Source organism: Seriola lalandi, unplaced genomic scaffold, assembly GCF_002814215.2.
Source record: "Seriola lalandi dorsalis isolate HSWRI2012SDOR001 ecotype SW California unplaced genomic scaffold, Sedor1 jcf7180002054360, whole genome shotgun sequence".
Taxonomy (NCBI): domain Eukaryota; kingdom Metazoa; phylum Chordata; class Actinopteri; order Carangiformes; family Carangidae; genus Seriola; species Seriola lalandi.
In genome coordinates this window covers 259,247-330,403 of record NW_019524913.1, presented here as the reverse complement: position 1 = coordinate 330,403, position 71,157 = coordinate 259,247, and the positions used below count along the sequence as shown (strand labels likewise).

The window sequence follows — 71,157 nt, the reverse complement described above, 5'->3', positions numbered from 1 at the left end:
GGGGGGGGACGAAGAGGAGGACGAAAGTAGAAGGACAGGCAGAGAGGAACTGATGTCTCCATAGAAAGCTTTTAAATGTAAACAACAGAAAATAATACACTTCAGGAGCAAGCCCCCTGTTTCTGATGAACGGGTGGGGAATCTGCATGCAAACGATGCTTAAAGCAGTAAGGGCCCTGTGCTGCAACACTTATGCTCTCACTCATGGCCACAGGTCTTCACCAAAAGGCTCTCTGACATGAGAGTGCTCTGCTCCAGCTCTTACCTGTCTCTCCCTTGATGCTGGAGTGGAGATGGAAGCAGCACAAGCACAAAAGGGACCAGAGGGAGGTAAATTGGTGAGAAGAGGCAATGCCCATTTCAAAGGTCAAGAAGGAGAGATGGTGTTATGGAGAGAGGACGATGGAGAAGGGAAGAGGAATGGAGGAGGAGGAGAGAAGAGGGCTTTTGTGTTGCATCCTCACAGGGGACTTGGGACACTTTGCACATGAGCACATCTGTTATGGAGCGTCCTCCTCATTCCCAAAGCAATGTCAACCTGATTAGCTCAGGGTTGAAAGAGGCAAATAACAATCCAAATTATTCTTTATCCTTTTATGGCCATCAGCGAAGGCGGGACACTGAGATGAAGACTAGCTTTAGAGAGCTGTAAGCCTTTTAGGAGATGCTTGCTTCACTACTGCTCTCCCTCCTAAATTACTTTAATGATATTTGCAGTAAATAGGATTCTGCTGCCTGCAGCCTGCGTCCCTGTGCTGAAGAGGACCTGCCTCTCACTCTATGTCGCACCTCTCTACTCTATCTGTATATAAAGCCAAAGCTGTTATAAAACAATCGTAAACAAAAAATTAATGAATATTGATAACTGATTGAGTTTATTTTCAAGCAGAAATGCCAAAAATGCTGTGGTTCAGGCTTTCTAACTTGAAGCTTTTCAGCTTTTCTCTGTTTTATATCAGGTGAAGCAGGTAAATTTGACTGTTACTTGGACAAAAAAAAAAGGAAATTTGAACCTGTGGCTCAGAATAAACAACATCTGTATCTTCAAACTGTAACCATGCTTTTTGATTTTTGTCCGTCCTGCGTTGCATCTGGTCAACTGCAGGACATTTAGCAGTAGCCAGTGGGGTGTGAGGGCAGTCCAGCACACAGTGTGTATGTTTGTGTGTGTGCGTGGGGGGCTAGACACCCACATGTCATGCTTGACACATCAGCCTGGGCCCCCCAGGCTATCCAGCACTAATGCTGCCTATGTCCCACTTTCTACCCCTTGCCCCTCAAAGCTTCCTCTCCTCCCCCCTCCTCACCCGTTCCTTCTGTCATAGAGGTATAATAACAATGGATCACAGCAGCGCTGCAGCACAGGCTCAATCACTATAGGATAACATCAGGTGATACAGGCTGCACAAGAGTATATCTTACCTCCACTGAACCTGAGGTAAACGGACTTTATCTAGAAATGAGTTTATCTGGAAAAAGTCCTGCGTTAGTTACTGTATGCCCCTGTTGTGGAGATTTTTACAGAACTGAGTGGGTACAGGTGGAAACAAGCAAATAATCATGTAGCTAAAAGACACCCCACCCTACCCTACCCTCACCTCCCAGCACATTATTCTGGTGGAGCAGACAAATAGTGGAAGGAGGGACGTCAGGAAATAGTATTGCTTTGAAGCCCATAACTCTATTCTGGAGAAAAGAAGCATCACAGTGTTATTCCACATCCTCAGATATAAAGGGAAAAAACATAATAACTTCTCGATAGCCTGGATCTCCACTGCCCTATACTACCCCCCCCCCCCCCCCCCCCCCCCCACCCGCCCACACCCCTGCCTCATCCACCATACACCCACTTCTCCTGCCTCAATCTTTGGTTTCAAAGGAAGCGAATCAGCCAGAAGGACAGAAGGTTATGCATTAGTACTGGTCATTGCTCAAAGAGCGAGCGTTATAAATAATAAAGGCTTGTGAAGGACACAAGGGCTGTGGGATGCATCTCTGGTTCACGCCACACAAGTCAAAGACAAGACTGTAATTTCTATTCCGAAAATGTGACCCTTGCAGCTTCAATTACATCTCAACAACACCAACCGTGTCTGTGCCAGGAGATGTGACGCCTCTTTGTTAGCTCTACATGAAAGGCTTATTGATATTGGTTATGGAGCGCATAGTACACAACATGTACGTTTTTTTTTCTTTCTGAAAATGATTTCCCAACTTAAAGAAAGTGTATAACTAAAATAAATGCATATTGAAATTCAATTTATTTTCTCCACAGCTGTCCACCTACAGAACTTATAATGTGCTTTTCTTTGGAATAGTTTCTTGTCAAGGCAAAAAAAAATCTTTAACTTTAAATATAAAAACAATGGGGAGAATTATATTGTCAGTTATTTTGAAGTTTGCTCAAAGTCATTTCTGCATAACCAAGCATCCGTGAAACCTGGTGACCTTTGCTGCTGTTTGCATTGAAAACAAGAAGTCTTCCTTGTGTTCATCCTCCCTCCCTGTCCTTCATGCCACGCGGTGATTGTGTTGCTGTAGCCATGGCCTCCGCGGGCACATTAGCAAATGTATTACACCTGCTTTATAGGCATGCATTAAGCTTGTTTTCAAGTTTTCGCAGACAGCAGAAATCCCCATAATGAGATCCACCTCCTGCAGAGAGACCTGTTCCCCCTCAGTCTCCTTTATCCACTCTTATTTACTCAGCGTGGCCCATTCAGCACTGGGTTTGCACCACTTTATTACTTAACCTCACCACACAACATTACAAGGCTCTTTGCATCAGCAAGCAGCCTATCCCACTATGCATCCTGCTCACTAAGCTGATTACACAAAAATAATAAGAACTTGTGCCTCCAGCAGTGTGTGTGCTTGTGGCTTTGTGTGTCTACGTGTGTTTATGAGTTTGCAATGGAAAGGAGTGCAAAGGAGAATTCTGCACAAAAGACACTAGTTTTGTCCCATATCTATATTATATGGTAATAATAATATTAAGTATGCACTAAATAAGGTAGTATACAAGAAGTTAGCATGCTTTAGCATTTGGCACCAGGAAGACATGAAACAAGATGACTGTGAAATCAAGCCGAGTAAATCGAAGTTAAACTTTGACCTTGGAAGGCTAATGTCAATGTAAAATCCAAAACTTTTAACTTAACAAAGAGTAATAAAATGTCAGCCCAAGGATTTAATACATTTCCTGTGCGTTTTCCAGCTATTTTTTGAAGCTGTCTCACCACTGTCCACTAGTAATTTTAATTTTTTTCCAAGTAGCTCTGTCTTTTCTTATGTGCTCTGCATCTCCATCAACCGAATACTCAGAAATCAATTTAGTATGCAAACTGATATCTTTGAGTTTGAGTACAATTAATTTGGCCATTTGTAAAACAACCACTAGATATAAACCCATGCAGGATTATGAAATTAGGACACATCATGTTTAAATTCAAAATCCACCATGGTTAATGCAATGGTTGCACTGTAAAAATTGTTCAAATATACACTTAAGGAGATCTACTGCAACTTTTTTGATGACAAAAGTTTAAGTACTTTCCAAAAATAAGGCTGTAGTTGTTGGTGACATATTGAATTGTCCAGATGAGATTAATTTCACTAATCCAGTGTATGGATGTATGTGTCCTAATAAGCTCATAAAAAAATAAACGCAAGGTACAGCATTACGGCAGACGTGGCATTCAGGGTGGACTTTTTGCTGTGGATGACCGCCAATACCAGGAATCAATGAAAGATTCATTTTGCTCTTTTTTTTTTTTTTTTTTTTGGGGGGGGGGTCTCTAGGTGACCTTTGTGAAAATGTTCCACCATTTTGGCAGGATCCGTATAAGTGCAGACCATTTCATGTAGACAGTAAGTGTATGAAATGAGTGCTCCTGTCGTTCCAGCCTGGCTCTCTTTGACAGCATGATGATAGAAGCGTCACATCCTTGGAAGAGTAAATGCAAACTGACAAGAGATGAGCCTTTGGTTGCTGAATATAATACGGAATTGTGCTCTGAGTGTCTTATTATCTTGTCTGTTGATGTCTGAAAGGGGGAGATTTGCTTGAGAAGAGAAGACAGAAACTGTACGCTTCCAACACCATCTCGTCCGCTGAAAAAAAAATTGCTTGCCTTACTAACCACAGCTTTCCCACCTAATGTCCACCTCTACTTGGAATAAATACAAGGCGGCAGGATGTTTGTGGTGCCTTGTAGCCCCTGTTAGCTGAAGTGGAAGACTATTTGCACAGGCAAGCTTTTAGGAGGAGAACGACCCTTTCACCACTGCAGTAGGCATGTGGTGGGTGTAGAAGGTGGACAATTTACTGTAGACAAACATGACCGCTACTGTCATCGCCTCTCACCGACTTCTCCTTCTCACACTCGCACAAACTCGTACAAAGTATTAAAGCACTAAAACTAAAATCATACAACAATTCTGTAGGGATGGGAAGTTGTTGTAGGCTCTTTAAATATGAAAACACATACATGGCGCATGTTATCACTGCTAAAAGTTACGGTGATATTGACAGTAAAAGAGTGAGAGAGAAAATTTGCTGCAATGATGATTCAAAACTATTCAATATCATCAACCTAATATGTGCGTGGCAAATACATCACACCTGTTGTCCAAAAGATCCCCAGTGACAAGAGATATTGTACAGCTTTCTACTGTCTATTCAGGAAGTCTATAACCTTTAGCTCTAGGTTGACCTCAGCAGAAAACTATCCTCATCAAGAAGCAAAAAACTTTCAAGTGTTATGAATACACTGTGTATGCATGTCTGTGTGTAATATTCAAACTATTCAAACTGCATTTAAGAGTAGTTTTTTCTCAGAGAGCCAATAAGTCTGAACCTGATTTGTATTTCCTTGAAACTATAAGTGTGTGCTGTTTTTGTGCATGTGATAAGTGTATCTGTCAATCATGAAACTGGAGCATTCTATCAAAGAGTTTCTGCAAAATAAGCGACATAAAATAGTAAAAAGTTCTCATATTTTTACTCTGCTGAAACTGAGGAATCCAAAGTACACCTTCATCTCTTGCTCTTCACCTCAATGAACGTAAAGGGGACAAAATCTTAATATTGTGGCTTCTGCACTGTGGAGAACCACATAAAGAAAACCACTGAATAATGTAAGGCCTAGTTTAAAGGCTCGGTTCAGGGTTGTTCTCATATCAATGGCATTCATGTTGATAAAAGAATGGTGAGAGTTGCAAACTTAATACAATTTTCCTGCAACCATAAGAGTATACTTCAAGCACAAATACAGGCAAATGTTTTAAATGAATAAAGGAATAAATAAATATAATGTGAAACACGACAGGTGTGACAACCCGAAGATTATAATTACTGTCTAAACTGTTTGCTTTTTAAAGCTATTTAAAGGGTCAAATACAAATTCATTTCTTCTCATTTTGTGGAAATGCATATGTTCCATGTGTCAGCTTTTCATTTGTTAAACTAAATAGTTTTTTACTTTCAAGGCCACGTGTTATGCTCAATTGGTTTTGGAGAGGCTTCATACACCTGATTCAAAGAGACTGATACAGTCCATACCGCAGTTAGAGCGTAAAAGTCTCCAAAATGTTTACTCAAACTCCAACTAAATAGCAAACACAATAAAACTGTCACTACAGTCCTAATTATAGACTAACTAAAAAACATCACTATCGCCATACCTTTCCTTTTATTCTGCCAGAATTTCAGGAAATATACCGAAAGATGCTGAGTCTCTCTTCTTAGACCACCTTCCCTCGCTTACTCGTCCTTCCTATCTCTCCCAGCAGAAGACACGACTGTGCCACGTCTCCTCACCGTCCCCTGCCTTTCTCTCTCACAGGTCATGTGGGCAACCCAAACCAAACGTGCCGCTGTGGGCTGTGCCACCGGCCAGAGAGCAACCATCCCCCCCAAAAATTCACAAGTTACTCTGGCGCAGCTCTGACTAGTCGCATGTAGTATGACAACAGGCCATCAACAAACACTAAGCACAAAATGCACATTAAAAAAATCTTCAGTTTATGGTTCCAAAAATTAACAACATATTTAAAAAGCTATATGTTTCTTGCATATTTATCATTGACAAAGGCGCCATAGTTATGCAAGATTAAAATAGCTTAAATTATAAATAAATAGTAAAGCATTTACCAACATATAAGTGAACGTGCACGAGAGGAAAAGAGAAGCAAAAAGTAGCAAGTGAGAAGCAGGAGAGTAGCCAGACAGAGAATGATCAGACAGAAAAAAAGAGGGAAAGACTTGATGCTTATTAAACTAAATTGCAACGCTTTTGAGACAAATCCTGCAGTACCAGTCCTTGTTTAGACGCCTCTAGCCTCAGGTTATTGTTGAAATAAGGATTTAAAAGACAGCTGAACTCTCGCTGATCAGGTTTGAGAGTAATATTTGGCTACCCCTCCTACAAATTCTGATTTTATTTTGTTCACAAATGTTTGGCAAGCTTAGTCCATTGGCACTTTACTGTACTCCCTGCCACTTCTCAGGAGACACGCGCGCTCGTGCACACACACACACACGCACGCACGCACGCACGCACGCACGCACGCACTGAGAGGGTGACATAGAGATTCATAGACAGTGATATTCTATTAACATCATTATAAAAAAAACAACAAATATGCACTGGCTGTAGCAGCATAAATTCATAACCAGCAGTACAATTACATGCCAAAATCTCTCACTATCTTAAGCCTATACACAAATATACACACAGTTAAACTTTCAGAAATGGAAACAGACGTTCACAAATGAGGAGACACAGTAGTTTGCATAGATACTCAAAACCAACATCTGAAGCCATTAGAGAAGGTTTTTGTCACTTGTCACCTTGCATCCACATTAAAAATGAATAATATAATAGTAATAATAATAAGACTTGACAAAAAGGTAAAATTATATTAAAAAAAATATGATAAGTGAATCAGCTCTTTATAAGAAGTCCTTCTTTGGCACAATATTTGGACTGGTCTGCTCTAAGAAACCTTTCTACGGAAATTAAGCAAATAAAAACAAAGTCTGGGAGATGGTTTGCTAAGTGGGGACGGATAAATACTAAGGCTGTGAGTACATCATTTCCTTGAAATTAAATATATAAATTAGAGTTTAAATCTTTCAGCTATATAAAAAAACAAATCCCTTAAATCTGCAGTTACTGAACATTATAATTTGATATAAATACAAATATTCAGTTTGTAATTATTTCTATTATTAATGATTGTGAAATCTCTCTAATGAAAGCAAGGGGCTACAGGGGCTTTAGGGCTACATTACCTTTCTCATTACAGTAAATAAGTTGAAAAATTGCTAAATGGTAATTTATATCATTATGCTTATTGATTCATAACGAGGTGCTGTGATTGAATTAGTCCACGACTGAAACAACTCATAATAAAAAAAAGAAACACACTTATTTAGACACAACAAATATAGAGTGTGAACACTCAGTTAATGAGGTAACTGCAAATATAATGAGGCATGCTGATTTAGAAATTGGATCATTTTGAAGATCATTTGCAACTGAAGAAACCAAAAGATTAAAAACAACTGAATAAACTGAAAATAAATAACTATAAAAAGAGAAACCTCTGCTATAAACTGCAAACAATAATATTAAATATGATATGCTCATGATAAATACAATATTTGCTTAAACGTTGAGGTTTAATTTCACTTAGCATTAAGTTATAATTTATCCGATAGTTTGCTATTATCTCCATTAATGTTTAAATAGTTATATTAAGAAAAAAGTGCAGAAAATTACCAAACACCACCCGGGCTGTGAAGGTGGGTTTCAGGTAAAATATCCTGACAGGTAAAATTAGATTTTTGCAGGTCAGTTAAACTTTTAAAAGAGTTCAAATAAAGGAATCATGAATGATAAGAAGGCATCAACATGATCAGCTAATACTTATTTAGTGGTAGTATTTAAGACACTGTGTTAAATATGTATTTCATCTCCTTATGGAACATTCTGGTAATTCAGTTACCTCTTGTAAACTCAGCTGACACAGACTGCCCCCTACAAATACGACCTGCTTTTCTAAGAAAATCTCCGCAATGAAGGTGCATGAAACACACAAAAATTACATATAATACAATTTCTACTATCATGCCTAAACACTAAAAGAGCCAAACATTGACTTGCTCATTGCACTTAAACTTAGTTTGTTGTCTGACACTGCTGACACCTGTCCCACCACTGGAAGCCTTCAGGATTCACATAACCGCTGCCTAAACCAGACATCATCCAGCAGCTTTCTGAAGGAGAAGGGACAGACAGTGTAAGCCGACTTACCATACAGCTTGTTGGGAGTGCCCTCTCTGTCTGTGGCCTCGGAGGGCAGGAGCAGGGGCTCGTCGTTCAGCTCGCTGTCTGGGGTGGCCGCTTTGTCATCCGCCCGGAGTTCTGCCGCGCTCATGTTGCTGCGCAGGGAGAGCAGCGGCTTGCTCAGCTGCCCTGTAATCATCGGATCCTGGGGAGCTGGGAGCCCAGGTGGGAAACAGGGAGGAGGGAAAAAAAAGAGAAAACACCCCTTGGTTAGATCTGCTTCGGCGTCTCACCCTAACCGGCTCCTTCTCTATGTCTCTACTCACTCTCTCTCTCTCTCTCTACCCAGCTTCTCCTTTCTATCGCTCACTCATCACTCTCCCTCTCTCTACTGCTCCCTCCCTCTCCAGCTCTCTCTTTTATCTGAGGCTGGTGCTACCCCGCTGATACTGCCGGCTGCTGCCTGGTGAAGAACTGTTACGGATCGCGTGGCTTTACCATTATACCCTGTAGTCCTAAAACGGTGATACATCCATCTTCAAGGGCTCATTACTACATGACATGTGCCTCATCTTCAGCAAACACTAAGCTGACAGCAGTCTACAAAGAGGTCCTGGGTTGTGGGTCAATAAATAAATGAAATAAATCTAATTCTACATTTAAAGGAAGATATGAGCAAAAATACACACCAGTGATTATATCAATTTTCACATAGTTGGGGACACAAAATGAGATCAAAGATGACATATTGCAGCAGAGAGTGAGGCAACATGAACTTAAGGCCTGATTTAAACAAGAGATGAAGTCACTGATGTTCCCAAATATTTCTCCCAATTATTTTCATTTTTTTGTCTGCACTTAGAAACACGAATTTAAACAGCATCTACATGACATGATCACGATTATCTGTCTGAACATCTTGGAATAGGATAAATTCAGCAAAGTAAAATTAAGAAGTTCACACAAAAAAATTATGTTTAATAGAGAATTTTATAAATCGTTTAGATGCTGCCATCAGGACATTTTATCTCTATGGAGATCCCTTTTCCAAATACTAAACGGAAAGTTTCTTAAAAAGTGTTGAAAGAACTGCTCTTACCTAAACAAAGCTCCAGAAGAAAAGAGTAAAAAAAAAAAGAAAAAAGAGTTTTGAGAAAGTCCAAATGCTGAAGACAGTCAAAGAGCAGCTACAACATGCCACCACAGCGCAGAGACCAGCTAGTACATGCTTTCTACTGAACCAGAAGCAGCCTCCTCAACCTTCGTGTATCTGAATGGCCACCACAGGTTCACGCCTGAGGTTGCTTCCTAAGACAAGCACTGGAGATGTCACCTCCTCCCTCCCTCTCTCACTCTTCCTCACACACACATTCTCTCTCCCTCCCTTCCTTCTTCACTCCCTCTGTCTCTTCCCCCTTGTGTCTTCTGACTGGAGAGCTTCTCAGACAGTGTTCACCCCACCTCAGGCTCTGAGACACAGACACGCAGCAGCAGGACTACGGCCCTCTACCTTATTTATGAATCAAGTCCAACCTAAATATGTCTCAGCAAAGGACAGGTGACCGGCACATATAGACACAGAGAGGAAAAAGGAGGGTGAGTCTTATCTTGCCCCTGCACCCATCAATAGCCCCCCCCTTCTATCTGGGTGGTCGATAAGTTCCTGCCCAGAGGGGCCTTTTTAATGTGCTCATCATGGGAATCAGCCCACTTTGATATGACACATGATAATCTATGAAAATGTTAATCAATAGAAATAGTTTAAGCTGTCGTTAAAATCGTGAGCCGGCTGGTCAATACTCATATCCCTGGTAACAATGTCACTAGTCATCAGGGCTTCATTTGTGGAGCACTTAAATGTGGGACACTGCGCATCAATGCACCTCTCTGCCCGCCGAGGTAAACACATTTTCCCCTCTGTCTGAGCCTGGCCACACTCTGCATGCATTTGGGTCCACCCCCACCTCCTACCTCCTCTCCTTTGAGTTGCTTGATAGGTCCACTGGAGGGCAAAATTAATACCTAATTGAATCTTGCAGTCATCAAAATAATCAATAGTTTTTTATTATTTATTCTTCACAGTCTGTTGACTGTTTGAAAGCTCAGAGGGACAGCAGAAAGCACAGGCAGCCCTGAAATTTCTACCGTTTCACAATGTAATTTTCACTGGGGCATGAGAGTTTGCAAGACCTATAAAAAATGAGAGCAGTGGTTTTTGTTAGGAGGTGGGGAAAAAAATAAAGGAAAAATGGGAATCTTTGCCCCAGCAGCTATGATGAAAAATAGAATAAACAAGCTACTGACACTTCAGAGAAGGGCAGGGTCCTTTCTGTCCATCCTTCCATCTTTTTCCCTTTCCCCTTTTCTCCTTATTTCATCATATCAGGAGTGTGGCGGTACCTCTCTAATGCTGGCATTTCTCTTCCTGACAGACTCCAAACAAGTGCTGGGAATGAGATCAGAGCTCTAATCTTCCTCTGGCCTCTGAGGCTCGAGGATAAGGGGGCAACACATCTCTCACCATCTTACGCAGCTGTTAATTACTTCATTTCAAAACAGCTAGCTTTGCCTATTTGCAACCATGCCACCAAACTGGGTGTGTTTATTAATTTAAACTCATGGAGTAATGTAATTACACTTAATGGGATAACTGTAATCTTATTGTAAAAATCCGTAATAAAACGGGATATTTCAAAAATTAACATAAGAAATTAGATTACTGTTTCTAAGCAGTGGCTGTGAAACGGATTAGCTTCATTTTTTAAAGTAGACCTCAGACCCCTGATTAAAGCAATAATGTGAGTTTGTGAATATGTGTGTGTGTGTGTGTGTGTGTGTGTGTGTAAGAGGGTTGGCAGGAGCGGACATGAGGGAGAAGGTTTGTCTCGTTTCTTCTAAGTTCGCTCAGTCTGGCCACAGCTCTCAGGAACAGGTTGCAGAAACAAGAAAAAGCACTTGATCCCCCCCCCCCGGCCTCCCGTTCACCAAACAACCCCAGTGGCCAGAGAATCTGTGGTTAGCAAAGAGTCCCGAGTGTCATCAGATATCCATGCTAATAGCTGGTGGTCTTACCCGTGCCGTCCCAGTGTGAGGGTGAGGGATTTCAGCATGTGACCGACACACTCCACTCCAACACTTAAGACTCCTATGGTTAATGAACAGAGAAAAATATAATCAGTATTCATCATAATTGCGATAACACTGTTTTATCTCATTTGCAATGATCCATGGTATTTATAGCAGAATTTAACATGGATTGTGCAAAAGGTTGGTACAACAGAGAATTCAGTATAGCTGTGACAAATTCTCATGGCATTGCAGTTAGTAGTAGTGATGTGTGTGATAAGTTGACTTAACTATTTAATGTTGCTACTCTTGCTAGTTGCCACCAGAAATATCAGTTAAACTAATTATTAATATTTTATCAATGTACAATGATGGTTAACTGTTGTGTCTGAGATGTTATGCAGCCACCCACCACTAGACGGAGCTGCAAACCCGGAAGATGGCAGGCCCCCCTCTCCGGAAATTGTAAACCAATAAGGTTGGAGACAAGATAACATCTCGTAAACCCAGCGTAGTTTGGCAGTATTTTGATCTAGAAAATAAATGGTTGTATGGTTGCATGTAGGCTGTGTCAGAATAAACTGGCATATAATCACTCGACCGGAGAAATGCGTAACCACATTCAGCACAGGGAAGAAGGCTGCTGCCGCTAGCACAGTTAACATTAGCCATACTCAGCAAAACAATATGATATTGTTTACCCACAGATACTGTGATGCTGTGAAAGATAACGCAGTTCATCACAGGAAGATATGCTCTGCTCAACTTTGTTTTCTTACTTTTACACTTGTCAACTAATCTAAATTTAAATTCCCATTTAACTGACAGGAAAATTAGAAACATCCCTGGTTAGTATACAAAAGAATTACTCTGTACTTCCCTGTTTTGTACTAACAGGAAATTATATTTTACATGCACCAACCTGTTAAACTGTGACTTTGAAATGCCAAAAAAAACCTCAAAGATAAAGCAACATGTTTTTTTGTTTTCGCATTGCTCTGCAAGAGAATATTGCTCAACAGTCCATTTAAAAATCAAGCTGTTTTGAAGTCTTTTTAACTAACCTTAAATTCCTCACTTCCCCAGGAAACACACTACATATTTAAAACCTGCTTAGAATAAGAATGTAGATTGGAATTTGGATATAGTTTCTCTATAATGCACTGGTAATTTGTCCTGGGCGTTTTGCTGCCTTGTACAAACTGCATGCTGGGACAGGGCTCATCACAGATGTAACCCTAAAACATTATATCACTGGCAAAACATGTTTCCTTTTGGTTACATAATTTTATGAGAAAACAAATGTATTCCAAGTACGACACAGATCATCTCTTGTCTTCACTCACGCTATGACTGCTTTATTTTAAATCCATTATCAAGTGACCTAGAGCCTAAAACACAAATAAATTCATGCTGTCATTAGCTCCTAGGTTTTTCTGCTGGTACCTAATGAGTTAATGAGTAATACAAGGACATTTGTACTGACAAATAGTAAAGGCTGGTATCTGCCATTAGAAAATTGTTTCCATTGCTACCATAAACACAAATAGAAGATTTGACCACCTAAAAAAAGACTCACTAAAAAAAAACTAAATAAACTAAAACTAAAAAACTGAATACTGAACTATAAATTTTAGTGTTAATGTTAAAGGCCAACAATAACCAATAATGTTTAAGCACTCATTTTGCATATTTGTATCTGAATTACTCTATTGTATTGGGTAAATATCCCAAGACCTTTATGTCTAATGTGGTATGGTAGATGATGATTTGTCTCCCCCTTAGGGTTATTAACTAAACTGTTCCTCTCTCATATAGTAAATGGATCCTCGTGTTCTTCAGTGACAATTTCAAGAAAACACCATTAGGCATTCAAATGTCGAGTGCTATTAATATTTTCTCTGATTAACTCATAAAAAATGCAGTAGGTTTGTATTATTTTATCTGTAAAATTACAAGCTTATCTACTTCCTCTGTGTACTCTCTCGAAATAACATTGGTCAAAGTAGTGAAGATTTGAGGTGATTTTTTTGTTTTTTCATACTCATTAATATGATCAACAGTTATCTCACTCTACTCCACTAAAGCTAAAATGCTCCCCAGTGCATGGTCGGTGGGTCAGTGAAGGCTGAGGGCTATCAAAGCAGTGTATTAAAAGGAGCTCTTTGAAGCTTGTAAACCACGGTGCCCAGCAGGTCCACAACAGATAGAAGCCTCTGATTGGTCAGGTGTGTGTGTGTTTTTTTGCTAGATCGATCCACGGAGCTGACATTCTGGAGCATCAAAGCTTTCAGCACACTAATCTGACTCCTCCTATGAGGGCAAGGGTTGTTTTTATTATTTTCCTTTTTTTTTTCTATGAAATGCTTATTCCTCAGTGGGACTCCTGCATGCTTATGATATGAGAGTGAGCAAACCATATGTTTTAAAGGTTTGGAAGGGAATGAAAACATATTAAAATCAAGCTTGGACACTATTTATCAACAAATAAATAATGCAAAACTATAGAGAGAGATGGGCAGAGCAGCAGAGAATCACAGGGCCATTCATTGGGCATACCATTGGCAGTAGAGGAGTGACACCACAGAGATTCACACACCACTGCTCCTCAAAGTCAGTTTCCCCTCACACTGTCTCTGGAGACCTGTGCCACATACACACTCATGAAAGGTGTGAAAATCTGATTTCCCAAAAAGGATCGGTAATTCTCTGTGAGGGTGGAAGCCACAATCAATAAATCATTGCTAAGTAGATTGTAAAGAAAAAAAAATTATTCCCCTTTGGTATCAGTGCATTAGGATTCTCCTGAGGATGGATGAGGCAAGATGGGGGTGTGAGACAATCTCAATAAAGAAGAGGCAAATCATACCTTTGGCATTCATCTGGACTCTGGCAAGCAGCTGTCAGCAGAGCGAGGAAGGACAGGGAGAGTTGACTAATATCTGAGGGATTGATTTAGCCACAATGTTCAGGAATGTCTGAAAATAAAAAAAATAAAAAGACTTGATTTTAGTGTTAAGGTTTTGATCTCTCACCCTGACATAATAACCAATTTTAAATCTTTCATTTTATCATTGAATGCAGAGGTATCTTGTTTATTAAGGAACGCTCAGGTGGCTGTGACAGCCATTCAGTGGTGGAAAATAAGTACATTTGTTCAAATACTGTGCTGTATAATTTTAATATAAAGGTTGCATTTTATGCTACTTTATACTCCTTTACATATTTTACTTTTAAGCCACTACATGTCTCTGACAGCTATACACATCACTTATAAAGATTTTACATACAGAACCTGATCAGCTTAAAAATGTGTTGCACTGTCAAAGTGAGCTCCACTTTGACCTGCTGGTGTGCATCAATATAATCCAATAATATAAAATGTATAAATATATAACACTCTCAAAGAGGGTGTTCTGCATATAAGCTAATAATACTTATAAGGACCTTGAATACAGGAGTTGTATTTGCTGAGTTTTATATTGTGGTACTACTACTGGTACCAGCTACTGTTGTAACTGGCTGGGGAGGAGCAGCTTTCAACTACTTTAGTTGCATATTGCTGGGTAGTTAATTGTAACTATGTGTTGTATTTCATGCATTCAAGCTTATTGCACGTTTTGTATGTACAATATTAATAAACAATGTAAACAGTAACTGCAGCGGAACTGTAGCTGATAAATGTAATGTGGTGACATAAAAAATACCATATCACTAAATGAAATTTAGTGTAGAAGAAGTAGCCTACCAAAAAATTAAAAATACTGAAGTAGTACATCAAGAACCTCAAAAGTATTTCAAAAACTAAAAAGTATTTAACCTAGTTACTCTCTACTGCTTTCCACCACAGTAGCTTAAAGGATCTGAATACTTCCTCCTTCACTGCAGCCATGAACTGTTTTATCCACCTAGGGAAAGTTTGAAGGATAGTCTGGCATTAATTAATTGTATTTGGCAGCTGTTCAAATTGTTGCAGTCGATATAAAAAAAAAAAAACCTCTATAAAGACATGATTTGTAGTTTAGAGTATACCTAGCTGTACTTGTCGCAGTTAAAGACTTTATTAGGGTAAGACATTAACTTTTATCCCAGAGAAAAGAAACGGGCAAACTGTTACGTGTAACTTGCTAGCTTAACCGTCTCAAACACGAACGTTAGAGATAAAAAATGACTCTAGAAAAGTCTAAACTGAAGCAAAAACCAGCTTTTAAGGCGTAAGAATTGTAGGGAAATAAAAATACAAAGGTGGAAAATACATTTTTAGCTCTCACCTGCCCTTAATTGACACCACACCTCACCTCTCGATAGTTGGCATCGTCTCTCTGTCGGGCAGACTCCAATACCCACAATGCCTCCCGGTTTTAATTCAGTCATGTGATTTAACTTATGACAGGGAGCAAGCTTCGACAACAAACATCGTATATTGTATTGTGGATGTTTTTGACATGAAGCAAACTTAAATGCGATATTTCCGGAGCTTTAACATGTATTTTCTAAACAGGCACTGACATATTATAACCATTCTGTCGGGATTTAACGCTATCTAATATAACAATGGCGGAAGTGGAAGAGGTAAGCACTGCATGCTAACGTTAGGTGGCTAACTGTGGATGTTTTCTGCATCAAATAAATAAGAAAGATGACCTGTGAATTTTGTCAACTGTCTTTTTGTTTGATTTACCCTCTTATCAAAACCGTCTCATGATTTCTATAGCGTGGGAGGCAGAGGTTTGTGAAAATATTATAGCTGTACAACGATAGGATGTCTGTATTCTCTAAAGAAATATGGAACTATGCCTTATCTTCATCATTTAAATTAAATTCAGATGCACCAACCTCTAAATGTCCCACAACTGTAATCTTTGCTGTGTTATATTGTCAATAATCCCTGTTGTTAGATTGTTGAAATTCATTCAAAATGTGTCTTCATTCAGGGCAGAAAATCAAGTGAGGAATTCACAGATGAGTCTGAGGTAAGAAACTCAACCATTATTAATTTGTGCTACCATTTCTTTGTCTTACAAAAAGACAGAGTGAGAAAAACTTTATTTCAAGCCAATGGGGGCCAGGGAAAAAAAATTACACCCAGAAATGTCATGCAGTTGCACCAGTATGTCAATGTAAAAATGCATCAACAGCAACATATTCTCAATGTCAGGGGGTGTGAATGGTTCTGTGAATAGTTCTGTCAAGCATGGGTGATGTTTGAACCCAAATAAAGCTCCCTGCCTCCTGAAAGGACTGTAATACATAGCCAGCCTTTATCAACCCAGCTTGATCCCGTAAGGATCTTTGTCAAGTTTGAGAGGTGTCAAACACTCATGAATTACAGATAGCTCTCCTGATCCATCAATATTATGGCCGAGCTTCGGCATGTTACAGTACACTGGTGCTTCTGAGAACCACAAGTAGGCTAAATAAAATATAGCTTTACACATCAGCCTGGCAGGAAGGGGAGTTTGTCTTGATAGGAAGCAGAGAATAGAATGAAATACCTCTCCGAAGAAAACAGTTAAGAGTGAGCAAAACGAAAAGAGGAAAATTCCAGGCTTGTAAATAGAAAGAGCTTCTACATCCTGTTTTTTGTCTTTGCACACTGTGTTCAGTATTGTAGAACACACAACACTCACAGGGAAACAAGCACCGGGGATTGTGGGATTGCGTGTCTCCTCCAAGTGGCTGCAAGGAGATGGTTATTTAAGAATAGTCCAATATACTGTAGTTTGCTTGGTGTCTAATACTGCTGCTGCTGTTACCTGGTTCACAGCAGCCTTTCTAGATGAAGGCAGTGAGGGCCTCTGTGTACTACACTCTGCTACTCACAGAAGAAATGAGCAGCATAATAATTTGTCAAAATTATGGATCTTGAAAGTTGGAGGCAGGCTCTTCACTACCTTTGCAATTTGTCCAGGCTAGTCTGATTTGTAATGACATAGTACAGTAATAAGCTCAGTTGTGAGTGTTTCTGCTTGGTCTTGTTTTGATGCCTGATCTCTGAACCATTTACGTAGGAATGGGTTTCATCTTAACTTTGGAGTACAGTGGATGAAACCTAGCAGCAGATGACACATAATAATACTACAGTAACATACCTATTACACCTCTTCTTCCTCACTTTAGCACTGAAACAAAATAAGCAGAGTTACTTCAGAAATTCATTTTGGAGAGTCGGGAAGGAAGTACCTGACCAATAATTTGAATCCTAATCTGAGAATTTTAATTTCCCTGTCAGATTACATTTTTCACAATATTTACAAAATGCTCAATCCCAGCTTCATTTAAAGAGGGAAGGTTTCCATTTTTAACCCTGGTTGTCTGAGAATGTAACCAAATTGTGTCGTCGTATTAAATTTGCTTTGATATAACAGCTGTGCTACCAGAGAGCACATGTAGTTCAAGGGTTTGAGCCAGAAAAACAAGCTGAGGTGGGTGAAGAAGTGGATTCATTCAATTCATGTCCTTCTGTTTAGCCTTAATGTACTTTTCTAAAGAATTCCTAAGTTCATGTTTCCTGTGTATTTGAGGAATGTTATTCTACATGTGGACATGAGGAATTGTTCAAGCCATTGTATCTCAATTTCCAATAAAAATGGGTATAACACAAAGGCCAGCTCTGTAGCCGACAAAACAAAGGGAAAGTTATAATAGATTTAGTCACAAAATATGCTTTTATCTTATAACTGTGGTCATAATAAGCACATAAAGGTGGGTGGAAAGTTAAAGGAAGAAATGTCATCTGTGTCTCAGTAATGTGTTGGTCCACCGCAAGTGTCCAAAACAGCCCAAATGCTCTCATGTGAAGACCCTACAAGTCTCTGCAACTCTACTGGAATCATGAACACCATTCTTTTGAAAGATATTCCCTCTGTTGGTGCTTTGATGATGGTGGTGGAGGGCACTGTCTAAGACATTTATCTAAAATTTCCCATAAGTGTTCAATTTGGTTTAGATCAAAAAGCCATAGCATGCATTTTACATCATTTTCACACTTATCAAACAATTCAGTCTCCAGCTGCATCATGTATCTGCTGCTGTTTGTCGACTCCTTTTATTCAGATTTTTACTTTAATTTGTCCCCCATCCCCATCCTGTCACCCATGGGTGACAGGATGATACATTTCTCATCCTACATGTAAGTTTGTGACTAGTGTGGTGTTCAGTGTGTATTTGAAAGCCAGAATGTAGATAAAAGACTTGGTTCAGCTTGCTTTTTATCTTAACTGCCAATAGGCAAAGGATATGGCAAAGATGGTTACAACACAAGGGCCAGCTCAGTAGTTGACAAAACAAAGAAGCAACTTACAAGAGATGGCAAAAGTTTGAAAATGGGTAGTTTCTCCCTTGGGATGAAGTTTGCCTTTGTTGTTTGATACGCCTTTGAAACCCGTGACAAATGCCCTCGCATCAGAAATCTCACAACCAGAATACACAGGAAATAGCCTAGATATGGCGTTGTTGAGTGGGAAAGGATTGTTTTTGAAAATAACATTTTTTCCACGCTATTGTCCCCCACCTCTAACCCAGTAGCACATAATGGCAGACAATGTTTTGAGTTGATGCACCCTCTGGGCAGCCACAGACTGTGCAGCATTGGTTATAAACTGAATTATGAGTAATATTCAGGCTGTGACTGGCCGCAAACGTTTGCTCACGCTGGAAAGTGTAACACTGTAGAATACCTTAAGTTTGTTTTATGAAAAGACCAAATTCATGTATTTCACTGGGGATGAATGGTCTCATGAAAAAAAATAAAAATTACTTTATGCTGCATTTCACGCAAGGTGATGGAAATCTGTCTTTGTGCATATATCTCCTGGTACACACATTCAAGACATATGAATCTTCTTTGAAGAGGTCAGAATACATGTAGGATTGTTCTTGCTGCAGTGATGGTGACAGTGTGAATGTATTAGCTGCATATTAGTTATTGGTGATCAATGGAAAATTAATTGGCAACAATTTCCATAACTGCTTAATCATTTTAGTCATTTTTCAAGCCAAAATGTCACATGTTCTCAAGTGTGAGGATTTATTGCTTTTCTTTGTCCTGTCTGATACTGTACTAGATGATTTTAAGGTCCTGATTGAGAGTCTTTTACAGGAGAGAGAAATCAAAACATTAATCAACTATGTAAATAATAGTTTCAGCCCTAAATTGATGTTTTATCTTGTCCAAGTAAATAAAGATGAATGTTTGTTCATCTGCTGTTGTTGTTCTCCATATGATAGTGGTATATTATGGTTATACAAAATTATTTTGCCAAATTTCTAATGTAGTTAAAAACCAACGATATGCATTGTCTAATTTTTTTGTTTTACACTTGTGAAGGGTTTTGTCTGATGAACAGAGGAACACAATTCATTGCATCGAACATCAAGTCAATTTAAACAATTTAATGTGATTTTGCATATCATAATAAATTTTAATTTAATAGATTTTGAAAACTATGCTTGACATTCTTATGTTCTGATGTTGATTTTTAACCATTTTCCCCAACCTTACAAATACGTTTATTTTCAAGTGTGATGGAGTTAAAGGTCCCCTGTGGAGTTTTTCTTGTCGTTAACATTCGCTGTTTCTCGCCAAAAATATTGTGTGTATCCTTAAATGTGCTGAAGGCGTTTCCTTCCTCATAAAACATTTGTATTGTATTTAAAATGTTAAATGATTTAAATCCATGTTTACTAGCTAGCCCTCTTCTTCTTCACTGCCCTTTTGGTGGCACATTACCGCCACCAACAGCCGGTCGGTGGAATAGTGTGAAACCGATGACCGGAGTGTAAATTGCAGAGCCTGCGCCCTCGTGCGTCCCTCATGCAAACCGAACAAAAGAGGGACGCACATGTAAAAACTTTGCTCTGTAGCGCCACCAGTGGCCAGAAACTCCACAGGATACCCTTTAAGTTGAGTTATATTGAAAGCATACAAAGTCATGTCACCTCCATCACAAAGCACTGGGTTTAAATGACTTGAGATGGACATTTTTTGTCTCTTTCAGTTTACTGCATGAAGGGTTTTGTCAGGGGCTTTCAGAAAGCATTGTGAGCTGTAGCAATTGTGAGGGGGGACGCCGTGTTGTTGTAATGAATACCTTTTAAGAAAATGATATGGTGAGAGCCCATCTTAGGAGTCTACTTTCTCAACCAGGAGGAGGACAGCGAGGAGGAGCCCAAGCTGAAGTATGAGAGGCTCTCCAATGGGGTGACCGAAATCCTCCAGAAGGATGCAGCCAGCTGTATGACCGTTCACGACAAGGTAGAGGTTATAATCCACCACCCACAAGGACATTTCAGTTTCAAGTCCAGCCATGTCAAGTAGAGATTTCTCATTGTTTATGTACACATTTGAGAGATGTCCTCTTCAAAGTTGGTTTTCGTCCCCTCTGTTGAATCTGTAAAGGCAGGCCATTCTTTTCTCACCTTCCCCTGCTTTTCCACTCAGGGAGGTCCATCAGGAGACACCAGGCGCCATTGTCTTCTCCTCTTTTTATTCCCACTGTTGAATGCTGATATTTTTAAGAGGGCCACTCTCAGCAAGATGGTTAATCGTCGTGGCACCGGCAGCACACATGCACGCCTGAGCAGAGCAAAAGTCATACCCAGTCGTGTCTCCTCACCTGATGTTTTATTAACCACTATTGATTTTCATTTATTTATTTTTACTTTGAGGATTCGCCCCCCGCCCCCCCCTTTATTTTATAACCTCAAAACAGCAGCCGTGCCACAGTGAGAGACATTGTTTTTGCTGAAATTCTAAATTTGATCTGACTGTCTTTCTTCCTGGGATTTCTGTGCTTGTGTACCTTCTGCCATCCGGCTCCCTGTGTGGTCACACCAGCCCCCACCGCCCTCCCAGGCAAACTCCCACAACCTTAAAGCCACCGGCAGCACATATTGCCTTATGTTGCCTCATATTTTAAGTGTCTGAATCGGAATTTCATTTGAACAATTCCATTCTGATAAATCCCTTTAAAAGTCGCTCCGCCTCACAAGGTTGAACCCTTTATTTATTTATTTTTGGTTATTTTATTTGGGGAGATTGCAGGGGCTCTGTCTGACATGCTCAGCTGTGCCTGTAAATATAAGCATTTCATTATAGACTGCACTGAAGCATGGTGGGCTCGCCGCACATCCACATGCTGGTCTAGAAGGGAGGGGGATTAGGAGGAGGGCATGGAGCAGGGGCTGGGGTGGAAGAACACACACTTAATCTAATGCCAAAAGCCCCCAGTTTCTATAATTTTTTTGTCCCCGTGGACTCATGTACACACACACACACACACACACACACACACACACACACATACACACACACGCACGCACACACACATTTGCACGCACCTCTGCTGAAGCACAAAACACAGAAACCAGTTGCTGCTCAGTAGAAATAATAGCTCTGTGCTGGGCAGGGAGGTGATTGGGTTGCATGGGGAGCATGGGAAGAAGTCAGATGTACAGTGCATTTATTATGCTTAAGCATTTTAATTTGAGAAAAAAAAAATGCCATTTCACACTGCCTGCTTTAATAAATAGGGCTTTTCCACCCCCTGCAATTTCACAGTTTTGCCTCCAAGCCCACCCAATCCCCACTCTGCCCATGTCGCTCCAGCTCCAGGAAATATTTTTTTATCCTCTTCCACAGCCTTCATCAGCACAAGATTTTTCCAAAATCTTGAATTGGTTTCAAGTGTCTTCTAGTTTAATTTACATTGCATTTATCCCTTTTCAGTTTCTTGCCCTAGGTACCCATTTTGGAAAGGTCTACCTGCTGGACATCCAAGGAAATGTCACTCAGAAGTTTGAAATTGTGAGTACATTAATATTCTTTAGGTAATAATAATAGAATTCTTCACGCTTTGTGGTTCATGTCTTTTTAGCCGTGCTAACATCATAGCTCTGTGGTTGGGCCACCATTTTGGTCCAGACTGAAATTTCTCAACAACTATTGACTGAAGTGTCATGAAATTTGCTACAGACATTCATGGTCCCTACAGGATGAATTGCAATTACTTTGGTGATCCCTGAACTTTTTATCTAGCGCCATCATCAGGTCAAAATCTGAACTTGTCCAATAGTTTGGCTTATAACCAAAACTATTGACATTCTCATCTGCTAACATTTCGTTGATGCTAATTTGCCAACACACTCAATTAAGATGGTTAACATTATATAACAACAATAACAATGATATATTCAACATCAACATGTTAGCATTGTCGTTGAGAGCGTGGTACCCTGGTAGATGTAGTGGAAAACTTCACAGACAGAGAGCATCATTAGGCTGTGAGCACCCTGAGGTGCTTTTACACTGGTAACTTGTACAGTCTGTGGTGTGGCCCCTCAGATATCAAAGAATGTAACTCATCATTTTTAATAAGACAGTAAGCAGCTGCAACTTGAAACATAATGTTGTCCCTGCTGATATGTTCCCAGATGGCCTCGTGGTTCATGAGTACGCTGTTGTGATGTGCCAGTGATATGTGAGAAGTCTACATATTTATATTTTAAAGTTAAGGCGACCTAACTGTAACTTACTTTTTTTTCCACTACAGTAGCATTAGCATTTATTTCAAAGCACGGCTGGTCGCAAAGCTGCTAGCATGGTATGCTAAGATACCTTCATTCAATCATTTTGTTCTGTCCTAAATAGTAAAGACAAATCCTGCAGTTCTTTACCTGCAGTTGTCTTTTATTGTTTCTCTGTGTGTTATCCTACCAGAGGGATTATAACCCTTCTTGTATTATTGTTTTCCATCTCCACAGTGCAATCCTTACAGCTCAAACATAAGCTGCTGTAATACAGTGTATTGTATCTTACTAAGCCAGTTTCTCAATATAAATTTCTCCTTGTAACTTCTACAATCTTGCCTGAAGCGGGCCTGTATCCCTTGATTGCCACGGCCATTATTATTAATAGTCCTTGAGTTATCAAATTCTCAAAACGGTGCAGAAGTCTCAGATATAACTTGTAGAGGTCAGACAGACTGGGCTGTAGCCCGAGTACAGAAATGCTGAGGTCAAGTCTCAGCAACACACCACATGCGGGTAGCAAGAAAAATGTTTCTTAACATTTTTCATGTTTGATTTATTCATTGAAGTGTTTAATTCAAGAAATGAAGCTCTCGACACTGTCAGGAATACGAATATGGGAACTGAGTCTGAATTTTTTTGCTGGGTTAAAAGAACATAAACATACTGGCTGATTATAAAATCCCCAAAACATGTACATTTTTAACTATAGAATGTAAACTGTCCCCTCAGTTGCTAAAACTAACCCTGAAGGAAAATTTCACACACGCAATGTATGTGTTGGATGTATCGCCAGAAAAGATCTTGCATATCTGATTCAGTGGCTCTATTTTACTTTGCCAATACATTTCTGCTCACCTGATCTGGAGGGAATGAGTTCTGAAAAGTCATTTAATTTAATTTAATTTAAAAAAAAAAGTCAAAAGAAAAAAGAAAAGATTCAGTAATCACGGCTGATTTGGCTGGCTCAAAGGAGCAGTTTTACATTACTTTACCTGCGCTCGTGCTGCAGACTGTAGTGTTCCTGCTGAGCACATTGATTCAAGTGCTCACCTAAGGACCTCGCTGCCAGTTATCAGTCGTTGCCTGAAAGAAACAAATAGAAGAGACACCGCTGAGTTCTGGCTGATGGATTTGTGACGTAGTTTCATAATGAACCATTCAGAATTCAGTGAAAAGCACATTTAATATGCCGTACAAAATACCCAGGTGAACCTAATGCACTGGAGGAAATGTAAATATATGATAAGCGCAAAACTTTTCCTCCTTTAGTGTACACAGAGGCACAGTCGACCCTTCAGGGATGTTTTTAAGTAACATTTCCTGTAATTTATGCCATTTGGTTGATCCTTTTATCTAAAGAGCCCTATAGTCTCATGCATGTCTAAAATATAAAAGCATCAGGAGTGAAGGGACGCTTAACCTTCTGAGTATTAATGCCATGCTCTATGCATTGACACATATGGGACCATTCATCCATTACATACTCAAATTTTGGGGGGTTTTTTTCCCTGTTTTGCTTTTTCTGGCATTTCACTTAGCGAGGTAAAATGTCAGCCAGCAACATTTGGCCAGTCACAAAGATATTCGCCCGCCTCTAAAAAAAGATGCCATGATATTGTGTCTCCGCAGAGTTCAGTGAAGATCAACCAGATCAGTCTGGATGAAAGTGGAGAGCATGTGGGCATCTGCTCCGAGGATGGGAAGGTGAGATCTCTCTGCTCATCACCGCTGGTTACTGATCCTTGGGCCCGCAGCGAAGAATCACCAATCAGTGTTTTTCATCTTCCATAATTCGTCCTCAGATTCAAATAAAACTCATCTTATCAGTGTTAAACCTTATGCTAATGATGTGGAACTTGAGGTATTTGGTAGTGAATTTTTAGAAGGCACTTCTCTCACTGTCAGAGCATTAACCTGGAGTTTTATCTCCACCATATCTACACATAAACCCATATTTTTTTCCATGATGTGCGAATTTATAAAAAGCTCGTACCAATTTTGAAGAGTAGGGGAAAGGATTGCACTCAGATCCGTTGAGCTGTCAGTCAGCCATCAGCCGTCTATGGATACCCTCTCCATGTTCTCCACCTTGCTGTTATCTTGTCTCTTCTCATCATTACCACCATCCTTCATGGATTTCGCAGTCAAGATATGCTCTCTGATATCACCCCCCCACATACACACACGCACACACACACATTTCTAGTACTTTGGTGGCAAAAACAAGATCTTGTCGCACAAAAAGTGGAGCAGACAATTAAAATCAATGCTACAGCAATTGTTTGCCCTCAACCAATTCAGTTGGCTGTTAATCCTTTGAAATCTAACTTAATCCTTAATCACTGGTGCGGCTAAAAAAAAAAAAGATAGCATCAGAGTTTTATATTATTCCCATACTTAAAAAAATCTCTTCTTTTTGGGGTCTCAGATAAAGGAAAAGGGGGTGTCGTGTACTCTAATGGTACATTGGAGGTTGCTGTGGTCAAGTCGAAGATTAGGACCCCTGTTTCTAAACCCTGCAGGGTTCAAAGAATCAAGTTGCCCACTAATTGGTGACCCAGTGGAGAAGTAGGGAGCCAATCAAAGTCTTTTCTGACCACAATTCTCCCCGCTGGCCTTAGATAGTTGCAGAGACAGCAATTAAAGGAGACATTTTGAGTTATTCACCTTTGCTTGCCATTTCGCTGTCTCATCTCTGTTTCAGGTTCAAGTGTTCGGCCTCTACACAAGAGAGGGCTTCCATGAGAACTTTGACTGTCCCATCAAAGTAAGTTGCCAAAACCGAAGTGTTTTAGTGTGTATTTATCGGTATTACCTGAATATAACATTAAAAAAAAAATTCAAATTTCACTCTTCTAAACAGTCGAACCTTATGGTCTCATCTGTCCCCTGTCCATTGTTTCATAGGTGGTAGCGTTGCACCCGCAATTCACCAAATCGAACTACAAACAGTTTGTCACCGGGGGCAACAAGGTAGGTTTTAGAAGTACTCCGTACCTGTGCAGTCCCTATGTACAGTTTCTTGCCATTTCTAGGTATTTCCTGCCACAATGATTCATCCTGATTGTGTCCGGGTGAAGCCGAATCCCGCGAACCTTCTCACTTTGGCTCGGCTGAAGGCGATGTACAGGCCTTTGTCTGGTGTGAAAGGCTCTTACTTTTCTGTCTCTTTGCTGGAGTGCTCTCGGGAGAGCTGCCCATTTTCACAAAGTGCTGTTCGCTCAACAGTGTTTGAAAGGCAATACTTCACAAGCACAGCAAATAGATGTCATTATCAAGAGGGTACATAGTCTTAGGATTTCCGGGCGCATACAGTGATCTCTTTCCTGAACGCTGTTTCTGGTAGGTATGTCACTACGGGAAGGTGAAAACTGTTTTAGACGTTAGATTTGTCTTTTTTGCCTTCGGGAAGTGAAACCAACCACGTATTACCACATGCCAATTACACTACTATAAACTGCACTGATGTAGCATCATTGCGCAGCCATCCATAAATAAAGTATACTGACATTTATACAACAGGGGTGAGGAAAAACAACTTTTTTATGAAACCCCATTGTTAGTGTTACTTTGCCATTTTCTTTCAATTGCCGCTGATTCCTCTCAGTTCCAAGTTGTGAAGGCCTCCACAAGGTGCCTGTGATGAAAATCAATAAGCCTCAACGGGAGCCACGTCCTGTCACAGGAAATTCAATTTTGTCTCCACAGTTCTTTTGTCATATCATCTCTTTGTAGAGCAAACTGTTTATTAACATAGCCCAACTGCTGAATTAAAGAGCCTATACAACCTTCTCTCGGCCTCCGTGGTAATATTATGTGCTTTTTTTGGGCGGGTTTCTTTGTATCAGTTTATTTTGTAAGGACAGTAACAATGCAGGGAATGTGAATGGCAGGCTTTGTCCTCTCCACCATGTACAGCACAAGGCCTGAACATTAAACTGCGATTGATTAAGTAGATCTGAGGCCACCTCAATGCCACATTGCAATGAGATAAAAAAAAACAGACTTCACACAACACTCAGTTGTCTGACTGAGCTGAAGACGGTACACATAGCATGTTTAAATACTTATTTCTGTATTTTACACCACCCACAGTCACTAAATAAATGGTGTGTATCCTAAAGAAGCCGTAACCATTAGGATTTAAATGAGAGGGATGTATGAAATCATTCGTGACGTCAACCATGTGAATCTTTAAAATGAATTCCTCCACCACTGAATGCGACGCTAATGTGAAGCGTTCTCACTCAGATGGAGTCTAATGAGCGATCTATCTTTATTGTCTTTGTGCTGAAATGCTCTGAAGTGGAATTAAGATCTGGATATAAGGATTAAAATCAGGTTTTACTTCATTATTTACGAGAAAGTTCCCCACAGTTTTAAGTTAAATCTATAAGGGCTGCTTCACCCTTTTATCAGACGCAGCTCCTGACTGCATGTTCCTGTGTAATGTGCTGTTCATCTACTGCCCTCTGTAGGCGGTACGGAACAACTGCACTCCTCAGTTTCTTCTAACTTGAGATGAGCATAGTGTTGTGTTAAATACTGTCCTGATTCCTTTTCCTTTTAGCTTCTTCTGTATGAAAAAAACTGGCTGAATCGCTGGAAGACATCTGTTCTTCATGAAGGCGAGGGCTCCATCACTAATATCAAGTGGAGAGCTAATCTCATTGCCTGGGCAAACAACGTGGTGAGTGCTCTGTCACACACTCTTAAAAACATGAACATAAAAAATACAATACCGAATCTTAAAATGTTTTGTCTCTGTCGGTTTCTCTCAGGGAGTTAAAATCTATGACATCAGCACCAAACAGCGGATTACCAATGTGCTGCGGGACAACGTCAGTCTGAGGCCTGATATGTACCCATGTAGCCTGTGTTGGAAAGACAACGCCACCCTCATTGTTGGCTGGGGTACTTCCATTAAGGTTTGTTTTTTTGTTTTAACTCACCAGTCATCGCAGGCACCAGCTCCTGCAGTTTGTCAGAGTCATTTTCTCATTTCTCCTCAGATTTGTGTCGTGAAAGAGCGAAATCCTACTGAGATGAGAGATCTGCCCAGCCGCTATGTGGAAATAAGTATAAAGTGCACTTCACATTATGAGAAACTGTGTAACAATAATCTTCATTTGTAGAGCACTTCTCTAAACAGAATGTTTCATTCAATTCATCAATTTCTTAGTTCCTACAAAGCCGATCATTTGAAGATGTGTGACAAATATATAGAATATTATGATTTTAGCTTTTGTCACCACTCCTGTCTTGTAAATTGATTAAATCCACTGTAACAGGATGGATAACGTTTCTCTTCCTGTGTCTCTTCCAATCAGCGTCTGCGTTTGAGACCGAGTTTTTCATCAGCGGCCTGGCGCCGCTGGCGGATCAGCTGGTCACCTTGTTCTTCGTGAAGGAGAACTCTGATCACATGGTAACGATACTCCTTTTACATGCACACTCTAATTGTGTAAATCCAATGATGTGTTTATTACTGAGGTCGCAGTTAAAGGTGGTGTTGTACTGGACTACGTTATTACTGAAAGGCATTTTGTCACAACTTTTAGTCCGTACAACACCATCACCAGCAATGACCTCAGTGCGAAATCATGTGATTCAATTAACACCTCTATGACGGCATCAACAAAAACCTTAACAAAGATCAACAACAAAAATCATAAAAGTTGATTTACGGACAGAACAGCTGTCTTACATTGCATTAGACTGCACAGATGAACCTAACAAGTGGAATATGACTTTTTACTGATTGTGTGTGTGTGTGTGTGTTTGTGTTTGTGCATGCAGGACGAGGAGTTTCGTGCACGGCCTCGTCTCGACATCATCCAGCCTCTCGCCGAGAGCTGTGAGGAAATCTCCTCCGACGCGCTGACCGTGCGCAACTTCCAGGACAACGAGTGCAGAGACTATCGGCTCGGTGAGACTGTAAAAACTGCCCCAAGACAAATGTCACGCAGCCTTTTACTGCGCTCTGATTTCATTATGCACCGGCTGTCAAATGTCAGCTGTAATGCGCAGTACGCGGAGGCATAAATGTATTTTCATTAACAGAGCATGCAGAGGGAGAGTCGCTCTTCTACATCATCAGTCCCAAAGACGTTGTTGTGGCCAAGGAGCGAGACCAGGATGACCATATTGATTGGCTGCTTGAAAAGAAGAAATATGAGGTTTGCGTTGGTGAATTTTATGAATGTTGCAAAAAGGTTACAGTCTATAATGTCAATGTTTAATGTTGTGTCCTATTACTGTGGTTGAACTGTGACAGGAGGCGCTGATGGCTGCAGAGATCAGCTTCAAAAACATTAAGAGACACGACGTTCAGAAAATTGGGATGTCTTACATCAATCATTTAGTGGAGAAAGGAGACTATGACAGCGCTGCGAGGTAGGCTTTGCATGTTCTCCAAATGGACTGTAAGTTGTGAGGTTTGTGGGAGATATATATAATCAGAATATTTCATTCTTATCATTATTTAAAATGTCAGAAAGAAGGAATACCCTTAAACATAGTCCAAATGTATTTTCTCTAAAATTGCTGAGCAGTTAACATGAGATTTTAAGTTCCTCGAATACAGATCCGAGTGAGGAAAAGTTTTCCATTTATAGGCTGATGGACTAAACTATATAGTATGACAAAAAAAAACTCTTAACTCCACCTGCTAACTTTTTCCAGAGCTTAGAGCAGTGAGTGAACCTTGAGCTGTTTTTTCCAAGGTCAAAAGAAAACTTTTACTTTGAAAGACCAAATCCTTTTTGACTGTGCCTCCATGTTTAACATTTACATTGCTGATGAATTGACGTGACTGTACAGCAACAAGAACCTCCACCGCTAAAAGTCATCTGCTTGGTTCATGTGTTTTGTTTTTTTCAATGCAGGAAGTGTCAAAAGGTTCTTGGGAAAAACATGGAACTATGGGAAAATGAAGTCTACAGGTTTAAAACCATTGGACAGCTGAAGGTAATTTAAGAGCTCTTTATTACAGTCAACATGGTGATGAATTGATTATGAAATGTGGCGTCTCTTATCAATATTGAACCTCCTTCCATCTTCAGGCCATCAGTCAGTATCTGCCCAGAGGAGATCTGCGTCTCAGACCAGCCATCTATGAGATGATCCTGCATGAATTCCTCAGAACTGATTATGAGGTACTATGTCCTCCACTGCTCTCATCGCCTTGTGACAAATCCGGCATAAATGAATTATTTGATAAACGTCAGCTTAACTCTCTGTCCTGTGTCTCCACAAAAGGGTTTTGCCACGCTGATCCGGGAATGGCCTGGAGAGCTTTACAACAACATGGCCATCGTTCAGGCCGTCACAGATCACCTGAAGAGGGATCCCACTAACAGCACCTTGCTCACCACGCTGGCTGAACTGTGAGTCAACACATTTATTGAGAGCAACACAAAATGACAGTTTTTAATTATTATAACTAAATGAAAAACAGTTTGGAGCAATGCTGTATATACTGTATGTTTGCAATGATGCTGAGGGGGTTTCTGGGGTTGACTTGGTGTGAAAATAACTGCTGGTTGAAGAAATTGACACTAAATCATCTATATTTATATAGTAGTAACTAGTCGGACTTTTGCAGGTACACCTACGACCAGAGATACGACAGAGCCTTAGAAATCTACCTGAGACTGAGGCACAAAGACGTTTACCAGCTGATCCACAAACACAACCTGTTCTCATCCATAGAGGACAAGATCGTGCTTCTCATGGACTTTGATAAAGAGGTAAAAGACGAATCGTAGACAGATGAGGACGTCTTGAGTTTGAATATTTTCATTGTCACGTTTTACGTTTTTAAAAATCCTTCTGAATTTAGAAAGCTGTTGACATGCTCCTCGACAATGAAGACAAGATATCAGTAAGTGAACCTCGCACCCATCGATCTTTTTTCCGGAACATTGCGAAATACGCGATTCCGCTGAATGTTTTTCCCTTCACTCACTAACAGACGGACAGGGTGGTCGAAGAACTCGCAGACAGGCCCGAGCTTCTGCATGTGGTGAGTCGACATGCAGATAACTTCAGATACAATCACGTTAAGTTTGTCACTTTAATTCAAAACTCATTTCAAGGTGTTTTTTCCCTCCACAGTATCTCCATAAATTATTCAAGCGAGACCACCACAAAGGCCAAAAGTACCATGAGAGGCAGATTGGCCTGTATGCCGAGTATGACCGACCGAATCTCTTACCGTTCCTGAGAGACAGCACACACTGCCCACTTGAAAAGGTACAATCCCACATGCCGTCCTACTGGACAATCCACATTTCCAGAAGCTACAACAAATGAATGATGTTTTCTCCTCTTTTCTGTCCTTCTCCATCTCAGGCTCTTGAGATTTGTCAGCAGAGGAACTTCGTGGAGGAGACCGTCTTCCTGCTCAGTGAGTGTTACAATAATGTTTGTTTCCCTACTTTATGTGAGATGCTTTGAAGGACGCTAATCTGACATGTTGCTCCCAGGCAGGATGGGGAACTGCAGACGAGCTCTGCAGATGATCATGGAGGAGCTGGAGGACGTGGACAAAGCCATAGAGTTCGCTAAAGAGCAGGACGATGCAGAACTGTGGGAGGACCTCATCTCTTACTCCATTGACAAACCACGTATGATACAGTTTCCTATTGACTCAGTTCTAATCATTTGTTTGACTTTCTTCCTTCGTCATTTTCTCACTTTCTCCTAATATCAATTTGTTTCCGTCGCTCTGCTATTGTCTCTCCAGCATTCATCACTGGCCTCCTTAATAACATCGGTACACATGTGGATCCCATCCTGCTCATCCATCGCATAAAGGAGGGCATGGAGATCCCAAACCTCAGAGATTCGCTTGTGAAAATCCTTCAAGACTACAATCTACAGGTGAGACATGTTTCCCCTCCATTAGCTCACATTCAGTTTCACTTGCAATCTTTATGGTGCAGAAATAAAATCAGTATTTGTCTATGGAGGGCTGCATTAATACTTTCTCTGTCAACAAAAGAGCAGTGTGTAATGGAAAGACAGCACTGATGCAAGAGACAAAGCGCCTAGGTGACATAATACTACTATGAAATCCACATAAGTAATAATATGTATCATCAACAATAAAATTTTTATTAATAGAGAGTTAGAAGATTAGATTAGTAGTGCTACATTGCATCACTTTAGTTTTATGATAAGCACTGAGTTTTAAAAAATCTTATAACCTCAGTAGCTCCATTTAGAAGAAGAATTTATCACTTCAGCTATGATTAGGGTGATTTTAGAGGAGAAATATTAAAGCCCTCACAGACGTTTTAAGACATATAAAAATACTCTGCTTGGAATAATGATTTGTGTCTGAGATGGGTTTTTTCCATAAAAAAGTTCAATGACTTTGTTAAAAAAAATTTAACGGTTAGTAACTCTACTCCTTCTCCCTGATTGAAAAGTTCAGACTATGAATATGTAAATATTCTTCATTTCAAAAGTTGTGTTCACTGAAACGTCGACGTTCTCAGTCTGTTTGTCCCCAAAGTTTCAAGTTTCCACATCACACTTTGCAAACTGGGCCGCGAGTGACTTCCAAACTAGTTACGTCACTAACTCCTGCTCGTTATGGTCGCATCTTAAACTCAGATTGAAGATGAGCAGAGAGAAAATTTAGAAACTAGTGTCAAACTGTGTTGATTTGTTTATTGACCAGCTTTTGTTTCCTCGTTTCCAAGATTCTCTTGAGGGAAGGATGTAAGAAGATCCTGGTGGCCGACTCTCTCTCCCTGCTGCAAAAGATGCACCGTACACAGATGAGAGGAGTCAGGGTCGATGGTGGGTGCACTTTTCTGGCGTTCATGCAGTAGCAGTGGACATTAAATCCCTGAACTTTTTAAAACTGTTGTTGTTGTTGGTTTTCTTTTCAGAGGAGAACATTTGTGAGTCATGTCATGCCACAATATTACCATCAGGTAGGTCCTTAATGTCGCTGTGTGCAAGTATTTTATTGTCGTGCTGCATTTAAAAGCTATTTGTTTCTTATTTATGCTTCACACCTGTGTTTAAGACATGGCCAAACCCTTCGGAGTGGTGGTCTTTCACTGCAGACACATGTTTCACAAAGAATGTTTACCATCTCCAGGAACAGTGAGTAACTGCGTGTAGTCTGTGTCACTCGTGCTGTTTCATTTTGTTTCTACATGAATCATATCCACCCATCACACGTTTCCTCAGGCACTATTCTATTTCATCCAGGAGGATCAAACATTGCGTTTTCTTCTCCCCGTTTCAGATTCATGGGGTCCAGTTCTGTAACATCTGCAGTGCGAAGAGGCGAGGGCCAGGAAGTGGAATACTTGAGATGAAAAAGTAACGAGGATTTATGCGCTCACAATGTTATTATTGATGCTTTTATCTTCCCCCTGTTGCTCTCCCTTTACTGTCAGTGCATTGATCAATAAATATCACTTTCCCTCAGTCGCTGAACTGTACACTTGCAAAAATGCAAAACATTTATATCGGATTTTCTCTGTATATTTAAATCCAACAACTGTAAAGTGCTGCACTTGTTCTGCTTGCCACTAATGTGATTTGGTGATGAAAAGTTTGCAACGTCTGAGAAATAAAATAAAATAAAAACTGCCTGGTTTGTGTCTGGTAATTATTTATGTCCTCCCCATAACTCAGTTTAAGTCAATACTGTGAAGTCAAGATGTGTGAGGAGAATTTATTTACACGTGTATTGTAATGTGCAAACAGTTATTTCATTCATCACAAGGCTGGGAAACTTTTAAGAAGACCATCCTCAACAATATCTTATATTTTACTATTATTATTATTGATTCTGAGGAGAAAGAAAATTCATTTATTCTTAACAGTTTGAGCTTTTGTATTCCATTGACTGGTATCAAAGTTGAAAACAAATTTGCAACATTACAGCAGAGATCATAATGAAATATAAGATGTTGTGGAGGATGGTCTTTGTAATGGGTTCCCGGGTTCTCTTTTTAAATATATTTCTTAAATGACTCAAAATATTCCCAGAGTAGACATCCAGCTCACTTGTGAGATCACTTGTGATTTTCAGTGGTGGAAGAAGTACTTACCCTTAAGTAAAAGTAAAAAATGTGAAAATGTCCTTCTACAATAAAAGGACTAGAAATTTATTTAGTAAAAGTTCAAAGCTCTTGCCTTTCAATATATCTCATTATCATATGTTATATTTTTGGGATTTTATTGTTAATGCATAAGAATATAAAGTAAATGTGATGTAGGTGGTGGGTTGGGGCTAATTTTAAATACTTCACATGCTGTTGAAGAGTTCAATCTTTAAAAATGCTATTCTAAATTTTGGCATGTGATATTCTTATTTGTTATAAATACATGCTTAATTTTTTTTAAGTTGCATTGAGCATAGCAAAGCAGGAAGTATTTCTAATTATTTATTTATTTGAATTTGAATTGAATTTTTTGGAAGGGGGTGATTCTATATCCACTGTATATAGTTAAATAGAAGATTAAAAAAAACGCAAACAATAAAGTCAAACAATTTTAAAAGTTGTGAACAAGAAAATTATCTTTTTGTTAAATCTGGCACATCTAAATCTTAAATTTAAAGTATAATACTTAAAACGCAAATAAAAAAAAACTACAATCTCGTTTTCAAGTGTGGCTGAGGGCTGCTACGTCACATCCGCCGTTTCCCTCCGGAAGTACAGTTAATTTTTATTCACAAGGAAAAAAAAAAAAACAGCTGTTGTTGAGAAAGAAAACATCAAAAGTGAGTTTCATTGACGTATGTTGGGCCTTTATCTTTTCGCTGACGTTAATATAGTAAGGAGGGCTCTGTAAACTGTGGGCTCGGTCAGTGTGGCCGCTGTTTTGGCTGACTTCAACAGCGAGTCTCGTTTCGCTCATTTGTTGCGAGTTGGCTGCTGCTAGCGTTAGCTCCCCTCACTGTGGACTCTTCAGCTAGCACACTAGCCACTCTTAGCTAGTTATCTGACCATTTCTGACTGTCTGCACAGCTCCAGGTGACAACAATCTCTGTCGACTGTCAGTCGAGCAATAAGATCCTTTATACAGATGGTGGATAAGTGAGTAAATGTAGATCGTACATTGTGTGACTCGCTAGCCACCTAGTTTAACTACGATTTATCACTGTTTATGTCCAGTGTTAGCCAGCCTTGTTGCTTGTAGGAGAACCATATAACACTTAATGCACTTGGAAAAGGATTATAGGTCATAATAATATATGACTGAAATATACTTATTGCACATGGACTCAGATGTGTCATTTTTGTGATGGGTTTGGAGGATTGTTGTCTGTTCAGGAGGGTTTCATCACATTTTATTATTCCACCAGGGGGAAGAATGAAACTACAGGAATATGAGTCTTAGCCAGTTTTGTCAAATAGTAAATTTAAGTTAACTTGTATGTGTTTTGTTGGTCTAGCTTTATTATGAGTGTTGTAACTCATGTATTTTTATCAATATTGTTTTGACAGAATGCCGGCCCCAAAGAGAGGACCAGCTCCTCATGATTCTCAGCCCAAGATGAGGAAGTTGGATGAGGACGGGGAGGCTCTGCCATCCAAAACTGCACCAGCTACCATTAATAGGTCCCTTAAAACAGGAAATACGCAAGAAAACACAGCAGCCCCCCGGACTAAGAAAAAACTGTCTACTTCAGCGGAAGAGGGAAATAAACCAGCCAAGTCATCCAAACAGAGTTCTCCTCCGAAGGATTCCAGCAAAACCCTCTCAGACCCACCTGTCAAAAAAGCCAAGCTCCTGAACGCCACAAGTGCCTCTTGCGGAGAAGCTCCCTCACAGAAAGCTAGCTCCAAAGCTTCCCTGAAGCGAACAGCCTCCACAGAGTCTGACGATGAGTTGAGTAGTGATGGCAGTAAGATAGACCTCTTTAGAGAGAGGGATGACGGTGGCAAAGCCCGCTGCATTCGAAAATATTCAAACAAAGCAAAGCGCAAGGCTGAAGAGTCATCTTCTGACCAACAGGACACAAACCAAGGGTTACCATCTGGATCTTCAGACCCCGTACAGATGGACCACAATTATGGTAGATTTTCAGATTTGACAGATATTCAAAGCATAAGTGAAGCAAATCAGAATGAGCAAAAAGACTCTGCAGAGTCTGTTACTGAACTCGAGGGACAAGGAAAGTCAGAAAATGCAGTAAAAGTAGAGTCAACGTTACTCTCTGAATCAGTTAGCACTAAGACTAGTATCAAATCTGAGTGTGCAGTTGAAGAAAGTAAACATGAGGATTTAAAAAATGTAGAAAGCCTAAAACTCATAGAAAACGAAACACTACCATCATCTAGAGAAATATTAGACTCGGTCACTGCAACAGCTGCACATATGCCTTGCATTACACCTGAGGACGTTGCACATTCTACCAACAGCCAACAGGATGTAGATGATAAAACACTAGTGTTGTCAGTGGAAACACTATGTGCTGTTACTGGAGAGGTGAATCCGAGCTGTGAATGTGAAGACCAGGCAGATGAAAAAACAGGCTCAGCTTGCAGACCAGAGAGGCAGATAGATGCGAGCAGTGAAACTGAAATAATGGAGACCACAGGGTTTGTTTCTGAAGGGATGAAACTGAATATAAAATGTAAAACTAAGGAAGATGAACAGGAAATGAAGGGAGCGATTGAAGCAGCCGGTGTCTCAGCGGAGCATAAAGATGTAGGTATAGAAGAGAAAGCATCGTCAAACAAAACAAACTCTGCACCAGAAGAGATCCTGGTTGGAAACAGTAATCCAGAGAGTCAAACAGACCTCAGTGTCAAAATTCAAGTTACTTTTAAGGAGGAATCGAAATCTGTACACATGGCGGATCAAGTGCCAGATAAGTTTACCAGTTCTTGTGATGGTGTGAACAAAGTGGTTAGAAAGTCTGAAGAAAAGCTTGAAGAAAGTGAAAGAAAAGGAGTTGAATTCCAGTCGTCTGAGTCTGTTGCGGGTCCCGGGTCTTTTGTTGAGGTGCAGCTGAGCCATGGCGTGACGGACAAGATGACTGACAGCCACACTGAAATATTGACACCTGATTGTGAGGCGGTTCATGAGCCAAAACAAAGAGAGGTGCTCTCTGAATGTGTCACAGTCCCAGAGGGTCAAACAGAGATGGACATGCAGACTGAAATAACATCAGAGGGGATGTCTGACTCAGCACCTAGAGTGGCTATCCAAAATCAGGATAACCACAAAGTTAATGACCACACTACAGAAATACCTGCTGAGGTTAAAGATGTGACGGCTGAAAATCCTACAAGTGTGGGAAGAGAAGAGACGGGCTTTGAGTGTGCCGTTGCACCAAATGGTCAAATCACAATGAACATAGAGGCTTCAGCAACATCAGCGCAGGAGATTTCTTATCCCGCCTCTTCAGTGGAAACACAAAGCCAGAAGGGCCAAGAGGTTTGTGAACCTGTTACAGATATATCTACTGGATTTAATAACGATCATGTGGTTGAAAATTCAAAAACAATGGAAATGCAGACCACATCGACGTCAGAGATTTCTCCTCATGGAACTCTTAAAGTGGAAATACAAAATCAGGAAGAGCAAAAGAGTGAAGAATTAACTACAGCCATATCTACAGAGGTTTATGGAGATATTGAAGATAATGAGAACTCTGAGTGTGCTAGTCGGTCTGAGAGTGAAAACAGAATGGAGCTGCAAACTATAACAACGTCAGACATTCGTGATCCAGCACCTACACTGGAAGTGAAAAGGCAGGACAGCCCAGAAATGAGTGAACCCGTCGGGGACGTATCTGATAAAGGACGTGCAATTTGTGAGAGCACAGAAGATGAACACAGGGTTGGTACTGAATGTGTTGCTGCTCCTGAGGATCAAACAGAAGTGGATATGCACACTGTAGCTACATCAGAGGAGCTTTTTAACCTCACATCTACAGTGGAAATACAAAACCAGACAATTCAGGAAGTCAGCGAACCTACCACAGTCACGTCTGATGAATTTCATGAGGATCAAAAAGTTGAAAATTCTAAGTTTGTGGAAAATGAAAACAAGGCGAACTTTGATTCTGTTGCTGCAGCAGAGAGTCTAATCGAAATGGAAGTGCCAACAACGACACCAGAGATGGCTAACTCAGCCCCTTCAGTGGAAATACAAAAAACAAGAGCTGCTACACCAGAGGAGATATTTAACATGTCGTCTGAAATGGAAATGAAAAGCCAGGAAGTCAGTGGACATGCTTCACACATATCTACAGAGGTTCACGACATGCTAATGGTTGAAAATTCTCAAAATGTGAAGAATGAAGACAAGATCAACTTTGAATCTGTGGCTACACCAGAGAATCAAGCTAGATCGGAAATACAGACTACATCAACTTCTGAGATTTCTAACCCGGCCTCTCCAGTGGTAAGAGAGAGTCAGAAAAGCCAGAATGAAGTGGGAATGGAAACTGCAACAACGTCAGAGATGTCTAATGTCACACCTACAGTGGAAATACAAGGGAATAAGAGCCAGGATGTCGGTGAACATAGTAGTGACATAACTACACAATACGTGACTGCACCAGAGAATCAAATCAAAATGGAAACTCAGGCCACGTTGACATCAGAGATTTTTACTCTCGCACCTAAAGCAGAAATACAAAGTCACAAAAGCCAAGAAGACCCTGAACCTGCAGGAGACACATCTGATGAAGTTGAAGAAAATCTAAAGAGTCCTGCAAATGAGTTTAATGAAAATGAAAACAAGGTGATTATCGGATGTGTGATTGCTGCTGAGAGTCCAGTAGAACCGGAAATGCAGACAGCAGCACCAGAGGAGATTTCTTATCCAGCAACTGCAGCACAGACACAAAACCTGAGATGTCAGGAGCTCAACAAACCCACTACAGACACTGAACTTCAAAAAGATGAAATCATTGCCTGTGCTGAGAGTAACGAAAACACAGAAGAGGTTGTCACCGAATGTGTTAGTGCCACTGAGAATCAAATAGAAATGGATACAGAAACAACAGCAGCACCAGAGGAGATTTCTGATCTGGGATCTATAGCGGAGATGCAAAACCAGGGAAGCCAGGAAGTCAGTGAACTCAACACAGACAATGACGTTGTTCAAAAAGATCTAGCGATTGTAAGTTGCTGGAATAAGGAAAATGAAGACAAGGCCGCTGCAGAGTCTGTTGATGTCCCAGAGATCCAAACAAATATGGAAACTGCTGCAGCGCCCCAAGAGATTTCTGTTCCAGCACCTATGGCAGAACAGCAAAACTACGGGATGGAGGAAGTCACTGAACACATCGCGGCATTATCGAATGCAATTCAGAAACCTCTTCCTGTGAACAATTTGGAAAATAAAGAAAAGGAAAATATGCCTGGGACAGAGCCTAGTGCTGAAGATGTCCAAGGGGATATGGATGTAATAAGTGGATCAATAGAAACCGTTGATTCTGCCTTAGAAGAGGAAACAAGGAAGCAAATGATTAATGAGGCCAAAGAAGAGGCTGCAGTCATTTCTAGTGATAAGGCTGACAAAAGAGTCGGTATTATTGAAGGAGAAGGAACTGGAAGCAATGAAGTGATTGTTTTTGTTTGTGGCCAAGCAGATGACATTGATGTTGTAATTCAGGCATCAGAAGAGCAGATTAAGACGGTTAATCAGCCAGAGGTTCAGCTTCACGAAAACCAGATAGTGTATGAGCCCATTAGTAGTCCAGAAAGTAATGACGACAGGGAGACGTCTACAGCGTCGGAGAAGCATGATGGTGCGTCTTTACTGGATATACAGAACACACAGGCCCAGCAGATAAAAGAAGATGCATCTAATAATGAAGAAGAAAAAGAAATACGTGACCCGCTAGAGGAAACTGTGAAGGAACAAACTTGTGTATCAGATAGCCAAGCAGCAGTTGAGATGGAAGTAGAAAACAACAGTGTGCCAGAAAGTCCTCTCCCTGCGCCAGCGGAGCAGAGTAGCATGAATGTGGATGTGAAACAAGTCGCAGCAATCAGCTCTAGCGATGATATCAGCGCGCCAGATGGCCGGTCAGAAGAAGCAACAGAAAAAAGTGACAGGAACGGCTTTCCAGAGTGCGTCACCGCCACAGAGTTTACTGAACAGGTGCCGGAGGACGCTGGACTTCAGGAGGTTGCAGACGTCACGGTGACAACAACTACAGCTGCCGCCGGAGCTGAGGTACCAGACAGTGCGTCTGAGGAGTATGTGATCTTAGAACCGGTCCCCGAGAGCGATATTCACTTTGATATTGTCACTCAAGCAGCGGCCGAATCGGGTTTGTCTGCCTCGCTCTCAGAGGAGGTCAATCCAGACGTCGAATTAGTGGGTGAAGTAGAAAATCTTTTGAATGGCTCCCAACAAACCGTTTCCCCTGACGCAGAAGTACGTGAGGTCAAAGATGCCGCATTGACCCATTCAGGTGAGGATACGGAAACCACGGTTAGGGGAGAAATGTCAACTGGGGAAGGTTTTGAAGTTTGCAAGCAACCATCGTCTGACATGATGGATGTTGATTCCACAGAGACGGACATGGCAAACTCTCACGCTCAACGCACAAATGAAGACTGTAATGCTGTGGTAATGGAGAGTGTTGAGGCTAATTTGGATCTTCAAGAAGTGCAGATCCTGGAGGACATAGAGATCGGTCGAGAGATTGTGGTAGCGGAGGAAGAGGATGACGAAGACGGCGACGTTACAATAATAGAAAAACCCGAAGCTGTCCCTCCCAAAAAGGCTGTTGAAAAGGTTAATGAGAAAAATAAAGACGGCATCAGTGGGACCAACTTGAAGCAAAACAGCACATCTGGTGAGAAGGCTGACGATGATAAAAAGGGACGAGAGCCGGAAAAACCCAAGAAGCAAGAAATGAATACACAAGCCAGAACCAAAGCTCGCCTGGCAGCTCTGGCTGAGCAAAAAGCTGCAGCGTCTAAGAGAACAGCAAACAGACAACAGCTGAACCTCTTAGCTCTGTGTCAGGAAATCGCAGAGGACATTGCCACAGACAGCATGCTTTTGAAGAGGATAGAGGAAGAAAAACAAGCCGCAGCAGCAGCCGCCGCAGCCGCAGCAGCAGCAGCCACAGCAGCAGCAGCCACAGCAGCAGCAGCCGCAGCCGCAGCAGCCGCTGCCGCCGCCAAGAGTGAAGCCAGTAAGAAGGAAAGTCCACCTGTTAACACGCAGGATCCAGATACTGTTAGTGTTGCAACTCCTGCTGGACCAGAAGGCTGCTCTGCCTCAGTGACCCCTGCTCCGGAGGCATCTGCAGCCCAGCCCTCGACAGCTGATTCAGCTGACGCCAAGCCTGACGCAGAGCCTCCGAAGAGACGTTTCTTCATCACACAGATTTCAGTACCACTGAAAGCCCATGAGAAAAAGAAGCTAACTAGATATCAAAGACTAAGACAGGTTGAGCTGCAGAGAGAAAAAATGTCCTGGGCACGAGTCAAGAAATTAAAGTCTGACCAAGCAAATCAGATGTTTTCAGACATGGATTGGCAAACACCCCTTTCTACCACTTCTCCGTTTTCAATGAGTCCTGTGACCACAACTCCTCCACCTGCTGCCAGTCCATCGAAAACATCTCCCCCGAGTCCTGCCACAACCAGCAAACCAGCTACACCCACGGCAGAGGTTCCCAAAGTTGAGACTCCAAAGGCGGAACCCATCAAAACGGAACCCACGAAGACAGAAACTTCCAAATCTGCACCGGCTAAAACCGAACCTACCAAACCCGAAGCCTCTAAAACCGAACCTCCTAATACTGAAACCCGGAGAAGTACAAGGCAAAGTAAGGCTCAAACCCTTAAAACAACCCCTACTCCAGGGCCGGCCCCAAAAGTGACCAGATCAGCATCAAAGAGGACCCTCCCAGCAGTACCTCCTCCCATGCCCAACGGACTTAATACTCAAAAAGCGAAGCCTGTCGAGTACAAGCCATACAGACCCCGGCCCAAGTATTCCCCTGATGACTTTGAGCTCGATGATGACCCGTTGCCAGTTGCTCCGACAAGACCTAATCTTCAGTCAAGGCCCACACAACCGACACGACCCAACCCTCAGTCGAACCCCACAGCTCAGTCTAAACCCGGAGTTCATTCAAAACCCACAGTTTCATCACATCTTGCCAACCAGGCGAAACTCAGAGCTCAGACCACACCTGCTGGACAGACCTCAGGTCAGTTAAAGCCCAATGTTGCAGCTACAGCTCAGTTAAAGCCCACCTCCTCCTCCACCACCAATCCACAATCAAAACCTGCTGCTGCAACAACCCTCAAGTCAAAGGCCGCAGCTACACCTGCGGCTTCACTGAAACCCCTTCCCACAGCTAAGGCTCCATTAAAGTCTCCCGTCTTGACGACACCAAAGTCGAATGCGGCTTCAGCTCCAGGTCAGCACAAGCCTGCCGCTTCTGCTCCTACCCAGGTAAAGCCTACCGCAGGTGGAGGTGCAGCTCAGTCGAGGCAGTCTGCTCCAACTACATCTCAGCCTGCTGTGTCAACCACATCTGAGACAAAACCTGGTGTTTCCAAGACGGATGCTTCTTCAGTGTCTCAGAAAACCACAAATCCACCATCATCCGGAGATGGCAAATGCAAGGTAATTCGGGAGATAAATTCTACCACAGTGTATGTCACGAGCAGCATATTTGACTACACTGTAGATGCCACTTATCTGTTATCTCTCTTCTTTTTTACATAGGAAACAGCTGATCCACTTTTATCCACCCCCACTACTTCCCTTTCCTCTGGAGAGAGCTTGAAAGTGTCTGATGGCAAATGGCACGGTGAACAAAAGCCTGCAGGTATGTATTTATTTACAGGTGGCATGATTTATTTAAACTTGTCACATTATGTTTTTTTGCACTGCTAAATGCAGCGCCGGTTCTGCCTTCAGGATATCTTTTACTGATCTTATATTCCTATTTTTGTACCCTTAAGCATTTAATATGATTTATACTGTTATCACTGGATAATCTGAGTAAAAAAGAAACAACAAAGTACGTGTGAAAAACACATCAACACTGTAAATGTAATGTAATATGATATAAATATTGATATTACCAAGGAGACTGGGGAGTCTATATTGTTTCACTGTTACTTATTACATGAAAACATGAAGCTGAAACAGTGTATGTTATTAGTATAGAGTGTATGTTATTGATTTGGTCATGTTATTATTTCTACACTGCAGATATATTAAAATTATAATGAAGTTGTATCAATGTGTAAAACTCTTACCTTTTCCTACAGTCACTGGCGTTGATCCCTCTCCAGAGAATAAGACAGAAACAGCCCAGACAGCTGAGGGCACATCGGAAAAGCCTTGTCAAGAGTAAGAAGTTTCTCTTAAATCGCTTTGACGACGTTTTTTTCTTGTAGCAATAAAAAACTAATCTGAGGTGCGTTTGTATCAAAGCAGAGCAGAGAATCCACAAGACGGCGGGACTCCTCTCTCTGATGCTTGTCTGCAAAGAGAAGTGAAGAAACTAAAGGAGGCCGACAAAGATGGCACCCAAACTATTATTGTAAGGGAATTTTTTCATTTCTTCATCCATCATTTTGTTTTTCATACGTGCAGCCTAAACCCTTCAGGCTGTGATAAACTTTGGAGTATTTGTCTGTAAACTTACAAACCAACCTTCAACCAACTAGAGGTTGGGGTAAGATCATGCTAACAGTTCGATATCTCTGGGAACAGTTGAATATATTCTTGCCTTGCATATATATAGATCTAAGGAGTGATTTGTTGTGTCCTTTGTGTCACAGGATGCAGGGCAGAAGCACTTTGGAGCGGTGGCCTGCGGTGTGTGTGGGATGCTCTACTCTGCTGCCAACCCAGAGGATGAGTCTCAACATTTACTCTTCCACAATCAGTTCATCAGCGCTGTCAAATATGTGGTGAGAGCAAGTTTCCTTAAATTACACGTCTTATTACTTGTCTTGCCCACCGGCTCACAGAACTGACTCACCAGGGCAAAACACCAGTGTATCCATGCAACCTTCTCTTTTTAAAGACACTGAAAGAGCATTTGCACAGAGCTATGACTAGTTTATTTGAGCCTTAGAGTGCTTAGTCATTGTTAGGTGTAGTTACATGTATATATATATAATAACAGGTTAACAGCTTGGTTCTGACTCCCCACCACCATGAAAGGTCCAAAGCTCAGTATTGAGTTGATTTTCCTAACGTTTAATACAAGTAATGTTCACTTTCAAAGTTCTGTAATTTTACCAGGAATGCAGCAAAGAAATTAATGATGATGACATAATAACACATTCAAAAATCTATAAACGAAACGCCAGGTGAACAAATGGAGATGAAGAAAATAATACATGAAACACATTTCTATGTAGGGAAATTTGAAACACACAGGTGGTTACTTCATATAGCAAATAAAAAGTAATAAAAAAGCCGAGCTGTAGAAATATTGCCTTTTAAACAGTGTCTCTCTTTCTCTTCGGTGTTTCTCAGGGATGGAAAAAAGAGAGGATTCTGGGAGAGTATCCAGATGGAAAGATCATTCTTGTCCTGCCAGATGATCCCAAATATGCTCTGAAGAAGGTATGTTTACAGAAACGAGCCTTTTTGGTGCTCGTCGCTGTTGTGGGCGGCCCTGCTCAGGCAGTCTCAATAGAAAAGTCTTTTATATAGACCATTGCAGCACTGTACAGCCTAACAGTAAGAAATGTAGCTGCTATCTTCCCTCAGATGAATTAAATTTGTTAAACCAACATAAGCTTATTATTTTATGTGTGAAATAAACTGTATAGAAACTATTTAGAGCCTTTATTAAAGGCATAGGGATATAGAAGTGCCATATCTTGTATTGTATAACAAACACAGGAAAATTCAGCGATACACAACAAATTACACAAAGTCTGAATCAAGATTTTTTTCAGACCACTTACATTAAATATTATAAGCCTTTATAACATACACAGTATGTGACATCATTCAGATAAACTGGTAGTAATTGTTCAAATGTCTACATCAGTCAGCCGCCACCAGCATATTATTTCCTCGTTAAACAATAACTGTTTGTTTGTCAGGTTGAGGAAATCAGGGAGATGGTGGACAATGACCTCGGCTTCCAGCAGGTGGAGACCAAGTGTCCCTCTCAGACAAAAACCTTCCTCTTCATCTCCAACGACAAGAAAGTGGCTGGATGCCTCATAGCAGAGCACATACAGGAGGTGAGAGACTTGTGAGAGTGCTGGTGTCCCCACAGGTGTATGTTTATGATGTAAAAAGAAGTGAAAATAAAAAATAAGCAGACTTAGATGTTAGTTTAGGTTTAATACCGAGCTTGGTCTCATCCGTGTGTGTGTATGTGTGTGTGATCGCTTACAGGGGTACCGTGTGATTGAGGAGCCCATACCGGAGGGTTCAGAGAGAGAGAAAGTGATGTTTGAACGTCAGAGAGCTTGGTGTTGCTCCACCACGCCAGAGCCAGCAATCTGTGGTATCAGCCGCATCTGGGTTGTCAACATGATGAGACGTCAGGGCATCGCCTCACGCATGCTAGAGTGCCTCAGGTCAGTGTGTCCACAAACTGCCAAGATTTTGATGCGATATCACTTGGGAACAAGTTAAACATAATTATACGTATATGTACTTCCTGTTTTGGTTTCTTCTGCACAGGAACAACTTCATATATGGTTCATACCTGAGCAAAGATGAGATCGCTTTCTCCGACCCCACTCCCGACGGGAAGCTCTTTGCCACACAATATTTTGGCACTTCTCAGTTTTTGGTTTATAACTTTGTGAGTGGAACACGCTCGTCCCAGCCCAAAACTGACGCAGTATGACGGTCTTCAGGAAAGGTAACGATGGATTTAACCGACTAACAGGACCCGCCCTCACTAAACAGCGTCTGACGCAGAATCTGTACTTGCGTAACGATTTAAAAAAAAACAAAAAAAAAAAAACTGTTAATTACTCCTTGGAGAGGAAACACATTGGTTTAAATCTCAGGATGAAAACAACAAGGTGTTGTTGAAAAATGTTATTAATTCACCCTTTAATCCCTCCCTGCATAGTATTTTGAAAAAAAAAAAGTATTTTCTTTATACATTTTTAAGCAAACAATTGGTTTTATTAGAAGTATAGAGTTTACATGCATGACCTGACAGCAATAGAAAACAAAGAGCATCTCATTGTTCTGTTTTTTTTAATCCCTGAGAAGCATAAGATCAATTGACTGCATTAAATAAAAGGTTATTTTAGAGTTTGTCCTCCTTCTGTTGTAATGTGGTTTATTTTATTTTATTTTTTTACAACTATGTCATGGAGTAAACACTGAGTAAGTTGGGGGTTTTTTTCATGTTCATCTCTTGACAATTAACAGTGATGCTGCCATTGTCTCAAGTTGTTTTTAGAAGCGACATCCATAATGTTTAAAGGTGACAGCTGCACAATGTACACAGAGCAGTTAAGCTTGACTCTTTTTCCGTTTCAGTCCCCTTCAGTGTCACTGTCATGTTTTTCTTGTAACATTTCAAACGAATCATCTGAACCAGGTGAGTTTGTCGGCGGGACTCTGATCGAGGAGATGAGGGTTAGAACTGTAGCGTGGGCATTAATTGTGTGCTCTAATTTTCTTAGATCACCTCGCCTGAACTGTTTAGTTTTCCAAGCTGAGCCATATACTGTACACCATTTAGCAGGGCAATGTAGCCTATACTGTATGAGTGATGTCTTTTTATTTCATCAAGGCTGTTAATTGCTTTGTTTGTGCCTGAATGAATAATGTGTGACTTACAATGTTGATTTGTTTTCTCTTCTTTTTAGCCATATGTTGCTCTAAGCAGCATTTGGCCTTTTATTGAGTTAGTGTAGAGTATCATGCTCCTATTCCTTAGTAACAACAAATGAAAATGTATATCAAATTATCATGTAGATTTATGCATACTATAATAAAATCTATAAAGGAAGATGAGCAAGATCTTAAGGCTCAGGTGTTAAATGGTATTTGAGGGATGGTAGGGGTAGGGAAGGTCGTCCAGGTTCAGCCTCTCTGATTGCAAACAGGAATATTTGCTCAGTGGTCAACATGAGGGGTTAGGATGAACTTCTGCCTCTCTCAACACAGATCTTACAGTATCATTGTAATCCATCACTTATTTTCTTCCTTCTTTGTTTAAGCAGTTGCTTTTAGACAGATGTGTCATGTAAGAAAAATAAATTTGATTTATACGAAGCTGTTATGTAAATATTTATTTAAGTAATAAACAATGTAAAATGTTGTTGCTTGTATTTTTTTTCTGAGAAGAAACAACAGGTGAGTGTGGGATTGTGTTCGTTTTTTCACTTAAGATAAACCTGCTATTGACCAGTGCCATCTAGTGGCCATTGTTGCAGTACACATTTGTAAGCCAGTGATATAAATAAGATTTTATTATGCATTACTGTGTTGTAAAATGTCATGTTCGCGGAATTATTCATTATCCCCATAATGTCGAATGCTAATAAATTCACATTGCAGTTATTGATGGCATATATACATATTTGAGGTAAGTGTGACTTTTGGGAATTGTGATGTTTTCTCTTTGTAGTTGCAGATGTAAACACTCCCCTCTTTGTGCATTCCTCGACACTCCTGTCACAACAAGGGCCAGCTCGATGGCAACTACTGAGAAACAAAACAACCTTAGAACAACATGGATACTTCCTCAGGCAGAGAGTGAGAAAACAGAGGTCCCCGCTCCTCCTCAGAGATCTGATACTGATCAGCAGCAGCAAACAACCGAGCTGAGCTTCCTAAGGTATCTCTTAACACAACGCTCACCTTGGCCTTTTGACTTTCACTTGCGCTGGGATTGTGACAATCATCTCATTTGCTCTGTGAGGTTAAATTCACAGTATATGCTTAATCCAATCCAGGATCCATGGGGAAGATTTGGACTTGAGTTCAGGAAAAGGTCATTAGAAAGTAAAGGAGAAAAGCCCAGCAGCTGTAAATACACACTTTTATTCTTACACATCAATTTAAAGAGACACAATTGTCACAGCTGCCACATTGTAAACAATAACATCATTTATCCTAATTAAAAAGGTCTTGTTACCAGAAATATGTGATAAGCCAGGGTTACTTAGTGAAAATCGACAAATATCTTATTTACAGTTTAGATTACCAATATACAAAACAATATTAAAGTATTTACTGCCAATTTCTACAATATACACACATCCTGTCTTGTAATCAGTTGCCTTTTTTGACTGATAAAAAAAAAAAAAAATACAACAGCACCATTTTGACCTGAGGGCTAGGTCAAACCGGAGCTGCGACCATGAACCGACCCGCTCACACTGCAGTGAGGATTGGCCGTGTTACCTGACATCTGTGGGGACTTGATCTGTTTTAATAGTTTTAAAATGAGATTACAGTAATGCTCTGGCTACTTGTTCTGTTGACAGGCAACCTATAAGAAGAAAAGAGCTGCTCTGGAGTGCGCATGGCAAATACACAATCAAGGTGGTAGCAAAAAAACAACATCAACTATTTTTACATTGACCAAGGAGCATAAACTGACGAGCTGTATCACAAGCTCTTAACATACATGGTCAAATAAGAATAAAATGAAATCCATTGGCTCGAGAATCTGTGACACATTGTTACACATTCGGCAGTTAGCTCAAGTGAGTTGACATATGATAGTGTATTATGCCAAGGCTATGGCAACATCAAAATGTAGGCACCAAAGATAAGATCATATACTGTAGCCCAACAATGTACATTTAATTTAGACCCGCAAAAAAAAAAGTCCTCAGGCCTTGTTTTGTGTTTGTGTGATTTCTGCTAAAAGAAAAAAGCTGAAAGAAATCCTTACAGGATGGGACAGTGCTCACCGCAAAAATTGTACAAAAAGTCCAACACATCAGGCTCCTGAAGCCTCCTATTCATAACACCCTGGCCTTTCCCAGGCTGCACCACCACAACGCCACCATCAGATGGAACCTCTATCAGTGGGTGCACTTTGTTATCCATCATCTTAAAATCAGTAACAACAGCTGGCAGCATGCCGTTCCTCTCTACCCACGTTTTGGTGTCTTCTGAATTGTCTTTTGTGTCTGTGACGCTGTCGCCATTCGCACTACTCTTGCTCACTGTGCTCAGGTCATCCTGACACACATCTGAGTCACTAGCGTGGGGTAAAGAAAAGTAGGTGCACTTTCTTGTAAGTGAGTTTGTCTTGTCTTCCACTTCTGACTTTGTAGTGAAGAGTGAATATGTAGTGTTCTGTTCAGTATCCTCACACGTTCCCTCGCCAAGAGGAGAGTTTGTGAAGGCTTTGTTGATTCCCACTGGGTCTGAAACTGATTTTCTGATCAGCGTGTTCTCTCTAAGGAGCCATCGTCCATTATCAATAGGAACACTGTCTCCAGGCCCAACTTGTGCATTAAAAGCAATGCATCTTGTAGCTTCACTTAAGGTCTCCAGCGCAATATTGGAATTGAAGTATGACAACTCAGACACTGCTTTGCAGTGCGCTATGTGAAAGGGAGAGAAAATGCTTGAATGTTCTTTCTTATTCTGTTTTGGTGCAGACGGGGGTCTTTCACTTGCGTCCTCATCAGGATTGTCATCTTTCTTGCCATAAAGCCTTTCGATTGCTCTCCTCACAAAGCCTTTAGTGATAGATTTCCGTGCTGAATCGTCTTCACCACTGGACAGCTCACTTGAAGTCTGAGACTGATAGCCACCGCTAGCCGAGGTCTCTGCTCTTAACTCTCTTAGCTCTGATTTGTTCGGGTTCGGGAAACGTCTCAGTCCATGCTGAATGTCTGTGGCACTCTTTGCTAAGAACATTTCCCTGATGGATTTGACCCTGTTGCCTTCAGGCTCTGTGGTGATGACGCCACTGGAATCGTAGCTGAAAGACAATGATGACTGAGGAGCTGATGGGGGACAGATAGTTGACTGAGATGTGGGAGATTCAGAGGGTGAATCCTCAGCATCCGACTCCAGGTGGGTATTTATTTCAGAAGAACGTCTGATAGCAGGAATATCTGTAACATTTTCTCTCTTTTGTGCATCTGCAGCTTGCTTCTCGAGAAGGCCTACCCTCTCTGCGATTGTGACACCCGACTGTGCAGGAGCTTCCTCATATTCATTACAGCTCTCCTCCGTGTATCTGTCCATATTGGCTTGTTCCTCTGAGCTGGACTCTTTCTCGTAGTAGCTTAATTCTTCTTCAACTGAGCTTTTGATCTGCTCTACCTCCACCTGCCCTTCACAGCTGCTATGGTCATTCCCGCTATCCTCATCTGCATTAAATCTACAACGCTTTGCTAAACTGTCAGACTTTATCAAGCTGCTGTTGTCTTTTTCGGTATATGAATCCTGGTTACTTAGATCTTTTGTACCAAAAATGTGTTTTTTGTCAGCGTGGGGGTCCTCGTTGGCTGAGCTAACATTGTTCTCCTTTGTCTCTTCTATCAAAGCCTTTCTCGTCTCTTCCTCGTGATCTGACAGATCATCAAGGTGTTCCTCCTCTTCAATGATCTCCTTCTCTTCTTCAGTCTCAGACAAACTTTCCTCAATTATAACCTTTAGTTCCTTACATTCAGCTTCTGCCTGCTCTTCCTCTGAAGAAGATTTTTCATCCTCATCTGAGTTACCTGTGCTTTCATCAACACTGATATTTAACCCCATACCTGATATTTGAATATTTGGTACCTTCTCAGACTCGGGCAGACTTGTAGGGTAAGAAAACGTATCTTTGTTGCTCAGGTCCCTACATTCAACCTCTGGTTGCTCTTCCTCTGTCAAAGACTGGTTTTCACGATCTGGGCTGGAGATGCTCTCCTTCCTGCTGACACTCAGCTCTACATAGTAATTAGAGCTTGGTTGCTTGTCCTCTTCCTCCTCAGAGTCACTGTCAGGGTTGGACAAGTCTTCACCTTCACTTCCCTCCTGTTTTATCTCCTCACATTCAACTTCAGGTTGTTCCTCTTCATCACTGGTAAGCTCATTCTCTGGGACACTCACGCTCTCCTCACTTTGCATCTGCAACTGCCTACACTCTACCTCATGACTTTCTTTTTCAAGATGTTTCTCGCTGCTGACTACTCTATTCATGTTTAATGTTTCTTGATTTTCCAGATTTTCTTCCTCACATGAATTCATGGCCTCCCCATCCTCTTCCACAGGTTCAGCTGGTGGACATTTGACCACACCATTCTGCCCATACTGACCGTCCTCGTCTGTAGTTGTCTGGTCATTTGGTTCATGCTTTACTCTCTCTGTAATCAGGTGACTACTGTCCATGTCAGATTGTTTTTGCTGGTTAATGTTTGTGAATTTTTTAATGATGGAGCTCACGTCAACATTAAATTTCTCATCTTGAGTAACATTCCTGACATTAACCGCATCTTCTGTGGAGGAATGAGATACCTCGGAATCACTGTTATCTTTTGGTGACAATTCCACTTTTCCAATAAACCTGGCGGACATCTTTTCTTCATCATCACTCTCAGTTTTGACTCCCATTGAAATAGAGGCCAATTCCACCTTGAGCTTCTCAGGTATGTCAAGGTTATCCATGATTTCATCGATGACATTTTCTTCAGTGCCACAGTCTTTTTCTGGACTAGCTTCAGTTATGAGCTCTTCCTCCGAACAATTTGGTGTTGAGCTGCGACTCTTGCATTTGTTGCTGAGTTCCTGAAAGTCCTTCCAACTTTGCAGGAGCTGCTTCGAAGTTGACTGCTGTAAATTTGACAAACTAACTTTTAACTTGTGGGAATCCTCAATACTTGCAATTTCTCTGAGAGAATCGATCATTTTTAAAGCCTCGGCACAGCTGACATTGTTTGCATTCAGCTCATCCATATTGAAGTTAGTTATGCCTTCCTTCAGGGTCATGACGGACAGGAAAGCAAGGAGAGCTTTAGATGATGAGCCAAATGTAGAGGCTACATGAGAGGAGAAGTCAGGCAAGCTGTTGGACTTTTCCAAACAGGATCGATGTTTGTTCCGTGTGATTTGTCTAATCGACTTTATTGAGTAGCAAATCTTCTCAAGGACAGGTTTCATATTTGGCTGGTTTGCAACATTTAATGGCTGTGGCATTAATTGTGTTTCTGTCACAGATTGATCTGTATTTGTGAGGTCATTAGTCTTTTTTGCCTCATTTTTAGCAATCTGACTAGCCTCCAGCATTTTGTTCAGTTCAGCTGTTGATTTTATTGACTGTGATGTTTGGCGACGTTTTCTTTCAGATGATGTTTTCCTATGTGTCACACTCCCAGACTCTGATACATTGTCAGAGGAGAGGTTTCTGGAGAGCATCTTTCTACTTGACTTGTGTCTGACAGGCGGTGACACCATGTCCAGAGACTGAGAATATGGAGATGGTCTCTTTTGCAGGTTAGGTTTATATTGCATCTTCTTTCTCTCAGTAGGGGGACCAGCAATGGGTGTTGCGGGTTCTCGTATTCCAATATTTGGTGACATACTTTTATCAGAATGGTGGTTATGTAATGATGATAATTTTGGAGAGTCATTAGCAAATTCAGAAGATAATTTCTTGGTTTGGGGTTTCCTCTCTGGGGATGGACTGCTTATTTGCTTAACTTCTTTCGCCAGTGATTTAGGTGATGATGCCTCTTTTTGAGTTAAAAATTGTGTTTTATTTGTTTTTGTCTCTTTGAATGGGATATCACATGATGTTGGAGCGTCACTTGATGAAATGCTGGCTGATGATATCCTATCCCCAGATGTTACACTGGTAGGAGATACAGAAGGACTACTGTTTGATTGCTGTGTCTTTTCCGGTGGCAGTTGTGTCCCTGTTGAACAGATGGCATTTGGCAGCATCTTGTCATCATCACCCACTGTGTTGATGGGAGTAGATGATGAGCTTGTGTCTGAACTGGCATCAGTACATAAAGTATATTTATCCAGACAAGCCTTCCTGAGAGACATTTTCCTTTCAAGAGATAGATTACTGACCAAAGGGGCTCTTTTAATAGATGGACATCTTGTTAATGGTTCTTCCCTCGGCATGGAAGGAATGTCAGATTGAACTGATGTCGTTGTTTCCATTGCGTGGTCGGTAGGTGATATGTTCTTGTCGGATTTAGGACTGATAGATAATGGATGATCATCTGACATTTGACTGCTCGTTGATGAGAGCCTGTAGGATGGGCTGCTTGCCGCAGAAGGTACATCCGTCACGAAATATTCAGTGCTAGAGTGCTCTGTTATTTCAGCAGGTGGAGGTGGTGGCGGTAGCTCCATTGAAATTGTTTTGGAAAGCGTTGCTTTTTGCAATGAGATTTTGATTGGACTTGATTTATTTTCCATTATAATCCCTGATGGCATTTCTGTTGAGGTCTTCTTAGTTACTGGATTCATTTCAGAACGGTTGCCATTCAAAAGGGGTTTTATTTCTTCTGTATTATTTTGAGCTACACTGGTGCAATTTTCTGTATTTGTAGTGGTGTCATGACTATGAGCAATATCCCCTTGCTGGGTCACTGTAGTTTTCTCTGCTGAAGAACTTGATGATTTGTTTTCAAAACTCTGGATTCTCAGTTTGACAGATGATCCCAACAAACTCTCCTGCAGTGGGTCAGATTTGAGAGTTTGACATCGCTGTATGTCAGATTTGTTTTCCTGACATTTCCTGTCCTCTGCAACATTGATCATCCCACCATTATATTCTGACCCCCCACAACTTCTATTTTCTGTTTGTAGGAGAATAACTGCTTTTTTACCTCCCTCATCTGGGTAGGAAGTGTGGTTAAGTTGGGCTTTCTCCAACCAGTTCTCTACATATTCATTAATAACAGAGCTGGAGGAGTGAAAAGCGGGCAGTGCCATACTTTTGCTGATATCATAGGACTTGTTTTCATTCTTTTTGTCCTGATGCATTGATGTCTGCCGTGTTAGTATCTCCCTTGATTGGCTCACTTCAGTTGAAGAAACATTTAGCCTGCCTGTTTCTGAAGAAACTGTCTCACTCGAATTTTCTGTCAATGATGATGGTATGTTTGCGTCTTTGACAATACATATTGTTGTGTCATCCGAAAGCTGTGAGGTGTTTGTTTTAAAACTGCTGGCCACTTTTTCTGCTGGACCCTTTTTAAGCTTCATTGTGTTTTTTGCTGATTTTGATTTATTGCCATAAATTCTCTTAATGAATCCAGCGCTGGAGAAAGTTTTCACTTTCTTACGCGTCTCGCTTGCTTCTGCAGAATTATCTTTTTGTCTTTTCCCTGGTGTCAACAGACGCCGAATGTGTTTATTGATCACTTTGGTTTTCGAGTATACCCTCTTAGCCTTATTGACCTCTCTTTGTTGGGGCTTGTCTTTGCTTCTAGTGGACTTTGAGAATTGTTGCTGCCTAGTTGTTGCTTGAATTGCATCAGTCTCCAGTGACGGCAAAGTTAAATCAGATGTTATTGACATGTTCTCAGCCCTCCAGATACTAATGGATTCAGATGCTGTTGAAGGTCTCCAGTGCTCAGGTTCGAACTCATTATTGGAGGAGAGCTGTCCTGTTTCTGAAGTAGCTGGCCTAGCAAAAGAAATCCCAGTAGCAGACATACCTTGCGCACAAATGTTTGCAAAGAAATTATCCTGGCAAGTCTGCTGCTCATATATGTGTAAGACAGTTTCAGTGACCTCCTCCCCACTGGATTCAATCTGTAGGATCTCAGACATCGCAGCTGATTTGAATGTGGATACATTTTGACTGCTTATATTGTTGGCATCCACAGAGCCAAATCTTCTTGGTTTGGGTACTGGTTTAGTAGTAGTCTGTTTGACCATACAGTATTGCTCTGTCATGGCTCCATTTTCTGTCTGTTCTTTGTAAGAGTAAGAGCCAACCATACCTTCCTGAATACCCTCACCCATCAGTGATTTGATGCTCTCCATGGAGGGTTGCTTTTTTCTAATTTGCTTGTACCCTGGTGTAGGAGCTCTTCTAGGTGACAGTACGTCTGTCTGCACTTTGATATAATCCTCTTCATTACCACTCTCGCTGGGAGCTCCATTGCTCAGTGATGGTGGATCCTCATCATTGTTGTCTTTGGTTCTGTCCTTGTTGATGCTGTCAGTGGAGTCAGCAGGACTTTGTGGATCCAGTGAATTTGATGTAGACGAGCAGATCTCCTGCTCTGCCTCGCGCTCTGTTAAACAGCTTGCATTACACTGATTGGCTACACTTGAGCGTGTAAGAGTTGTCGTCCAGTGGATGGTTTCCTCTTCCTTAATTGTCAAGCGCACCTTCATCTCCACTGTCATGCTGCCATCCTGGTTCACCCGAAAGGACTTCTCAATGTCATCCTCAGCGGGCAGCAAGCAGCCCTGCCCTTCAGCTCCATCACCCTCTGTTTCTGCCACTGACTCCAGTATACGGCTGGACTCCAACTCAACAGAGTTTGTAGGGTTACTGGGAAGGTCATATGAACTTTCTGCAATGGAGTTATGGATCCGATTCACGATATACTGCTCAGATGATGGGGAGAAATTCCTTGACTTTGAACTATATGACATTGACTTTTTTTTACCTTTTCAGTCAGTCAAAAGAGCCAAGCAGATGAAAAAAGGGGGTGATGAAAAATAAAGTACAAATGTCCAAAGGTTTCAGCAAGGATTGAAGAGGTTAGGCAGGCGGTTTGAAGAGGATACCCAAGAAGCATGAGAGAGAGAGAGAAAAAAGAAAAGTTAGAAAGAGAGGAACAGCTCATCACAGCTCATGAAGAACAATAGCCGCCAGCCATGTAGACAGTGTATGTAGGTCATATATGGTATTATGTGTAATATCCTCGCCTCAGCACTTTCCAAATCTTCATCCCATGAGAGCAGGTAGATTACTGCAGAGAACACTGCATGTGTCATGCGCATGAATGTCCATTGGACTAATTAAATGAAAATAAAACAAAAGGATTGCATGAAGATATATCAATTATTTCACTTACGGTTTAAAGACTTTAGTCTTCTCGGACCTTTTCGGTTGGTAGGAAGCCATGTTGGAGTTAGTGATTTCTGTACATTGTAGTTTGCAGACCTGAAAGGCTCCCTGCCTCCCGCCACTACAGTCCCAGAGCACAATATCAAGCCTGGAAGACTGTCGACCTGCAACAGATATAAAATAAATAAATATACTGTAAATTTGTCACTTTTATTTAGTTCAACAACTATCATTTAAATAAAGTAAATAAGTAATAATTATTAACCTTGATTCTAAATATATCTGTTTACATGCATGTATGTGTATGACAAGTCTAAATTAAGTGTATTACTTGTTAATGTGGCACCTTGTGATACTGCCTTGACCTAGAGCCTTGTGCTGCTGTATCCCAGAATGCCTTTCTGGGTATTAGGTTGTGATGCCAAAGAAGCTTAACACTTTCTCTCCTCATGTGATGGTTATTTACAGGCCAGGTTTAAGTCGGTCCTTCGTGGGTCAATAAAACTTAAATATCTGTATTGAATTTGAACATACTATTTTTAGGCAAATGTACATTTATAAAAATGTTACAAAAATACAGTAATAAGTATATAAAATTATCTCAGAAAATGGACATGGTTCTGCAAGATGAAGCTATACTTGAATGTGCTTTAAGATTACATATCAGGCCTGAATAATTTTTTTAATTTTTTGAATTGAATTGAGTTTTATTGACGGACAAGAACACTCACACGTCTGCCATCAGGTGTGTGTAGTTTCACCACATGGAACTGCATCAGCTCTGAGATATATTCCAGGATTGACTCAAAAGTGGGCGTAGTCCTCTTGTGTAGCACCACAGTGTATTTTACAGTGGGATCTCCATTGCGAAAAACCAGTAGCTTCTTTGGCGTTCGCACAACCACTCGCTCCTGCTTGTGGATGTTCTGGCCAGGAAAGAACCTGGCCTGCTGCACAGTCCGACGACGAGAACTGACGGGCCTGGCGTGGTACCAGGGTGGCAGCTTCTTCCTGGCCAGCGCCAGATTGATAGGTTTTACCTTACGGCTGTCGGAGCAGATGTAGGACTTCCCATCCTCCAGTTCATCCAAGTTATAGATCGCATGAACCCCCCGAGGGGTGGTGATGTTCCTCACCCCAAATGGCAGGGGAACTTTTTTAGAGAGACTGTCCAGGAGTGCATCGAAGGTTTTAAAAGTACGATTGTTGATGACCATACGCAGGCCATTAAACTGAGGATCTCCACTTTTGTAGAAGCACACCCGCTTTGAAAGAATAGGGTCTTTGATGCTTGGGTGCCTACGGCTGCCAAAGCTGTGGCCACTCCCTGATGATTGATCAGGGGGGATCCTTCGAAGCCCCGTCGGATTCATCATAGTTGATTTGCTGCGAGATGGAAATGTAAATAATTAGATACAGCATATCGTAGGCACATAAAGGTTTCTTGTCATGCTTCCCAGGTGGTATTCTGCATGGCAGATTGTTAAGGGTGAGATAGTGACGTTTTTGGACTTCTAGGTAGAAAAAGCTTCCACCACAGAATCAATGGTGACGAGGCCCTAAAGGTTTCTGAAGTTGCTTCAACACACGAAAAACATTACACATTTTTACTTTAAACAATAACATTCACAGTAATCCTCCATTTTTTTGTTCAATTTTACATATATATGTTAAGATAAATAGTCTAATCGCAGTAACCAATAATCATGATAAGAATAAAACTTGGTTTGGCAGGTTTATGATCATGAAAATGTTGTAAGACATCTGAGAGTATTAGGACGTCTGCTATGGGCTCAACACACACAACATTAACATCATGTTCAAGGCAACTTAAATTATTTATGATGTGTAAACAGCTGAATGACGTCTTGCAAACATATGTTGTTTACTTCGTTCCGCTGTGGCCATCAGGCAACATGACCTAACAGGAAGGCTGCCACGTGAATGGCATCTTCAATTATTTGATTACCTTGGTTTGAACAACAAGTGATGCGGAAATCTTTAACACGTAACTCTCTTTCACCAGCATTTGTCCAGTATTTCTTTTAGCATCAGATGTCAGAGTATGAGAATGATTTTATACCATTTTTCAGTATTATGTTTTAATTTAAGATAGAAAATTCATACAAAATAGCAACTATTCAAAAATGTAGGATATGAGAAAAGAAACACTATGGTCTCATAAAACTTGAATCAATTCTTTTTAAACATCAATTTCTATATTATTGTGAATTTAAAAAATAAGAGCTCATTTACATAACTTACATTTTTAAACTGATTTTATTAACTGTTTTATTATTATATTACTATTTATTATTATTTATTAATTGTGACATTCAATTTTAAAAGTTGATTTTAGGCATTACTTGGCATTAACAGCAGTAGTAGTAGTAGTAGTAGTAGCAGTTGTAGTAGTAGTAGTATTTGTCAATAAACCAGCATTACATTTTCTTTCATATTCAGGATAGAATATTCGTAGTAATTTTTGGCGACAAAACTAAACATTATCTGATTAAAGTTTTATGACCACATGGCATTCCTAACGATGCAAGTGTGAAACATAACTGTCCATTACACCTGGAGGCAGTAAACATATTAAAGACAACACAGTGAGCAAGCGAACAAACGTTGATTTAATCGTAGGATTTCAAAATTAACTCACCTAAGCCAGCATCATGAAATTTCCAACTGTTGTGAAACGATCCATGAAATGTTATTCCGTGCTCTACATCGTGACTGCTGTTGAACTAACTGCACAGCAACAGTTTATTTCGGGAGACACCATCACAGTTAATTTGCTTAATCTTTGCTTAAAGTTAATCTCCACTGCAAGTGCAGTGCCTGGAAATCCTCCTCAGAAAGGTGTGTCACACAGATTCGTGTAGAGCTGTTAATAGCAGGCCGAAGAACTCGAGTATATCTTAAAAATGCAGAGACACATTTAAATAGAGATTTTTCCCTGGATATATATTTTCAGTGGCAGGTGCCTTTTTTGCTCAATCACAACTATTTTCAGAACAAAAAAAAAAAAAATCCCCCTCAAATTTGAAATGTTTCAAATATTTTTCAATGTGTTTGCAGTGTTGATGTTTTCCAGTGTTTTAGAAACTTAAATAAGAGCACAATATCACACCTGCAGGAGATTATATGAAAAATAAGGAGATTGTTTTCTCAAGTGACAACAGATGGTAACTCGGTATCCAGTTGTAGTATTCGTGCGGGATTGTAATCTCATTGAGCACCTCTTAGATAGATAATAAGGATTAAGGGGCTTTCCATTCGCAGGACCCTCAGAGAAGAGCACTTGTTCTCAGTGAAAGATTCACCTTCCTACATCTAACTAATGAGAAATTACATTAATTATTAATGGATAAGTTATACCATAGATTAGTTTTGTCTTTAGATGATTGCTCCATGTGATCTGAACAGATACAGATACAGTCCAGACAGTATAAAATAAGAAACCTAGCAGACACACATAGAGACTTTAATAGTCCCTACAGAAATACATGTTATAAATTAGTGCTTGTTCTAGAGATAAAATTAAGTTTAGAAGGGTAGTGGAGTCTAGTAGATTAGGCTGAACCGTATTACAGAGGGTATTAGCCAGTAATGTATATGCTTAACCATGAGCTATCACGAGTTGCATAACAGTTACCAAAACTGGACTGAAGTTGGTCTATTTCTGTAGTGAAAGGGATTAGTCGGCAAGGGATGACTTTGTTCCACAGTAAACCTGCGGCTGAAGTGAAGGAATCAGAGGAATACACAGAAGTTATCAGGTTTCAGCTCAGTATAAAAGGATAAAAGTGATGACACTCATACTGTTTAGTTTACGGCTGTAAAAATATCTCAGGTGTGTATGAAACAGTCGATATGTGCTATAGGAAAGAATTCCTGCTGAGCCCGACCAGACAGATTCAGAAATGCCACCGGAGGCTCCCATGTGTCGAGCCCATGACCTGTTCCCAAAACAACAACGCACAAAAATGTGAAAAATCCGTCAAAGGAAGTTGGGGGGACAATGGAGGAAGCCCTCAGAGTAAACAGGTAGGCCTGAAGCCTGCATGCCCCTCATTCCAGCTCTCCACTGCAGAGATAAGAGACAAGCAAATGTTGAAACTGAGCGGGTAAAAACGGCTGGTCACACTGATAGAGCGGCACAGATCCTGCCAAACATAACCGAATCAGACTGGAAATAGGCCTTAGCTGAAGCTCTGCACTCAGAGTAGCATGACAGGTAATAGCAACAAATGTCTGAAGCTCCATTTGTCACATAACCTTTCACGTCACGTGTTATAATGAACCAGCTGGTGATATGAATACTGTTATTTTTCCTTCACATGATTACATGTGAAATCACACGACGCCATGACAGAGATATCTGTCTCTGCGTTCCGGGTATATTACCACCCCTGCCATGCTCTATTTTTAAGTCCTTGCGCCTATACTGCAACTAATTGGCGCCAAGTTAGATTCAAACCTATGCTGTTAATGGGAAAAAATGTGTGATATGTTTTGGCCCTTGTCCCCTTTCTATATTTGTCCCAGCGTCCTCCATGCAGCTGCTCCTCCAGATCTGTCTGCCTGTGTTCCCATCAAACACCTCTCTTCAGTCTGCATATTGCCTCAATTCGAGAGTCTCCAGTTAGCTCCTGCTTAAAAGAACAGAATTACAATGGTGACTATGTAGAAAACATCAGTTTTACACTGACATCAAGCCACGTTTAGTCTCTGTAGTGTCATTTAAAATAATATACCCTGCTCGTTTTGTAGCTCTTGTAGTAACTGGTTAAAATTCCTAGCATTGCAGCTGTCAGGAATTCAATTATAAGTGATACAGCTGCACTGTGACCAACAGCAGCTTTTAACATTCACTTCAATTAAAAGTCGGGCAGTTGATCCTGCAAAATATGATCTCTTTTCAACTTTTCTTCCACCCAAATTCACTCTTTGTTCTTCCAGAAATGTTCAAATATGCGCAATAATGATAGATTCCATTTTTCCTTTGGGAGCAGTTTAGCGTGAACTTAAAAAAATGTGGCCTGGCAGAATTTGAGCCAAAAATATGCTTACTATTCAAAATTCCATTCAAGTTACATGATGTTACATCTTTTTTCCCCTCCTCACTTCCAGTGGAATTCCCAGATTTTGAATGAATCACTGCCAAACAGGACTCATAAGGTCACACCACCGCCCGTCCCCTCCTCCAAAACCCCTCGCACAGCAGTCAGAGGTCCCCACCCCATCCATTTTGAGCGCTCCGTATCAGCTGTGCCAAGCTTTTAATCTGCCTGGTGACATCCCAGTGTTTCCTGCATGGGACAGAGGGAAAGATAAGCATGCTCCCCTGTGCGGTAAATCACTCTGCACTCCCTCTCGTTCACTGATATGACCATTATTCAATTAGACTGCACTCAAACTGACCGCAATTCTTGGTAATTGCTATCAAAGGCTGGGGATTGTTTTCACATTTTTTTTATTTATTTTTTTTTTACAGCGCCTGCTTTAATTGTTCTATGACAAACAGACAAAAAATGTCTGTCATTACCGGTGGTGGGAGGTCAATAGATTTTGAAATAGTGTACCTTTGAAAAGTTTTTCATTAATTACAGAAAAATAAAAGATGTATCTGTAATGTAAAAACACAAGAACATACAGCTGCTGATATTAAGACCTACCACAGCTTTAACTGAGCTGCATTTATTAATGGAAAAGTTAGTTTGTCAGTTTATGACAATGTATCCAGGTGTTAGGTTGTATGTATTTAAACATCACATAATTTTGAGTAATGTTACACGTATAAAGTTCGTATCCAGCTTCATTAGCATACTGCTATAGCTAATGTTAGCAAGAATTAATGTTAGCCAAGCTACTTTCTTAAATTTTTTAAATTTTATTAAAACATGGAAATGCAAACTTGTTGAGCCATTTATACTTACATCATCTGCTGCTTGGTGACTCATATAACAAGGACTTCGAAATTTTCTTTCGACGTTAGCTAACCATTAACATTAGCTAACTGTCAGGTTAAGCTAGCTAGCTAACAGCTAACCTTAACTGACATTTAACTGTCACAGTCGAGCAAAATGTGATTCATGCGCATATCTCATGCTAAAATGCTCATACTAAAGAAAAGGAGTCTCAGTGTCTCAGTAAAAAGAGTAATACCAATTTGGAGAGGCCAATCTTGTTTGTGAGCCACAACCCTGGGATTTCTTTTATCTGAGATAAATGTAGGTCTATTCTTCAATATTTTCATTTTTTGCCACTTACTCCTATTTTCTCCTCCATAAAGACATTTTGTACTTTTTGCTCCTCTAAATTTATTTGACAGCTGTAGTCACTACTTAAATTTCAATCTAAAAGCTACTAACAGTTTATTAAAAAATAGAGATAACATACAATATAACACATAATGACCACTTTTATCATTTCTTCCACTGATAAATGTACTTTTATTGGGGTCACACTTTGACACTGAGTATTTTTGGATTGTGGTTTTGCTACTTTCAGTTTAGTAAAACTATAAACAGCCCACAGCAAATTAAAAAATGATGTGGCAAGCCAGTGTCTTTTGAATATCTGCAGACAGAGGATACAGTATATCAACAACCAAGCCTCTCAACAGCAATATAAATACTGATATGCCCAGAATGTGGAGTATTTTTCTCCAGAGGGCAGTGGCAGGCAGCGTTCTCCTCACCAAAGGGCTGAATACCACATGGCTGTTAGCTTTGTAGGGCCCGGGCGGAGGGCCAGTCTGCTGACGGGACAACCTGGCTACGCACAGCCCAGATAGCAGCCCGGGTGAAGAGTGATTTATCCGTCTGTGCTCGCATCAGACAACCTTCCTCTGATTAAAGATCAGTCACTGAGCGACAGAGCGGAGTGGAGTGGAGAGGGCGAGACAGGCGGCCTCCCTGTGTGAGACACTGGCATCCTGACCGCCACACAAATGGACTTTCCAGACGCTGCAAGCAGCTCATGTACTGTACTCTGTGCCTACAATGACCACACGCATTCAGAAACACATTTACCAGTGGGCATATACACGGGAATTTGCACGTAGTCATTATTTCTCTCCTCTCTCTTTTATTCTTACATACTGGTTAACTCACACACACTTAAACACACACACACACTTAAACACACACAGCCACACACCAGAGCCAAGATAAAGACTTATTGAGTTGGCCTTGACTTTCTCTCAACCCGACAACAAAAGGATGTGGTGAATCTGAGTCGCCCACTGTTTGACTTTGTCTCTGTGGGCTGTTAAAGATCAGTGTTCCTGATGTTCAGGGTTCACAAACAGGTTACAGCCTCCATCAGTTTGAATGGAGATGGTGTCTATTGTATATATTGTAAGGGAATTCTGCAGAGGGGAAAAGGTTATTACTTCTCCATGTGCTCACAATTTCATTAGTAAATGATTTGATCTGATGATCAATTTTAACCATATAAAACCCATTCAAAAGTAAAACTGTAAAAAAAAAACAGTATATCACAACACTTATCTAACTTATATAGCTTGTATTTCACTTAGTTTGTCTTATCTTACTCCCCGTACATCCTGTGTTGGTTTTCTTTTTCTTTAGTTTCCCTTGTTGTGGTGGCTGTCTTCTTTTTGTTATCAAAGCAACACCGGCTCTTTGACAGTCACCACCTGTGACAAACCGCTGCTCAGTCTTTTTTCATTACTTATATTTGAATAATGTGCAGTACTTGTGCTTGAGTTAGAAATTCACCTTGTTCCAGTTCAACTATGGAATTATATACTGAGAGAAATTACACTTGTGATATTGCTGTTGCACTCTGAATTTACATTAAAACCTACAAGGGCATGATTAACATCTTGTTTTTTGATGCTGACATGTACAATGTGACAAAATGGAGCTGGTAGGGATTCAGTGTCTTAGTGGAAGACATTTCAGTAATGCCCCTTTCAAAAATTAATTGTTTGAATCATTATGTATTACAGAATTTATTTCTTATGAGGACACAATAAATGGACAGATCACAGAAATACTTTCTCAGCCGTTAACGGAAATGGTAAACATTAATCAGTATGGATAAAAAATTTAAAAACAATACACTATACAACAATCCTCTGCTTGTCCATCACTTTTTATGGCCACAGCCGCAACAACATTCAAGGAAACAGAGGACAAAACCTGGAAATATACTTGATGATGTCAGATGGGGAAATCATGCAATATTCAGAAGACTTTACTCCACATTCCTGCCCATTATATGATTATATGATGTGATGGATGATTAAATGAAAAGTGTGATGTCTTTTATCTGGTCAGGGAATCCAAGCAAAGCCGCCTTTTGACAGCACACAGTGCTGCCTGTCGTCAACGCAGATCGAGCCGCCGAAGTGTCATCAAACAATAATCAGAAGCAGCTGGAGTATGTATACACACCCGCCCACATACACACACATTTCTGCATATTTCACATATTACATTATAAAGCAGCAACACTGGAGAGGACTTCTGCGGGAAGAAACAAATAGCAGCATCATGATTTATGACAGGATAACAACTAAATTAGCAAGATTAGTTATTGCACATGGTCCATTATCATACAAGACTCAAAAGCAATACAGTATTTTAACTGTATAATAGTTTAATAATGTTATATGTGTAGAGTAATGTACAGTTATTTAATAAACATTTTAAAGAGTCCTCCAACTGTGTTTATAACAGTAAAAACAGTAATAGTAAAAACAAAACAAGACAATAACTATAATATATAAGCATATGCACATTGCACTTTAAGTATATACATTAATCACTGCCTGTCAGATAAATATATACAAATAAATCGATAAATATTTTCATAATATATCAGAAGCTCATCTGTATATCTGACTAATCTCATCTTTTCTGCTTAATGATACAATATTACACATTTTTACATTTTTTTTAATGCACCTGTGAATTGATTATAATGTTGCTTTCATGGGCTTATGGCGATTTGTGTTACTAGTGTGCCACAACAAACCAGTGCGGTGACGTCTTACAACACAAGTAATGCTTGAAATACCCGGCTGTGCGTGACCACAGCACGACTTCTGTCAGGGATTACTGGGTCACACCACCTCACCTGGATCCATATACGACTGACAGCAGGCCCACATGCTCTCACCTGCCCTAACTCTCTGCTGCTCACTCAGCTGCTCCCAAGGAGTCTGGAGTGACCTCACTCTGCATATCCAAACTTACTAATTACAACCACAGTATGAGCTTTTTACAGTTGCATTTACCCAGTGTTGGCACTGGAATACTTCTGTGTGATTGAAGCAGCAGTGTAGCAACACAACTGAAGTGGTGTTCACAGAACTAAACCAGTTATTGTCTCTTAATTTCAGATTTTTGTGGCTCGAATTGTGGATTTATTGCAGAATTGTGCAGATTTTTCCTTGAGTGACAACCATTTATTTGTTTTGTAAATGCACTGAAACCTGTTATCTTAAATATATCATGTAAGTGTAAGCAGAGCTTTTGATTTCTTCATTTATGATTCTCTTGAGAGGTCAATATTGAATTCCAGGAAAGGTACATAAAATTACATAACCACTGAATATGTAATAGTCGGCCATGAAATGCAAGAGAGATCTCATATCCCCTTAAACGGGCTGTAAAGCTAATCAAACTTGTCAATTGATTAACCAGATTTTATGCAATTTAACAGTTGTGATGTCATATTATAATCAATTATTTGAACCAATAAACCAACATGTGAGAAATAATGGGTTTATTTCTGCTATTACACATCTAAACAATTATAATACAGTTATATTCATAATCAGGGGCAAATATTTTACACCTATGATGAAATCACAAATGTATGTAATAATATAATGTTCTTAAATGATCTGGGATTATCTCTTAATTTGACAGTGAGCTTCATGTAGTCCTGTGCACAGCTGACCCCTGGTGGCAACAACCGACAGCACAACTGAAAACCAAGCCACTCCAACAATGTTCAAATCAAGAAAACATTAAATCAGATTTTCACTTTTGTAACTTTAAAGTCTGAACATGTTCTGTGAGAATGAGTGTGTTACAGGTTGTTATCGGTTTCTGACAGACCTGACAGGACAGACGACGTGGACAGACGAGAGGAGACAGGACCTGCAGAGGGAGGAACACACCGTCAGCTTTTGGGGAACTGGAAGTGGGCTGTTTGCTATTCCAGTGGAAATGTGTTTGATATTTGTTTGAAGTTCATAATCCAATAACATGAACACAAATACTCTTCCTGTGTAAGAGACAGCTTTCAGACTGATTGTGTTATTGAAAAAGAAAAATACCAAACAGTGTCTAGACATTGTACTGACTGTATAGAATTTAAACATGTCTCCCAAAAATATGAGACCACAGCTTTTCTGGTTCAATTTTTAGGTTCAAATATGATCATAAAACCAGAAATGAGTGACTTTGGAAGTTGTCAGACTTTTGGTTCTTATATTCAAAAAGGATGAAGGAGCCACTGAAAGTATTATTTACTTTATTACACTGATACAATACAGTATATCAAATGAATATCAATAGATTAATCTCACAAATCTCCCATGATCCCATATCAAACAATATAGACTCTTGATACAAGTGTGGAAAAACAGCCACCGAGCTCGATTTTAATTTAAACTCAAATAAGTTTCCACAAATGTGGTGAAATGGTGTTTATCTACTAATTTTGATAAACCCATAACCATAACCCAGCAAGCACAGCGTGTGTTCTATTGAATGCAAATTAGAAGAAACTCTGTCAGCTGCTCACACACAAACACATTCAGACACACATTCATTCACACACACACACACAAATACAAAGAGACAACAAAGGCAGTTGACCTGGGTCATGACACTCTGTCCCCTCTCTCCTTTATTTAGACTATATTTTTTATGTATCTTTATTTTTTAGGAAGTCCTACCGGTGATTCCCAAAATGGTGTGAGTGGTGTGAATTTCACAGAGCGTGGTTTCCTCTCTGATAGAGGATGTTCCCAGCCAATCTTTCATGGATGGAGCAAACAGGAGTCATCGGAACCAGGAAGTGGGGACAGGTGCTCTCTGGAAGATTCAAAGATCCACAGAAAGAAAGAAAAAAACACCAATAGACAATGGTCTACATTTATCTTGTGAGCTGCAACTCATCTAAGCCTCAGACATTTTTTTTTACTGTTATTAAATGCCTCATTATTTATCATCTATTGTTATTTTGTTTCTCAGAAATACCCCCAACCCTGTACGTCTTCCTTAGCACGGCCATTTATCTCAACCTTTTATTACTTCTAGCTATTTATCCATTCATTTTAGGTGTTTTTATTATTTATCTATTACTTAGCTCTACTTCATTTTCCATTTCTTTGGCACAACTATTTCAACCACTATTTGAACTATTTACCCATTAAATTTAGCTTTTCCGCCATTTATCCATTACTTTTATCTAATGTTATGTATTTCATCATCTGTTGTGTTCAGCTAAATCTATTTTAACTCATATATATATATATATATATATATATATATTGTATATATCCATTACTCTTAGTTAACTATTTTAATTGTTTATCCACTGACTTCAGATGCTATTTCACAATTTATCCATTACTTTAAGCCATAGCCTTTAGCTACTTTTAGCAATTTCAAACTATTATCCAACTATTTTACCATTTATCCACTACGATAGCTATTATGTTTAACTGACTTTATTGTATTTATTATATTTATTGATTTCACCCGTTAGCCATTAGCTAACTATTTCAACTGTTTACTTTTAGCTATTTCACCATTTGTCCATCATGCTATAGTTAACTATTTCTACCGTTTCTTTTAATAGCTGTTTTAACTTTAGTTAACTACTTCAACTATTATCCCATTCCTTTACTTTTAGGTATTTATTTCAACCACCTCATCACGTTTAGCCTAGCTGTTTCAGCTTCTCTGTACTCTTGCTGATAGTTTTCATTCACTGTCAATGATGTTCAAGTGTTATATGAGCAACAATCTAACACTTTTCCACATATTGTACTACTTATAGGATGTATGTCCTTTGCTTTTTCCTTCAATTTTGAGAAATTGCTGTTACTTTCCTTCTTCCTTTGTCCATGATAATGTCTATAAAGTTAAGTTAGTCATTAATGATGTTAAGTTAGTCACGGTGCGTGTTGTTCTTTACCTCAACAGCATTGCTCACTTTCCTTGTGTTTCCTAGGAAGGGAGGTCTGGAGCCAACAGGGAATCCTGTAACAAGGGGACACAAGTCTTAAAGAGTGCAACGTGTGGCTGTACACTGCCAACACCTTTTAGCCTCCCAAAGAAAAACACAGCGGAGAGGAAACTGACTGCTGATGTAGTCATCTTATACTCACTACCCGCCTGGACACGAGCTAAAAATTGTCCTGAATGCCACGAGGGGATTCAAACAAAAGAACGGAGAGAGCTGAGCTGATCAGGAGAGGCCTGGAGTTGATTCAGCTCCCTGAGTCAATTCCTGACTGTGAAACAAATGGGCCAGCGAGCTTGAAAAATGTTCTCTGGCACCAAAGGACCATTTTATAATCAGTCCTAGCCTCTGTGTGTTGTATTGTACTTATTTGTGCTGCAGCTGTTTTTCATATTATCATCTAATTTTGCACTTTTATTAACTATGAAGTCCTCTTTTGTTAAATGAAGTCCTGTATTAAACATAAATCAGTGACTCCCTTTTATCATCTTTAAAGTTCCCCTTAATTTAGATTATATAATCATAATACTATATCTACTCCCCCCCCCCACTTCTTATAAAGGTCTACTGTGTAAAATATTAAAATGAACACACTCAAATGAACAAATTATTGGTGATTTTCCAGCTGAAACATTACATTAAACAGAACCATTTTTGGTGCGATATGAATAGTTTTCTATAACTTTCTTTGTATTTCAATAGACATACTGTATATACTGTATATACGGTGTATAAATTACATACATATTCTCATTAAGAGCAACTGCAGTGTAAGGTTTTATATGGAGCACAATTTAACCAAACACCAAACTTCTCTACGTGTGTGAAACAGGCAGGTTTATTAGTCTCTCTGAGCAAAGGCTGTTTATCATGTGTTTTACATGAGACTGATGATGACGTCCATTTTGTGTTTCATTGCTCATTTTATGATGCTTTCGAGGCTACTTTTTTTTTTTCTAGTAAAATGTCCCTAATTTCTGATTAGTTCATCTGGTTGTGTTTTAGGAGGGGAACCTTTCTGTGGCAGAGTTCGTTTGTAAACCATGGGAAGCATGAAACAATAAATCTAAATAAAACTAACAAACTGTCATGCTAATGTATATTTAGAATAAAACTAAATGCATTCCTGCCAAAAAAAATAGTCCCCCACTCGCTATGAGAAGTAAAGTTTTCCCCCAGAATCAAAAGAGGTGAACCGATGCAAAGATGAAAAATCATGTTACACCTTATGTCAATGTTGCATTGCAGCTGTGCAATAAAAATACTTCAAAAACCATTTGTGAATAATCCTGTGAATGAATTTTGACATAGCACCTGGCATCCTGGCACAAAGTGTGTGTGTGTGTGTGTGTGTGTGTGTGTGTGTGTGTGTGTGTGTGTGGGGAGGGGGTACCTGTTCGATTTATAACAACTCATGAGACAACTATTTATAACTGAACGTGTGACAAAAGGCAGCGCTGGAATCAGAAGAAAAACACACTATTGAGTCACAGCACCGAGTGGAGATTGACTGGATCTATGAAACTATATATAGTGGCAGCACAACTGGACGGTGGTGTGACAGGCAGAGACCATAAAAGCGATCAGGCCTGAGAGGGACAGCATATGCCTGGGATTATGAGCAACCAGCCCTGCTTTAGACAGGGAACACACCCTCTCCTGCAGCTGTCTCACATGCTGTATTTGCGATCTACTATCAATGACTTAATCAGTTTGGGCCCTCGCAGCTTCTCTGTCTCTCTGAAAGTGGACAAGGGAATCTTCACCTTGACTAGTTTACAGTGTGATTATTGTTTTTTTTAATGTGTGTGTGTGTCTGTGTGTGTCCATTACTGGCTGGTATGTATGAAGAAGCCAAACACATTTCACAGATGCAGATTTCAAGGTTGTTTTATGTGCATGTGAGTTTTGTTGTCACTGTAACTTGACACGACGGCTGCAGTTTTAGTCGGCAGTGTCGTCGTTGCTGACATAAATGCAAAGAGTGCATGAGGAGGCTTCCTGCTTGAGTTTGGCTGTTGTCTTATTTTGCTGAAAGGCTTATACGCCTGCAACTAAACATTATTCTGGTTTATCTTTTTGCAGTTGATCAATGAATCTTGTTTTTGTGTGACCAACAGTCAAAAACATGAAAGATGGCAAAAACTATAAAACTCTGAAGCTGAAAGTTCATGTTGAGAATTTTTCTTTGATGACGAAGTAAACTTGGATTGATGGGTTATTGAAATTGCTGTCAGATCATTTTCTTTCAGTTAATAATGGCTTAATTGATTCATTATTTCAGCATCTTCTCCTATTTGCTCTCTGTGTTTCCGAATGTTGTAAAGGCAAGAAAGAAAAATCAATTAGAGGTAATTGCTTGCACCTGGATTCGTCTCACGTCGTCTGATCATTCAGTGTTTGCTCAAGTATATTAAACCACAGCTTACACATTATAATGGCTAATAAGCCATGTAACTGCACTGTGTTTGCATCTTGGTCAAATAAAGCTGATCTTGTTGTTTTACTGGAGGCTGAATGAAATAAATTGCAGCTGACTTAGTGGGTAAATGAAGCTGTGTTTGTGAAAGGCAGCTACCTGAGATGAGATTAGGGCAGCGCCATGATTAAGTGCTGCTGTGTTAATGTAGCCGGCTGTCCTGCTGTAATCTCTGAGTGGCTCTCTGCAGACCGCTGGCAGCGAGGCCCCGGGACACACGCACACATAAACACACCCACACACAAACACACACACACACATTCACACACCTGCACACAAATACACACACACACACACACACACACACACACACAAACGCCGCAATGGGAACACCATGAAAGCCCTGATTTCCTGAGCTTTGAGCTGTGAACTCTCTGCTCTGACTCATTTTCTTGCTTTTACCTGGGAACGTCTTAGTGCTGCTGCTTAATCCAAACACGTGTTATAAATAAGTTCAAAGATGTTAAGAATTAAAGAAATGTTCTCTTCCCCTTCAGAGCTGATTTATAACATCTGGAAATGTGCTCCTTGTACTGTATTTTTTTGTAATATAAACATACAACATACGTTTATATTTTTATGTATTTTTTGTGACATGATTATGA

The 71,157-nt window shown here is 40.3% G+C and overlaps 4 protein-coding genes across 7 annotated transcripts in view; 2 read left to right on the top strand and 2 right to left on the bottom strand.

The window, feature by feature from the left end:
• Positions 1-8,578, bottom strand: part of pou6f2 (POU class 6 homeobox 2) — a 68,379-nt gene extending 59,801 nt beyond the window's left edge. The window contains exon 1 of the mRNA XM_023408325.2: positions 8,322-8,578. Within this exon, the coding sequence (XP_023264093.1) occupies positions 8,322-8,493 (172 nt within the window). The 5' untranslated portion in view covers positions 8,494-8,578. The remainder of the gene's footprint in view (positions 1-8,321) is intronic.
• Positions 8,579-15,725: 7,147 nt separating this feature from the next.
• On the top strand, positions 15,726-33,512 carry vps41 (VPS41 subunit of HOPS complex). The gene is made up of 28 exons (XM_023408384.2): positions 15,726-15,932; positions 16,295-16,333; positions 20,509-20,616; positions 22,090-22,167; positions 24,522-24,596; positions 25,597-25,659; positions 25,800-25,865; positions 27,463-27,582; positions 27,674-27,820; positions 27,905-27,971; positions 28,223-28,320; positions 28,692-28,821; positions 28,956-29,071; positions 29,170-29,288; positions 29,780-29,861; positions 29,957-30,049; positions 30,153-30,280; positions 30,499-30,643; positions 30,736-30,777; positions 30,868-30,918; positions 31,011-31,148; positions 31,248-31,302; positions 31,382-31,522; positions 31,642-31,778; positions 32,606-32,705; positions 32,798-32,842; positions 32,938-33,017; positions 33,163-33,512. Exons 1-28 carry the CDS (start codon positions 15,915-15,917, stop codon positions 33,241-33,243), a joined length of 2,562 nt encoding a protein of 853 aa, XP_023264152.1. The 5' UTR covers positions 15,726-15,914; the 3' UTR covers positions 33,244-33,512.
• A 1,060-nt stretch (positions 33,513-34,572) lies between these two features.
• Positions 34,573-47,145, top strand: LOC111656583 (uncharacterized). Of its 4 annotated transcripts, none has more exons than XM_087174520.1 (10): positions 34,573-34,650; positions 35,378-42,494; positions 42,597-42,699; positions 43,172-43,229; positions 43,317-43,422; positions 43,664-43,795; positions 44,370-44,459; positions 44,948-45,091; positions 45,249-45,433; positions 45,540-47,145. In XM_087174520.1, exons 2-10 carry the CDS (start codon positions 35,379-35,381, stop codon positions 45,706-45,708), a joined length of 8,103 nt encoding a protein of 2,700 aa, XP_087030646.1. In that variant the 5' UTR covers positions 34,573-34,650; position 35,378; the 3' UTR covers positions 45,709-47,145. The 4 variants fall into 4 exon arrangements, with proteins under 4 accessions (XP_087030646.1, XP_087030645.1, XP_087030644.1 ...); XM_087174519.1 differs by having other exon boundaries at positions 43,314-43,422; XM_087174518.1 differs by having other exon boundaries at positions 43,148-43,229.
• A 706-nt stretch (positions 47,146-47,851) lies between these two features.
• On the bottom strand, positions 47,852-58,529 carry LOC111656597 (uncharacterized). Its single transcript, XM_023408373.2, has 4 exons — positions 58,490-58,529; positions 56,559-57,213; positions 55,835-55,991; positions 47,852-55,423 (listed from the first exon to the last, which is right to left on the bottom strand). The coding sequence occupies exons 2-4, from the start codon at positions 57,201-57,203 to the stop codon at positions 48,726-48,728; spliced, it is 7,500 nt and encodes a 2,499-aa protein (XP_023264141.2). The 5' UTR covers positions 57,204-57,213; positions 58,490-58,529; the 3' UTR covers positions 47,852-48,725.
• Positions 58,530-71,157: the final 12,628 nt, after the last annotated feature.

What these genes read in the sequence shown, in the direction of transcription:
- LOC111656597 (XM_023408373.2), bottom strand. Translation starts at nt 57,203, where the DNA reads ATGATGAATCCGACGGGGCTTCGAAGGATCCCCCCTGATCAATCATCA. An exon ending in ACACACCTGATGGCAGACGT is followed by an intron (nt 55,992 to 56,558) that starts GTGAGTGTTCTT and finishes TATCTGTTGCAG; the next exon opens with GTCGACAGTCTTCCAGGCTT. An exon ending in AAGACTAAAGTCTTTAAACC is followed by an intron (nt 55,424 to 55,834) that starts GTAAGTGAAATA and finishes CTGACTGAAAAG; the next exon opens with GTAAAAAAAAGTCAATGTCA.
- LOC111656583 (XM_087174517.1), top strand. Translation starts at nt 35,379, where the DNA reads ATGCCGGCCCCAAAGAGAGGACCAGCTCCTCATGATTCTCAGCCCAAG. An exon ending in CGGTGAACAAAAGCCTGCAG is followed by an intron (nt 42,700 to 43,147) that starts GTATGTATTTAT and finishes CTTTTCCTACAG; the next exon opens with TCACTGGCGTTGATCCCTCT. An exon ending in CGCATGCTAGAGTGCCTCAG is followed by an intron (nt 45,434 to 45,539) that starts GTCAGTGTGTCC and finishes TCTTCTGCACAG; the next exon opens with GAACAACTTCATATATGGTT.
- vps41 (XM_023408384.2), top strand. An exon ending in TCACTCAGAAGTTTGAAATT is followed by an intron (nt 22,168 to 24,521) that starts GTGAGTACATTA and finishes GTGTCTCCGCAG; the next exon opens with AGTTCAGTGAAGATCAACCA. An exon ending in TTGAAAAGAAGAAATATGAG is followed by an intron (nt 29,072 to 29,169) that starts GTTTGCGTTGGT and finishes GAACTGTGACAG; the next exon opens with GAGGCGCTGATGGCTGCAGA.